Source organism: Lontra canadensis, unplaced genomic scaffold (genome assembly GCF_010015895.1).
Source record: "Lontra canadensis isolate GAN:19392208 unplaced genomic scaffold, GSC_riverotter_1.0 scaffold162, whole genome shotgun sequence".
Classification (NCBI taxonomy): domain Eukaryota; kingdom Metazoa; phylum Chordata; class Mammalia; order Carnivora; family Mustelidae; genus Lontra; species Lontra canadensis.
In genome coordinates, this window is record NW_022631156.1 from 44,408 (window position 1) to 116,496 (window position 72,089).

At 38.1% G+C, this 72,089-nt stretch overlaps 1 non-coding gene across 1 annotated transcript; it reads left to right on the forward strand.

Moving 5' to 3' along the window:
* Nucleotides 1-35,294: 35,294 nt before the first annotated feature.
* On the forward strand, nt 35,295-35,397 carry LOC116859763. The gene has a single exon (XR_004381207.1). It is a non-coding gene; the product is annotated as a U6 spliceosomal RNA (small nuclear RNA).
* The last annotated feature ends 36,692 nt before the right edge of the window (nt 35,398-72,089 follow it).

Genomic DNA, 72,089 nt, shown 5'->3' on the forward strand with positions numbered 1-72,089 from the left:
TAAATAAATAATTTTTAAAAAAGAAAATGAAGAGTGAGAAAGTAAATTGTTTTTTTTTCTTTTGTATTTACTTATATTTATATTTTTTGTGATGATAAGTGTACTCTTTAATTTCCATCACCTATTTCAGCCATCCCCCACCTACCTCTCCTCTGGCAACCAGTTTGTTCTCTGTAAGAGTGTTTCTTGGTTTCTGTTCCTCACTCGCTCACTTACCTGTTTTGTTTCTTAAATTCCACATGAGTGGAATCATATGTTAATTGTCTTTCTCTGGTTGAATTATTTTGCTTGGCATAATACTCTCTAGTTCCATCCATGCCATTGCAAATGGCAAGATTTCTTTCCTTCTTCTGACTGAGTAATATTCCATTGTGTATACAGACCACATGTTCTTTATCCACTCATCTGTTGATGGACATCTGGGCTCTTTCCATAGTTTGGCTATTGTGGACATTGCTGCTATAAACATTGGGGTTTATAAACGTTATAAACATAATTCAAGGGGCATATATCCCTTGAATTAAGTGTTTTTATATTTTTGGGATAAATACCTAGTAATGTAATTCCTGAATTGTAGGGTAGTTCTATTTTTGAGTTTTTTGAGGATCCTACCTACTGTTTTCCACAGTGGTTCACCAGCTTGCATTTCTACCAACAGTGCACGAGGGTCCCCCTTTCTCCACATCCTTGCCAACACTTGTTGTTTCTTGTCTTTTTGATACAGACGTTCTGACAGGTGTGAGGTGATATCTCATTGTAGCTTTGGATTTGCGTTTTCCTGATGGGAGTGACGTTGAGTATCTTTTCTTCAGAACTTTTAAGAAGAAAAGCACTAACTTTAGCAAAGGTTGCCCTTTTGTGTCTCATAAATATGGACAGCCTAGGAGCTGGATGCCAAGTAGTGATGAAGGCATATAAAGCACACTGAGGCATTTTGAGAAACTCGGAGATAAATGGACCCACAGTACAATTCCATTTCTAGCTGCTCGACAAGCTGCCATCCCACTGAGGAGAATCTGGCATATTATCATAAGCGAAAGCCAGGTGTGGAGGAATGTGAGGTCTCCCGCCAAGCAGCGGGCTGGTGTGGGCCCCACAGATGGGAGCCGTGCCGCTGAGCATGACCGTTGGCACATCTGAAACCCATTGTCTCAATTTTTACCTTTGACTCTGCTCATTCGTATGGTATCTCAGGATACACTTACTTGCCAATCACACACACAGTAGCAAATACTTTTCCCAGTAGCAGTTTATAAAAATAATTCAGAAGAGAGACTACTTTCAGAATTGTTAATGAAGTCAGATACAGAAAATGTCAGCTTTTCTTTTCCCCAAACTCACATTCTTTTTACAATGCCAGAAAGCTTTTCCCAGAATTGTCTCGTGCCTAAATGAATACTGTAAAATGGAGGTAACTCTGTAAAATAAACTCTAAGGATTAGCATAATATGGTATTGGCTTTTAGACTCCATTTTTTTCTGATATTTTCTAGATGACCTATAATTTTATAAAAGGAACTCCAGTCAACATGTATTGAGCCAAAATAGCATTGCAGAAATGTGATTCTTTTTGTTTTATTTTTCATGTTTTTTTTTTTTTTAATTTCAGCTTTATTTCCTTTCTCATGTCATTTTCTAATTCTAGGACATCATTAAACCAAACTCCCTACGTGGTAGTTGTGTGTGAAGAATTTCTCACCACCTTTCCCAGTTTTCTGCTGCTTACATTTCACTGCAGATGTTAAAACAGACCAATAAGTAAAACATAGCAGCAAAAGTGCTATGAATAAAAATACAGCTAAAGGGGAGGAGAATTGATAGGGGAGGAAGAGGGGGTAGTGTGGGATAGGCTATTCGTTAAAGACAACGGTAAATCGGGGCTCTGAACGTTGTGTTCGGAGGAGCAAGAAAGATGGAGTGACCTCACACAGAGCTGGAGGGATGGTGTGAACAGAAGATGCGGTCACCTGCGAGAATCTCGGCTTCGGGACTATGGGGTTTGGGGTGCCTGTTAGAAGTCCAAGGGGTGGACGAGCCAGCAGCTGCATTTGCGAGTGTGTAGATCGGGGGTGAGGTCCACAGTGAAAATCAAATCTTGAGTGCTTCTGCAGTAGATCTCATATTCGGCTGTCAGGGTGGATGTGTTCAGCAAGCGTAGGAAGAAAAGAGCAAACACCCAGGAGGATGCCAATATCTGATAATGGGGTGGATGAGAACTCTGTGCAGAGGATCTGGTCAGTGGCCAGTTGAGGGACACGGGGGAGATGGGTGGCGATGGAGGGGGGGTCTCTTCCAAAGCCTTCCGTTTGTCCAGCACGGCAGTAGCATCAAGATTTTACATGATGATTTATGTATCTTACATTTTACCAAAAAGCAAAAACATATGTTGTCCTGGGGGATAGACATTATCAGCTGAGAATGAGAATTTGAAGGATGTGCTGGAGATTTGAGAAGAGAGAATGGTCTGTAGACATTGTCTAGGGCAGTTAAGAAGTGCTCAGTCATGGAAACGTGGTTAGATGGGTTCTCCAGGTTCATGGTGACTGATTGAGCATTACTGCCCTCGGCCACACATGCAGACAAAGAGTAGGCTAAGGATTGAATTCAACCAGAAGAATCTTTGACCATGAAAACACTACAATTAAAAAAAAAAAAAAAGTATCCTTTGTGGATTGGTATGACCATGTGATTTGTTGTAGGTGACGAGTTAAGAGTCATTTTCTGACTTCTGGGCTGAAACATTTATAAAGGAATGCACATAATTCTCTGTGCTTTTTCCTTGATGCGGCAGTAGTTAGCATGTCCTGTTGAGAAGGACTTGGTTCACATGGGAGTGGCCTCGAATGCTGAGCTACTGCAAGGGGAGAGCCTCCCTGGAGAACTCAGACTGATGGGGAATTCTAGAAGAAAAGGAAGGAACCTTCTGTTATTTCCAACCACTGAGCTTGTGGTGATCTTGTTACCATGGTGATCCAGTGTGTCCTCCCTAATGACAAGGCAGTCCTGCAGGGGCGGACGGCTGAGGTAAGATGAAGGACAAGGTCAGAAGGGCCCAGGCATAGAAGCATCATCTGTGTGAAGATTTAAGTCACCAAGAACCATGAGGAAAGAAGTGATGGAGGAAGTGAGGTTGAGTCAGAAGATAATCTGACCAAAGAGCAGGGAAGGAGAGGAGCTGAAAGCACGTGGATGGCTGCAGAAAGCAGGGATAATGAGGGTGCATGACCCCAGAGCATGGAGGATGAGGGGACTGAGGAAGGCTCTGGAAGGATCTGTAAAAAGCACACAGAGGTAATCACTAACCAACATGAACTATAGAGGATGTGGCTGTTAAAGAATTGGGTGACTTTTCAAAGGGAATGCATCTGAAGCACATAACCTTTATCAGCGTTTCAAGGTCCATAGCAAATGGAAACTTTAAAAATAGGTCATTCTCTTGGATTTCAGACCTCAGAAGCAACATCAGAATATCCTCCCAAAGTAAGCAGCTTCCCATGGTGGAGTCTCCAAACAATAAAAGACTGTTTGGACTGAAATTATAATGTGTTCACACAATTTACAAACCTTGACCTCCACTACTGTTTCTCAAAGGTTGTTTGGGTTTTTTTAGATTAATTCACAGTTGTGCTATTTGTCTTTTTTACAAGTATGTCAGTTTCTTATGTTATTTAGAAAGAAAAACACAATCTCTGTACCTTCCACTCAATTTTACTGTGAAGTTAAAATGGCTAAGAAATGAAATCTCCTTTAAAAATGCAGTCTGCCTGATTCCATTTCCATGAAAAAAAGTATATGTATATATATATTCAATACATTTTTTTAATTTCAAAAACTTGGAGTCATATATTTGTGAATCTTTTGAACTATTACATAATGAGCAGTAGTGCTGCTGCTGCTTCTTCTTCTTCTTCTTCTTCTTTTTTTTTTCCCTTAAGATTTCATTTATTTGAGGGCTCCTGGATGGCTCAGTCTGTTAAGCATCTGCCCTCTGCTCAGGTCTTGATCTCAGGGTCCTGGGATTGAGTCCCGTGTCAGGCTCTTTGCTCATTGAGGAGTCTGCTTCTCCCCCTACCCCACCACCCCAGCATGTGCTCTTGCTCTCTATCAAATGAAGAAAAAAAAAAATCTTCAAACAATTTTTAAAAAGTTAACAAAAATATTTTATCTATTTGAGAGAAAGAGTAAATAAAGGAGTGAGCCTGAGCCGAAGGCCACCCAGGTGCCCCTCAACAGAGCTTTAAAAAAAAAAAATCTCTAAAAACTACTATTTTTTTGCTTTGAATATAAATAAGAAACTGCTGAAAGGTACTTTTTTTAAAAAAATTATGTACATTTGACTTCATCAATGACCATGACATGTGACTGAAATAATTGAAAATATTCATATAACACAGTGGAAGTTATTTGATGTATTAAAGTTTTTATAAATAGACTCCGTATAATAACAATTCCATTTTTATTTTTTATTTTATTTTTTTTAAGATTTTATTTATTTAACAGACAAAGATCACAAGTAGGGAGAGAGGCAGGCAGAGAGAGAGAGCGGGGGAAGCAGGCTCCCCGCTGAGCAGAGAGCCGGATGCGGGGCTCCATCCCAGGTCCCTGGGATCATGACCCGAGCTAAAGGCAGAGGCTTCCCTCCATTTTTGTTTTTAAGAAATGTTTATTATCTTCTATAGTCCTACAACTATTTCTTCTGCCTTTGCTGTTAGTATTAGCATAAATGGAAGTGTACTAGCTAAAGTTTCATCTTCATTCTTTCCGAAATACCTAAAAGGATGTAATTATAAAATATAACTTTATATAAAACATCTAGAACTTATCTCTTTCCTTCCTATTATAAATTTTTAAATCGATACAGATTGCTTTTTTCCTTTCCTTTAGAATTCAGTTTCTCAATCACTGCTTACTACAGTCAAGTTTTCCTAGAATAATTTTTTTTAAAGACTGTATTTATTTATTTGACAGATTTATTTTTTTGACAGAGACAGAGCAAGAGAGGGAACATGAGCAGGTGGAGTGGGAGAAGGAGAAGCAGGCAGGGAGCCCGACATGAGGCTCCATCCCAGGATCCTGGGATCATGACCCAAGTTGAAGACAGACCCTTAACCACTGAGCCACCCAGTTGTGCCTTTTAGAATAATCTTGGTTATGGCTGTGGCTGTCAACCCAGTGCCCTCTGTGCCATCCTGGGGAAATGGGAGCCATGGGCCCCTCATCCCAGAGCACCAACCCTCCGTCCATTTTTTATAGTGTGCTCTTCAACGTGCGTCCGTGGTTTTAAACAGAGCGGTTACGTTTACCCCGTCAGAAGGAGAGTACAGCATTTCATAATGATTCCACTACCTACCAAACAGTTACCATGTTTTGCCTGGTCCTCCCTCCATAATGATAAAAAGGAAGTTCGTTTGTTATAATTAATTTCTGAGTATTTTCTCTGTGCCATGCCCAGTTCTTAATGTTTTTTACGGGCCTCTCACAGTAATTTTTTGAGATAGGTTCACTTCCTGTTTTTCCTGAAACCAGGGAGTGTAAGTGTGCTCTGTTTTTCCTCCCACAGTTAGGGTGCGGCCCACCCAGTCCCCCTCTTAGCCACTCTACTTCTGCCAGAGTGTGGTCTTCAGACCACATGACATACATCTTCTCTTAGTACGATGCCTGGGCCCCAGCCCGGATCTGATGAATCAGACTTTAGTGGCTGAGGGCGAGTTAGTGATAGGAATTGGAATTTTCACCAAGTCCCTCAAGGAATTCTTCTACACTTGAGATTTGAGTGATCACATAACTCTTGCCTTAATTCTCCCAACAGTGGGTGGTATGGTCCCACATTCTGTCTCCGTCCTGCCTCACTGCTAGGAGCTATTCTTACCTGACCTAAGAAAAATGGAAAGCTCTGACATTAAAAGGATGTGTGTCCCATGCTGTGTGTCTTCTGCAGATGAACCCTTGCCTAGAGAGTTCCAGCCATGGGGCCGCTGTAAGATCCTTACAGGCTCAGCTGTTTGGGTTAGAGCGGACCTCTTCCGTGTACTCTCAGAAAGTTCTGATGACAGTGAATTTGGGCTCTTGACTTCCAGATGCCTATCTCCATGCTCTGCCCATCTTTGGGTGTGTTCTGCCACCTGCTGTTGGTAACTGAGGGAGCTGAGCACTAGCTACGTTGCTGGACTCCGACTTCTCACCCCTCACTTCAGGAGAACCTGGTTTTCGAGGTACGTCCAGTGACCTGGACCCCGATGGTCTGTGTTCTTTGGTGTGTCAGGCATCATATGTTAAAACAGACCACAGCACAACTCTCCAGTAGTATTAAGGGGACGATAACAACACAGAACAACACAGAACTTCAGTCTTAGTCTGACGCTGAGTCATGGAAACAATGTAGTTTCTGGGTCCAGGATCAGGATAATATGATTTTTAACTTATGCATTTATTGTATGTGTAAGAAAGCTTCTCCAGTGCAACTTCACATGGGACAAAATTGGACATTCTGACCACCTGTTTTAACTGCAGTACTTTGCTTGGAAAATTCCATGATTGTGTCTGTGTATATTACATCTTTCTCCTAAAATTACCGTGGTAATCCCATTAAAAAGACTTCTGGCGGGAAAACAAGTATTTTTTCCTTCTGGATTTGGTTTAAAATAAATTTATTTATTATTATTATTATTATTATTATATACAGATATATATATAAAATAATCTAAACAACTCATTTAAAGGGGACATTTTAGTTTTAAACTTTACAAAATGATGAACAGTTTTCACTGTTTACATTTTCTGTTTCTTATTTATCAATACTATTTGTATGATTTTGGTCAAGATTTTTTAGAACTTGATTTAAATACAATTAACTACACATCTTTAGAATGTATAGTTGGACTGGTTTCCACAGGTTCACAAATGGAGCAATGGTGATGGTCCAAATGATGAACATATCACCATGAGGCCGTCACGCTCCTTTGGAATCCCTTCCCCTCCCAAGCTCCTGACCCTGTCCCCGGGCACCCACTGATGTGCTTTCTGTCACCTTGAGTTTGCTTGCATTTTCTAGGATTTTATATCATCAGAATCATGTAATATAGAGTTTTTTTTTTTTTGGCTTCTTTTACTTAGGTTCATTTGAGATACACCATGTGGTTATGTGGATCCTTTTTTCATTGCATTTTATTTTATTTTACTTTTAGTTTATTGTGTAGACATACCGCAGTTCTTTTATTCAGTCACTTTTTAATGGGCTTTTGGGTTGTTCCTAGTTTTAGCTATTTTTTCCCTAATTTTAGCTATCATGAATAAAGTTGCTGTGACCTTTCCTGTGCAGTCTTTGTATGAAATTGTGCTTTTATTCTCAAGGGTAAATCCCTGTAGCTGGTATAGGGTGAATTCTATGGAATGTCAGAAACTTTTCAAGAAATTGACAGACTGCTTTTCAGAGGGTTTCTAACAAGAATTCTGGTGTTCCTTGTCCTCAACACCGGTATAGTCAGCTTTGTTAATTTTAGACATTTTTATAGCAGTAGTGTTATTCCTATAGGTATATCTGTTTTAATTTTTAATGAGTTTGCAGCTAATAATGTGGAGCATCTTTTCACGTGCATAATTACCATCATGTATCTTATTTGCTAAAGTGCCAACTCGAACAATTTGCCTGCTTATGAGAAATTAATTGTTTGTCTTCTTCATTTTGTGAGTCTTTGAATATTGTGGATACAAGTTCTTTATTAAATATATTATCTGAAAAAATTAGTGGTTTTATTGTCTTTTGAGGAGCAGAAATTCTTGACTTTAGTGCATTATAATTGATCAGTTATTTCTTTTTATGGTCCATGCATTTGGTGCTGTAAGAAATCTTCACCTGACTCAAATATTTGCTCTAGTCCAGCAGGTTGAAAGATTTGCTATATTCTCAGCCCTGTGTGGCTCTGTTGCTGTGCCCTGTGCTCTTTTCAGGTGCTCCTTTCTCTGGAGGGCAGCAATCTTTTCACAAACATGCAGTTCAGTACTCATCTAAAGACACAAGATGGACTCACGTTCCCAAAGCTGGGTCTCTCTCTGTGTACTCCTCCCTCTCCAGTGCTCTGCTCCATGCACCCAAGCTCCTGTAACCTCCCTGGACTTCTAGCTCCATTTCCTAACTTCAGGAGGACTTCTGGGCTGGGTGTTCCTTGGCCCTGAACCTCAGGCAGGAAACTATCTCGAGGCAGCAAGCTGAGGTAATGAGGAAGATACCTTCTTTATTTTTCCCTTCCTCAGGGATCTTGGTCCTGCATTGTGTGTTGTACGTGGTTGGATAACAGTTATTTCATGTCTTTGTCTAGTTGTTCATCTGTTGTGGGTGAACAGGTGACTCCTATCCCTGTCAGTCTGCCTTGGCCAGACGTGGAAGAACCAGTGGTATTAATCTGATGTTCATTGACTTCGCTCTCCTCTCCTCATCTGCTGTGTGCTACATAGTTGTTTTGCCTTCTAGATGTTACTCCTATGATGCATCTTTCTTCGTCAGTGTCACTGAATCTAGAGCTGTTGATGGATTTGATCAAATATATTACTAAGTCTCCATAAATTGACTAAGTAATTTACTTCTAGTGCTCACTCAGGATGAATTAATTGCATGCTTTTTAGGGGAAACAACTCTATGGGTTTTTGTGTTTCTGCATTTCATGTGAGCCGAGGAACTAACTACTTTTCTTCTTGATTATCTTTTCCAAAATGTTTGTATAGAGACTGTCCTTGGAAGACAGAGATGATGTTGTCATTTGAAGCAAAGGGCTTATTTGCTTACTGTCTTGGGTGATAGAGATAACATCTCTCTCCAAAGCAAAGAACAGGCATGCTTACTGCCCATTATCAAACATTCAGGTTATCTGACTTCAGGTTTTCTCTCTTGTAATGAAAGCTACTCTATACTTACCTATAATCTGGCTCTTTCAGTATAGCCCTTTGGGAATTAGGACCCAAGGAACCAGCACGAGGAAATGTTAGTATTCTGACTACTGCTATTTCTGGGAGTAGCTAATCCTTTGTCTCTGACCAAGGAGTCTTCTGACAATGTTCATGACATTTAAATTCTTATTTAAAAGTAGGGCAAAATTACAGACTTTTTACTGTTTTGATGTATTTTTGCAAATAATCAAAAAATATTTCACATGGGACAGAATTGGACATTCTGACTACCTGCTTTAACTGTAGTACTTTGGTAGGTTGAATAGAATTATTAATTGGAATAAGTTTCTTGTATAGGTTTTAAGTCATAATTAATGTGTGACAGCTGCTTTAAAGGGGTGTTTTAGACCACATTGGTGTACTATAACATATTATGCTACCATCTCTTAAAATAAGTACATGGAATGAAGGAAATATTTTGGCGTGCTAACTTAAATGGATTGTCAAATATAACATCAATGCATAGAAAGAGATTCTCTTAACCATTAAGTAAGTCTTGAGGAATTTTTTTTGCTGCTCGCCTTACCATTCTGTCTAGGACATATCAAAACATAGGAAGTGTCAGGAGGAAAGAGCCTCTTGGATGAAGAGAAATGACTTTTCCTTTTCTTCCTTGGTTCTTTCCAGTAGTCCCTTTTTCTGAGCAAGTGGCAAGTATGAACTATAGCGAGATGTTTAGATACTCATGCTTGAGATGTTGTAACTACTAAGATTAAGTAACCTGACTCCCAAGTAATACACATTTATTTTGAGTGGTTTGTAACATATCAAGCAAAGTGAAATCAGTTTGAAACACAGGTACACATCAATATGAAACACAAACAAAAGTAACTTATCCAAGAAAGTTTTGTGTTTCTTGGGCCACATCGATTAACCTTTGTGTGATTCTGCATCTTCTTTTATAAAAAGAAATATAATGGCATTTACTTCAAAGGATTGTTGTAGGAATTAAATGAGCTTGTATATGCAAAACATATACAACAAAGAACATAACCTTGCATTTAGAGCTATTATTCTATAATACATCACTGAATCTAGTTGTAAAGGAATCAACATATTACCCAAGTGTTATACAATAAAGTAAGTGAAGGAAGAAAGGTATATTATTTTCCTGGGGTAGTAGTAACAAAGTATCACAAATTGGGTGGCTTAGAACAACAGAAATTTATTGTCTCACAATTTGTGAGGCTGGAATATGAAATCAAGGTGTTGGGAGAGCCACTCCCTCCAAAACCCACAGGGTTGCCTCTTCCACCTTCTGGCAGTTCCAGACAGTCATTGGTGTGGGCACCATAACCCTGGTCCTTGCGTTCACCTTTAGATGGCATTCTTCATCTCATTTTCTCTTCATCATCCTCCCTTTGTCCAGGTCTGTGTCTGAATTTTTCCTTTTCATAAGGACACCTTCATTTTGGATTAGGGCCCTCTCTCGTGACCTCATTTTAACAATTTGATTCCTTCCATAGAGACCCTATTTCCAAATAAAGTGACATTCTGAGGTAGTGGGACTTCAGTACCTCTCTTTTGCAAGAAAGAATTCAATCCCTAGCAAAAGGAATTATTCTACCTATGTAATTAAGGAGATTTTATTTTAAAAATGTATCTAAAATTATAAGAATATATTCTAAAAAAACTTACCCTTACTCAAAATATTTAGGATAATCTTGACAATGTACAGAGAATGCTTTGTTTGTTAGTTAAAGTGATACCGCCCATGTGGCAACAATGTAAATGCAATTTACAGTTCAATTCACTTGGCCACCTTCCTTTGAAATTGCATGGTTGGTGATCATGGAATGAGAGCACAGATTAAAAGATATTACAGTTTTTATATTAGGTCAGTTTTTCTTAATAAGCAATATTATATAAAGTTAAAATAATTTGAATGAGATCAAATGCAACAACACTAAGCTGCTGGGTTACTCAGTACATTTGTGCAGAGTCAGCCTTATTGTAGGTAATGCCTGGTGAATTCCAAGACTTTGAAGTCTGTGTATCTTGACATTAAATCCCACTAAGTAATGGGGTTTCTAATACTTAACGGGGTCCTGATTAATTGGTGATAGTTAAGAAAAATTGCTTAGGTCTTCAAATCACATTAATTTGGTACAATAAGTCTTCATTCATTCAGCTATGAAAACAAGACATGCAGACATACATTAAACAATTACTTTTATCACTTTTGGAATTGGATTTTATTATCTTTTATTTGCAATTTCAGGATTAGGTAAGCTAATTAGAGTGCTAAAACATAGAGTCATAAACATGCCCTCAGGAGGGAGCAGAGCTTCTCAGCATTTCATTCTAGATTTTTCGTTGTTGGTCTAGCATGAATTGGGGAAACACCAGACAGCAGATTATCAATGCTCTTGATCAAGCGTTCTGATAAAGAGAAGCATAAGAAGGATCAAAGAATATACCCTTTGCCTCAAAACCTAGGCCTTTGTGGATCAAACCTTAAAATAACCCAGATGCTTTACCATACACCCAAGCAGAGAACTGCATGTATGGATGGGTACTGCTTCTTCCCTACATTTTCTCAGAAAAAGACTTTTCTCAGAACTCCAGGGATTGAATTCAGTCAGCTACAAAAGAACAGAAAATTTAAGAATACATGAAGGTGAAATATTAGAATTTCATGAGTAGAATATTCTGAGCCTTTCATATCATTTAAATTTAAAAGGGGGTTGATTTGCATTGGAAGATCCAGGGTATCACTTAGATTTACTTATTTTTAATAAATTCCGATTGGTCTAGGGTGGGGCAAAGTCACACTTTCCTAGGAACCATATTGTAATTCTCTTCCGGACTGTCCAAATTCTAGAGCAATCCCAAATGTACAAGGTGCATTGCTTTATTTAAATAAACGGCAGTGTAAGATGGTCTGACAGTTCTACAAATATCTATCAATAAAGATAAAGAAGCAAAACCAAGTGGAGTAAGGGCCCAGGGAAAATTGCTGAAATGTGGGATTTGCCTCTATTATGGTAGCTAAATCATCTAAGGCTTGAGGAAAAAATGGGCCATGAGGGGCCTGAACTTGGTTTAGGAATTTTACAATATTCATTCATGTATCATGCTAAAGACGATTATAATTATAGCTGTCAAAATAGAATAGTCTGTATGTGTCAGACATTGTGATAAATGTTTGGTGGTAGATATTTAATTAACCCATTGTGTTCATAGTCTTGTTTCCAGTGTAGAGATGAGGGAAGTAAGACCTCTGTAAGTCAAGCAACATGCCATGTCCACAAGCTCCAGGTTAACATCATGGTAGAAATTGTTCAGGCAGCCAACAGCCATTAAAGTCATCTGTGGCTCTTGGTGAGAAGTCCACATAGAACATGAGATAGCAAGATGGTGGGGCCTATGGAGGCCGCCATCCTGCTTCCCACAGAATCAGTCTGAAAAGAGACAGAAAAACACATGGATTGTGTTTTTTAATTGTGTTTTTAATTGCCCTGAGGCTACAGTGAGGAATTTTCATGTCTTACTGGGAGTCAGAGTGTTTGACATGAAACCTGAGTCTGTTTAGCAGTAAAAACCCACCAGACACGTGCTGTGAATGACTGCTGTACACTTCACATTCACACTGCCTGATCCTGACAAATGACTTACTCTAAGTCATACACATAGGGACCATCTCAGGTAGGATTCAGGCCCAGGCCCACCAAACTCCCAAAACCATGGAATTTCCACTGTATTTTAATAATTTACCTGTAGGGACCAGAGTAACACTGAGGTATAAAGACAGCCATGGCCCCCAGATGTTCAGGCACTTAGGAACTGCTTGAAAGTGATGTCAGCTGGCCAAACAACTTCTCTGATGAAAGATCAGGAATACTCAGGTACACCTAAAAGTGTGAGAAAAAGGTTATCTCTTGGAGTAAACAATTTAAGTAAAGAAATGACCTCTTAATCAGTCAGCCAGCAAATAAGCATATTAATTAGTTAATTATGATATCAGTTTCTCCTTTTTTTTGACTTTTTATTTTTTCATTTTCTTCTTTTACAATTGAAGTATAATGAACATACAGTGTTATATTAGTTTCGAGTGTATAATGTAGTGATTCAGCAATTCTGTGCTTTAACCAGAGCTCATCCTGGCAGGTGTGCTCCTGGATCCCTGTCTTTATGTCACCCATCCCCCATCCTCCTCCCCTCTGGAAACTACCGGTTTATTTCTGTATGTAAGAGGTTTTGTTTGTTTGTTTGTCTCTTTTTTCCTTTGTTTGTCCACTTGTTTTTTTCCCCTTAAGTTCCACATAGTGAAATTATATGGTATTTGTATTCCTCTAACTTTTTTCATGTAACATTTTACACTCTAGATCCAACCACGTCATTGCAAATGGCAAGATTCCATTCTTTTTTCATGGCTGAATAATATTCGTGTGTGTGTGTGTGTGTGTGTGTGTGTGTGTGTGTTACACATCTTCTTTAAACCATTCATCTGTAGATAGAGACTTGGGCAGGTTCCATATCCTGGTTGTTGTAAATAAAGCTGATAACATAGGAGTGTTTATATCTTTTTGAATTGGTATTTTTATATTATCTGGGTAAATATCCAGTAGTGGAATTATTGGATCATAGTGTAGTTCTATTTTTAATTTTTTTAGGACCCTCCATCCAGTTTTCCACAGTTGGCTTCACCAGTGTGCCTTCCCACCGACAGTGCATGAAGGGTTCTCTCTTCTCCACTTCCTTGTCAACAACTTGTTATTTCTTGTGTTTTTGATTCTAGCCATTCTGGCAGGTGTGAGGTGATATCTTGTTGTTTTAGTTTGCATTTCCCTGATGAGTGATACTGAACATCTTTTCATGTGTTTGTTGATCACCTTCCTGTCTTCTTTGGAAAGTACTTTTTCAGGTCCTTTGTCCATTTTTTAATTGTATTATTTGGGGTTTTTGGTGTTGAGTTGTATAACTTTTTTTTACATATTTTGGATATTAACCTCTTATCAGATATATCATTTGTAAATTTCCCAAGGAAGATGTAAAAATGGCCAAGAGGTACATAAAAAGGTACTCAACATCATTCCTCATTAGGGAAATGCAAAGCAAAACCACAATAAGCTATCACCTCACATTTGTCAGAATAATTACTGTCAAAGAGACAAAAAAACAATAAGTTGGTGAGAATGTGGAGTAAAGGGAACCTTCATGCACTGTTGGTGGGAATGTTAATTGGTTCAGCCACTGTGGAGGACAATATGGAGGTCCCTCAAGAAATTTTAAAAATAGAACTACCACATGATCCAGCAATTCCATTTCCGTGTATTTTTCTGAAGAAAATGAAAACAACAAATACAAAAAATTATGTGCCTCCCCTATGTTCATTGCAGCAGTATTTACAATAACCAAGATATGGAAACAGCCTAAGTGTCCATAGATGGATAAATGGATAAAGATATGGGGTGTGTGTGTGTGTGTAAAATGAGACACAATGAAATACTATGCAGCTATGCAAAGGAAATAAATCTCGCTATTTGTGACAATGTAGATTGAACTTGAGCTCATTATGCCAAGTGAAGTAAGTCACATAGAGAAAGGTAAATACTGTATGATCTCACTTATATGTGCAGTTTTATTTTATTTATTTATTTACTTTTAAGATTTTATTTATTTATTTGAGAGAGAGACAGTGAGAGAGAACATGAGAGAGGAAAAGTTCAGAGAGAGAAGCAGACTCTCTGTGGAGCAGGGAGCCCAATGCAGGACTTGATCCTGGGACTCCGGGATCATGACCTGAGCCAAAGGCAGTTGCTTAACCAACTGAGCCACCCAGGTGCCCTTATCTTATTTTATTTAAAATTTATTTATTAGAGAGAGGAAGGGACAGGCAAAGGGAGAGAGAGAATGTCAAGCAGACTCTCTGCTGAGCACAGAGCCTGATATGAGGCTTGATCTCAGGACCCTGAGATCATGACCTGAGCTGAAACTAAGAGACTGATGCTTAACCAACTGAGCCCCCTAGAACCCCAGAAATCCTGCTTTAGCATCATAATTAAATAATACACATACCTACCAGATTATCTTGTACTGAATTTCTTTAAAGCACATTGTATTTTTAGGGATATATTTAGAATACTGTACTCCTTGCCCTTCTTTTCCACAAATGGTCCATTAGACAGTTTTCAGTCTGTGATATATTTGGAGTAACAGCACTTCATTTATTGAAAGGTTGTGTCATCGTAACTTGAAATTTGTAGATCATGGTTCAAACTAAGAAATGATTAAAAGAGACTAAAAACAGCCAGAGTAATTCTTTTAGTTTTAATGTTTGTGGAATTTCTTATTCAAGACTGAATTTGAAGTTCATTTCATCTAGGTTGCTTAACTTATTGGTATATAACTGTTGCTAATAATTTCTGATGATTGTTTCTATTTCCTTGGTGTTAGTCATGATCTCTCCCTTTTCATTCATAATTTTATTAATTTGGGTCCTCTTTTCTTTTGAATTAGTTTGGCCAATGGTTTATCGATCTTACTGATTCTTTCAAAAAAACCAGCTTCTAGTTTCGTTGATGTGTTCTACTATATCTCTAGTTTCTATCTCATTGATCTCTGCTCTAATCTTTATTATTTCCCTTCTTGTGTGTAGGGTTGACTTAATTTGTTGTTGATTCTCCAGTTCTTAAAGGTGCAAAGAGAGCTGGTGTATTCTGGATTTTTCCTTTTTTTTTTTTTTTTTTTTTGAGGGAGGCTTGGATGGCTATGTATTTCCCCCTTACGACCGCCATTGCTGTATCCCATAGGTTTTGGACCGAAGTGTCTTCATTCTCATTGGTTTCCATGAATTGTTTAAATTCTTCTTTGATTTCCTGGTTGATCCAAATATTCTTAAGCAAGGTGGCCTTAGCTTCCAGGTGTTTGAATTCCTTCCAAACTTTTTCTTGTGGTTGAGTTCCAGTTTCAAAGTACTGTGGTCTGAGAATATGCAGGGAATAATCTCAGTCTTTTGGTATTGGTTGAGCCCTGATTTGTGACCCAGTATGTGGTTGGTCTATTCTGGAGAAAGTTCCATGTGCACTTGAGAAGAATGAGCATTCTGTTGTTTTAGGGTGGAATGTTCTGTGTATATCTATGAGGTTCATCTGGTCCAATGTGTCATTCAATGCTCTTGTTTCTTTATTGATTTTCTGCTTGGATGATCTGTCTATTATGGAGGGGAGTGTTAAGATCCTCTACTATTAATGTATTCATACCAATATGATTCTTTATCTTCATTAACAGTTGCTTTATGTAGTTGGCTGCTCCCATATTGGGGGCATAAATATTTACAATTGTTAGATCTTCTTGGTGGATAGACCCTTTAAGAATAATGTAGTTCCGGGGTGCCTGGATGGCTCAGTGGGTTAAAGCCTCTGTCTTCAGCCCAGGTTATGATCTCAGGGTACTGTGATCGGGCCCCGCATCGGGCTCTCTGCTCGACAGGGAACCTGCTTCCCTCCTCTCTCTCTCTGCTTGCCTCTCTGCCTACTTGTGATCTCTGTCTGTCAAATAAATTAAAAAAAAAAAAAAGAATGATGTAGTGTCCTTCTTTATCTCTGACTACAGTCTTTAGTTTAAAATCTAATTTATCTGATACGAGAATCTCTACCCCAGCTTTCTTTTGAGGCCCATTGGTATGAAAGATGATTTTCCATCCCTTCACTTTCAGTCTGGATGTATCCTTAGGTTCAAAATGAGTGTCTTGTAGACAACATATGGACGGGTCCTGTTGTTTTATCCAATCTGCAGCCTGTGCTGTTTTATCGGAGCATTTAGGCCATTCACGTGAGAGTGATTATTGAGAGATACGTTTTTATTGATATTGTGTTGCCTGTGAAGTCCTACTTTCTATAGATTGTCTCCATAAATTTCTGTTCTGTGACACTCTTGAGTTCTTTCTTCTTTTATAGAACACCCCCCTTAATATTTCTTGTAGTGCCAGCTTGGTGGTCACATACTCTTTTAAACCTTGCCAGTCTTGGAAGATCTTTATCTTTCCATCCATTTTTAATGTCAGTCTTCTTGGTTAAAGTATTCTTGGCTGCATGTTCTTCTCATTTAGTGCTCTGGATAAATCTTGACAGGCCTTTCAGGCTTGCCAGGTTTCTGTAGAAAGGTTTGATGTTATTCTGATGGGCCTTCCTCTGTACATAAAGAATCTCTTCCCCCTAGCTGCCCTCAAGAGCTCCTGTTTAAAATTATGACTCATCAGTTTCACAATCAGGTTTCTTGAGGTCTTTCTAGATTCTATGATCTTGGGGATAGACGTTTCTGCCTCTAGGACATGAACGCTGGTTCCATTCCGCAGACTGGGATAATTTTCATGGAGAATTTATTCAACTATATCTTCTGGTCTTCTTTCTTTCTCCTCCCCCTCAGGAATTCCAATAATTCTGAGTTGGAATGTTTTATGGCATCATTTAAATCCCTAATTCTGTTTTCATGGCTTCTAACTTGTTAGTTCCAGGCCTCCTCGTGATCCTTTTTCTCTATCAGTTTGTCCTTTAGATCACTAATTCTATCTTCTTCCTCAATTACCCTAGCCGTTAGAGAATTTAGATTAGATTAGAACTCACTGATAGCATTTTTAACTTCTTCCTTGGTGGCTTTCACTTCTGCCCTAATTAATTCCATGTTATCATTAATGGTTTTCTCCAACATAGCCATTGCCTGGATAATTGTTACCCTGAATTCCCTTTCCAGCATACTGTTTTTGTCCATATCCAGTAGCTTTGATGGAGAGGGCCCAGTCTATGAATTTCTTCTCTGCTGGGCATTCCTCCTCCTAGTCATTTTGGTGAGAGGTGGTTGAGGGGATGTGTAGCTGAATGTATCAACCATGATCCAGGCAAGGTGCACCCTGGAATGCTTCTGAGCAATCGGGAGTCCCCACCAAAAAGAAAGAAAAAAGAAAAAAAGAGTGAGAAAGAGAGAGACAGAATAAATAAATAAATAAATAAATAAATAAATAAATGGGAAGACCTAGCCAGAATGGGCCCCAAGGTAAGATTTATAAGGTATACAAAAACAGACAAACAAAAAGACAAACAAAAAGTAAATGACAAGAAAAAAGAACCCAGCCAAAATGAACCCCAAGAATAAGATTTATATAATACCAGAACAAAAACAAATACACAGAAACACTGACAGAAGAAAAAGATGGGAGGGTGGTTATAAATCTTCAGTGTGGGTGAGAAAGGGTATTTTGAAGTTCAATACTATATAACTATTTGGCACTTCCCAGAAACACAAAATCTAAACAAGATTAATATTTGGGGGGAGGGCAGAGCAAAAGGATAAGCCCAGGCATGGTCCAGTCCACAACTTGCTGTTTATAACTATTGTTTTTCTTTAATTGATATGTATAGAAAAATTTACAATATATCTTTCCCCATTAGATAAGCTAAATCCTTAGCAAAGTGGTAACAAGATATAGAATTAAAATGGCATTAGCATCTATTCCTAAGAACATCAAGAATCTATTTTAAAGTATCTGCCATTGAAACAATAAATTATTACAGGGGACATTAAAGATTTTGCTCTCAGTTATATAGAAAATTCACACATGCTGTTGAACTCATCTGAGAATGAAATACTATCGATAAATAAACTGTACTAGTCATTTTTGGGAATCTCTATCTTTATTTTTTTTTAACTTCATGGAGTATATTTCAGGGCCAATGAAAAGTTAGAATTATGGGCTAGAGGAGTCATCTGACACTAAAATTACAGGTATATACGTGTACATACACATATACAGACATATACAAACATATACATATAAAGAAAAGAAATCCATGGTAAATATTCTGGAGCAATTTTACAACTAAAGCTGAATGGTTTCTCTCCTTCCTAATAGTATAGTATGGATGTTTATACAAACTACAGGAAATCTGCTGTCCAAATGTATGTTTCCTATCATTAGATAGAAAACCTCCCCTTAACAGCTGGTGACTGCAAATGAGTTGAGGAAGCAGATGATGGCAAGAAGTTAACTCAGTTCAGCAATCCTCAAAACAGCCAGGTACTCTGTTCATATCAGGCCCACTATCCACTGGACTTCTGAACATGACAGAAAAATGTCTTTCAAGAAGTTTCATTTTTACTGAGTTCCAGCTCAAAGCCCTACAAGCATCTGTCATCCTCATAGGGACATCGTAGCTGCCATATACCTCAGTTGGAGTTTAGGTTAGATAGGAGACATACCCTCTTCCCCAAAACTTCCAGGCTCTTCTTTGACGATAGCACTTGCTTATAGCACACACAGTATACTTTGATTCGATTTTCCCTCAGCTGCTTCAGTTTTGTGAGGGTAAGGAGTAGACTATCCATGTGAGTGTGTGCCTCTCCTTGTGGGCTGGGAGTGGGGGATCTGGGCACTGCAGGGCTGCCCGTCAGACTCAGAAGGAAGTGTGTTGTAGGAAGCCGAGCACAGAGCTGGGCTCTAGGCTGGAAGCTTAATGTCCAGGTGACTGCCCTTGAGATGTTTACTTCTGCAAGTGCCACCACCTATAAAGGAGAAAGGGTTCATCATCTATACAGTGAGGATATTGGACCTGGAGCACCTCATTCAGACAAGCAATGTGTTACTCCCCATTAAGTGCTCCATTCTCATAACAAGTAATGAGTGCAGGCACCTTGATGTACTTTCTGTAAAGGGCCCCAGCCTGGGCCATCTGCTCCATGAATTTCATTCAGCTCATTGGCTCTGAACTTGGTGCTGGTGACACAGTGCATGAACAGGGCAAGAAAAAGGCCACCTGTTGCTTTCTTTGTCATGCTATGTTCTCAATAGGGTAAACTGAACTTTTTCAGAAACCCAAGCTTTCACCACAAGAAAATGTGAAAATATATAAAGAGATGTCAAGACATCATAGCAATCATTTGAAAACAGTTATAAAACAGAGGAGAGAGAGTATTCATGTACCTACTTGAAAACCTGGCTTACTCCAGGTGCCCAGGAAAGTAGTTTGCACAGTAGAAGGTGCTCAGTGAATGTTTGTTGGCTTGATTTTTTTATTAGTTGATGATGGCACCTACATAATAAAGGCAGTTAAGGAAGTGACACTACCCACAGGAAAATTGTATGATCCGCAATGTGGAGAACTCTTTCACTGTTCTGGACCATATCAGCTGATCATACTGCATCTTGTCTTTTATAGACTGTGTCCCCTTGTCTTGTATCGTCCTGTACACAGCACGGCCCAGAGGATAGAAGATTTGAAAATACAAGAAGTATGTTAACTGTGAAATAGCTACCAAGTTCCTTGTGTAGTTTTGATGCAAAAAATAAAAAAAATAAAATAAAATCGTTCTTCCAGCCTACTAAGAGACAGAAACCACAATGCACAGAAGTAGAGCACGTACAGAAATGCCTACAGGGATGACAGGATGCAGCTATGTGGGACTTATTTCCTGAACAAGGCGTAAGCTGCTACTTTCAGCAGAGAACTCTTGGCATGGTCCAGTACGATAATAAACACACAAAGCTTCTTAAACAGATTAAATAGAGAGCACAGTAAGGTAAATGGAGATGTTCAGTGAGTGCAAGCCTGACTCTTGAGTTGAAACCTGAACAAAGATTTCTTGCTGAGCTCTGAATATATTAAGAATTGAAAACAGGAAAAACAAAAACCCCCCTCACATATGCATTTTTTTAACGCTAAAGAAGGAGAATTGATCTTTACAATGATTATACAAATGAGTGCAAAATCCCAAAGTGCCTAGAGAAATTTAAAAAGAGGAGTACAACTTGATTTAGGTTCATTTCTGAGCTAAATATATTTTGTTGAAAGTCAGTATTTTGATGACTGTCAAGCCGTGGGGAATGCTTACTGGTGTAAGCACATACTACTAGCTACCTTTTCTGCACAAGACAGCATACTTTGTGATTTGGGGGAAAAGGTAAGATGCTTTTCCAACTTGCTTATAATTTACTAGTGGGGCTAGGTAAATATACAACTGTTTTATATAATTGTGTGGTAGTAATAATTTGAAGTATTCTGACTTTTAAATAAGATTGAGAATTTGGATATTGATAAATCTCATGTTTGAGTCATAAAAGAACTTTCCATGATATGTTGAAACAGAGATTTAATTAGGTCTCAAAGAAATCAGAGGTAATCTTTACTAACTCCCTACTGCTTTCAGAATTAATTATAGATTTTCCCACTTGTTTCTAAAAGTGTTTTTTGTCATGACCCAAGCTTTCTACTATTGTTGCCCAAGACTCCCATGTAAATGCCCAATAAAATAGAGTTTAGATTTGTATGATCTGACTAGTCTATGCTTTCCTGACAATGCCTTTGCCTATGTCCTAGGATATCACTCACACTACTAAAAATTCTCTCTCTCTCTCTCTTTTTTTTTTTTTTGGTGTAAGTCAATGTCTACCACTCTCATGAATGTTATTCCACTACCTTTGTTTCTATTTCAGAATTGTAATGATGCTTTGCTCAATCTCTCTTTCAAAGTGCCCGTTATGCAGGTTGAAAACACTTGGTCTAGTGGAAAGCTGTCTGTAAATTGTGTTTTTTCTTCTCTCTCCTTTTCTTGACTCTTCAAATATCTGAGGAGCAACCCTATGCATCAAATAGCTTGGGGCGAATTGAATTGCAAGAGACTCAAGATCCCATCGCAGGGAGAAATGACTAAGCTGAGGACAAGTAGAGTATAGCAGAGGACGGACTGAGGCAGAGTGTAGAGGACACAAGGAGGGGGAGCAAATGAATCCAAATTTACAAAGTCATGAAACACATTCCCGAAGCCCAGGAACTGGGGGACACCTGGAGAAAGGAGTGAGTTTGTAGGCTGTTGGGAGAGGAGTCTGCAGAGAATGGAAGATAGTCACAAACCATCTTGTGTGCTAAGCAAGCTGAGTCTTGTATGAGCTGTGATTGACACGCAGAGGCTCGGTGTGCCTGATGGGAGGGCTGGCGTGGCGTCAGTGTGATCATAATTACAGGGGCTGGAAAAAGAGAGTGCAGCTACATGGCTCTGGGGGGAGATTAGGGGAGAAATGATGAGAGCCAGGCTGGACGGTGGCTGGAAAGGATGGGGCAGCGATGGAGAAGCCCATATAGTGAACCACGTAGCTGGCCTGGGAAATGGCATTCCTCTGTTCCCAAAGAGAGAGGGCTTACATGTGGGAACACAAGAGAAAGGGGAAGATGATACTTTCTGCTGAGACCTTGTAAATTTAGGGGGAGACCTTTAGCAAGTAGTCAAATGTGCAAGTCTGAAACAGGATGTCCTAAAAAGACTCCCTGAGGGGAAGGAAGGCTCACGTGAAGTCTGTGATTCCAGTGCCACGCCATTCATTCCAGTGTGATGGCCTTCTGCTCAGATTTCCATTTCCTGTTTCCAGAGCTGGAGATCTTTCCCGTCCTCACAAAGCTGACTTTGACAGTCCGGGTGGGTCTGCTTCGACAAAGGATTTTTGAAGAGGGTAATTCATGATTATTGTTTTTCTTTGGAGACCCTTTGAAACTAGCTAAGGGCATAGATGTCAGCATGGTCCTCAGTCCAAATCCTTTATTGGAATGCTTTCCTCAAAAGCAAGACAAATCATTTGAATTTATTAACAGTTTGCTGCTCATTTATAAAACAGGAATATTTCTAAAATAGGATTAACTGATTCTTAACTTACTGTTATGTAGTGAGAAATAAACACAAAATGTACATAGTGTTCTTACCAGAGATATTGGCACGTAAGAACAATCTCCAAAAAATGATAAATAGTGTTGTTTGCGTGGTCTTCCTCCTCTTCTCCACCATCTCATCATCGCTCAGGCTCGGTTCTTACTAGTTCTATCAGTGAGGGAGACTGGCAGCTACACTGCGTCAGTGAGAACTTTTTGATATCTTCCAGAAAATGGTTTCATGTTTCTTAGAATCTTGTTCTACCCTCAGAATAGATTTCCATTATCATATCACAATATCCCCTATTTGTTCTTCTCTTCTCTAAGAAACTAGGAATAATATGTCAAATTCTGAAAAATGTTTTGAAGATTCCACACTAATGTTCTTAATTTTCTGCAGTACAGAGAGATACTAGACTATTAAAATGTTCTTAATTCATATATTTTGAAGATGCCCTTTTAGAGATTTATAAGTTCCCCTATTGCCCAAATAATGTGTCTGAAAGGCCAAACTCACCTTATGTGTATGCTTACCCCACCTCATAACTTTTTTTGCATTTCTAATAATATAAATTGGTATTATAGAATCACTAATGACAAACACATAAATTAGAATTTATGAATACTCATGTTACTGCAATATATATGTTCAAAATTAAATTCAAAGTACAGAAATGTCATGCAATTTATATTACTATAAATACAATTATCACATTTGGCTCAGATTTAAGTGAGCAAAGAAGAAATCACTTTTATAGAGGTGATTATAAGATCAATAAGGGCAGGATAGGTCTCTATGACGTTGTTCGGCTTGAATTTGTAGAGACAATTATAATCCCCTATAATTTTTTGAGAGAACAGTTGGATGAATGAATGGGTGGATGAACAAAAAATGTGTAAGATCTTGGAATTGCAAGAATCAAGTTTCCAAAACAAGTATGTTGTCTGACTTTTTTATTTGTGTGTCTGTAGGATTTTTCAGATAATCAGGTCTAAGATACACATTATATTACAATTAATTGAGACTCAATCAATATGGGTCACCGAGTAGATTTTCTCTTGCTGCCTAACAAGTTATCGCAACACTGGTGGTTGAAAACAGCCCCTATTTATTAGTTCACAGTTCTGCAGGTCAGCAAGCCAGCACAGCATGGCTGTGCTTTCTGTTCGGGATGTCACATGCCTAAATCAAGATTTTGGGTAGGCTGGGTTCCTATCTGGAGGCTCTAGGGGAGGACCCTCTGTTGGTCTCATTTAAGTCATTGGCAGAATTCAGCTCCTTGAAGTTCCAGGACTGAAGTCCCACATTTTTTGCTGGCCGTCCGCTGAGGACCCCTTTCAGCTCCTAGAGGCTCCTTGTAGGGCCCTGTATGGACGCCTCTCCATCTCAGCAACAAAGAAAAAACATCAGATCCCTCTCCAGCTTAGAATCTCAAACTTCCACACCTGCTACCAGCCAGACAGAAGCTCTGGGATGAAAGCAATCACATGATGAGGTTAGCAGTACCCAGACCCTCTCTCTTGCTTAAGAGTAACTGATAAATGACCTTAGTTATGTGGAGCATGCTTTCTATCCTGTGGTGTAATGATAACCAAAGAAAAACACTGAGGGGTAGAGTCATTTTAGATTTCTGCCTACCAAAATCAAGGTTGTCAATATGCCAAACACTGTTGCATAGGTAGTTAATTTAGAGGTAAAGATAACTAAAATTAACCAGTTGGTGATTTTCCAAGAATGTTTTTTGGATTGTATAAGTATGCTGCCTTAGTAATTATAACAGGTTGTTTCAGTATCTGCTACGGATCCACATTTAGGTAGAGTGTATACTGGCCTCAGCACAAAATTGCTTTTTTGTATTATAGAGGCTTTTATGAGTTTATTTTTGATGGCTTCTATCTTTTCAGAGGAAAATAGCTGTTTTTATTTTTTTGCCAGTGAAATTATGGACCTTATATTCAACCGTGAGGATAAGCTCTAACCAAATGTATTTGATAGCTAAAAGCCCATACATAAATTTCCATTTGCATAACACAACGTACTAGATTGACTCTTCTAAATATGGGTGTTACTATTGACAATCTCAAATATAAACCATGGATTAATCAGTTTTTAAGATTTTTATATGTTTTCAAATGGAATGTACAGCATATTTTGTTCTCTGAAATACCCTGCCCTTTAAGTTTACCTTACAAAGACCAGAAACATGCTTAGAATGTACATTATGGGTCAGACAAGGGTGCCGTTAGGGCATACTGTCGATCTCTAGCAGCTTGGGTCTCAGGAGCAAACCCAATGTCCGCACATATTCTGACTCTATAGCCATACATCATTCCATTAGTTTTCCTTATCACTTAGCCTTAGTTTTCTTTTCAGACATTGCAGATCAGAGCTATACAGGAATGCCATGTCACATGGTTTAATCAGTAAGTTTTCACGGTAATGTCATGTTATTTTCATTGGAATCACGTGAGAGTTTTTATAGTGGCTTCCTCTCTCCTCAGTCAAGTGAATGGTCAAGTTAGCAACTTGAGCTCACTCTAAATTACAAAGTGGAAGACGGGGGTTAGAAAGTTATGTGTTTAAAACACAGTCTTTGTTTATAAAGCTAGCCAGCCTTTGACAGAGAAACAACCAATTAAAATCAGTCAACAATGACAATTTGAAAATGAATATGGTTGCCTAATGTGGACATAGTTCCTCTTCTTTGACTAAAACAATTTTAATTCTATTTTCCTTTTTACTTTTTTTACCCTATTTTATACACACATACACAAACACACACACATAACACACAGGATATTGCATGTAACATTTAATTTTAGGAAAGAGTCAAAGACCTTGAAGAACAGCCCATGAGGCATGTTGTATTGGGTATGGGACTTTGTTTTGTTTGTTTATTTGAGCAAATTTTGGCTATAGAATTTCTATAAATCATTACAGTCAGTCCCTAGGATTAGATTGCAGACTCGGGATTGAAGTAGGCCAAGGAATTAATTCAGATTTTGTGACCTATAAGATATGAAAACAAAATGCATCATGTTGTGCCATCTATTTAGAGAAAGAACATAATAGAAATAAACAAATTCATTAAATTCGACAATAGGACTAAATAGTTACTCTTTGACTTAAATCGTCATCTTGCAAGCATAATTTAAAGAAACATACTACCCATTGTAGAACCGGAGAGTGTCTAAAGGACTTCAAAGTGTCTCTGAATTCATCTCTTTCAAAAAGTGGAACCCTATTCATTCAGGAGATTTGAGGATTTTTTTTCAAAATCCTTAAGTTTTAATATAAGAATATATATGCTTGAGAGATATTTTCAAACAACTAAAATTAGTTGCAGGAGGAGTTTATTGAAAGCTAGGCTTTTTGATTTTTCTTATGAACCTTGCAGGAGAACAATATCCATATAATATTCATCAGAGTATAATATTGTCTACAGGGAGGTAGTTTGGTTATAGTGAAAGAAACAAGGCACAGGTAGTACAAGCTCAATACCAGTAATTAGAAGCTGTGTGACTTTTGGCAAGTTACCTAGCCTCTCTGAATTACAACTTTATTATCCATGAAAAGTATGAAAAAATATATTTATGGAACTGGTTGAGTATTAAATATCATAATTTATATAAAGGAACTGTTTATAATGGGGCACCTGGGTGGCTCAGCCAGTTGAGTGACCAACTCTCAGATCTTGGCTCAGATCATCATCTCAGGATCCTGGGATCAAGCAGGCTCTGCACTCAGCAGGGTGACTGCTTGTCCCTCTTGTCCATCCCCAGCTTGTGCTGGCATGTGCGTACACTCTCTCTCAAATAAATAAAATCTTAAAAAGTAATGAAGGAGCTAGTTAAGTGCTTATAGGAAAGGAAAGTAAAAATCAGAGTTTTTTTAATGTGATCTCAGAAATTGGGTCCATACAACCTCATATAAGTAATGAAGTTTAGCTCTGCCCTCAAAAGGCACAAAGAAGAACATTGCCCTGCGATTTGAAGATACTCATGTTCTAGCCCTGTGTCTAGCTTTCTGGCTATGTGCACTGTGTTTCTTTAAACCTAGAGTTGTTTTAAGACATTAAGACCTTTCACTCTTTTAGTTCGTTTCCTCAGCTCAGGTGTAAGAATGGAAACTAGAAATGAGCGTAACACTCAAGCAATAGATTTGGTAGTGGGAACTGAGAAGGTCCCCATTCCTTGTTTATGACACAGTAGTTCCATCAAAGATGGCCAAGTGGCAGACAGGTTTTCTGTTTCAGTATGATGCATACTGAGCTTGTTCACACTGAATCTTTATTTTCCTTTCACAAGAGCTACTCTACGTGAAATGGTAAATCTAGTCACATTATACATGTTGTGTTTATACTTGCATACTTCATCTTGTCTTCAATAGCCATTTCCACAGGAGAACTTCTCCTAATGATGTTTCTTAAAGTTCAGATAAAAACAATGTCAAGGGGGAAAAAAAAAGAATTAACTGTCTGTGATTCTACATAGTGATTGTATTTGAGAAGAGAATGAGAGAAATGATGAAATATGCGGTGCTTTGATCTTTACTCCAAAGCTCAACAACTTCAGATGTGTGATTTGTTTAAAAGACAACACTGCTGTCCTCTCCCACCAAAAAATTCAGAGCTATTGGGTATTTATAGCATTATCTTATGTGGAAGATGATTACTATAGAAACAGCGCTAACATTATTCCAATGATGTAATGTTGATTTTTAGTCAGCTCAAGGAAGCTCTTGTGGCCAGTTGACTCAGAAACAAACTGCCAGAGAGTCTTCCAGCCCAAAATCATTTATCAGACTTCATGATAAGTTAAATGTAGCTCTAATTTGTGATAGCACTGGATACCCAAGATTTAAATTTTACTTAAAATTTCTGATTATTTCAAAAAATTTATTTCAAAAAGTGATTTTGATCTACCATTGCTATTAAAACACATGACATTGCCCCCACCAGAGATTAGTATGAACTACTGAGGAACTGATTTTTTACAGAAGGGAAAATGGACGCCCAAAATCTGAGAAATGAGTAAGATTGCTGAGCTGATGATGTCTTTTTAAAATTGATCTATAATTGACATATAACACTGTGTATATTTCAGATGCACTGTTTTGATTTGATGCATGTCTCTGCTGCAGTAGGATTACCGGTGCAGGCTTAGCCAACACCTCCACCATGTCTTTCTGGGGTGAGAACATTTGGAATCTAGTCTCTATTTTACATTACTCGCAAAAATGGACTTAAAAGGGATTAGAAGACTTAAACACAAGACCTGAAACCATAAAAACTGCTAGAAGAAAACACAGGGGAGAAGCTTCTGGACATCGGTCTTGGTTGTGGTTTCCTGGCTGTGACACCCAATGTACAAGGAACAGAGGCAGAAATCAAAAAGTGGGACTTCACACTGCAAAGTTTCTGCCCAGTGAAGGAGACCACTGACTACATGAAAAAGCAACCTACAGAATGAGAGACAATATCTGCCAATAATATATCTGACAAGAGGCTAATATCAGAAATATGTAAGGAACTCCAACAATTCAAGAACAAAAAACAAAAAATCTGATAAAAAAAATTGGCAGAGAAACTGAATAGACATTTTTGCAAAGAAGACATCCAGATGGCCAACGGACGCATGAAAAGATGCTCGACATCACTTATCACCAGGGAAGTGCAAACAATCAAAGCTACAAGGAGCTATTACCTTAAACCTGTTAGAATGGCCATTCTCAAAAACACAAGAGATAATATGTTGGTGTCGATGTAAAGGGAAAGGACAATTGTGTCTTGTTGGTGGGAACGTCAGTTGGTTCTGTTACTATGGAAAACAATATGAAGATTCCTTGAAAAATTGAAAATAGAACTACCCTTTATTCCAGCAATCCAATGTCTAGGTATATATCCAAAGGAAATGAAAATAAGGTTTTGGAAAGATATCTGTATTCCCATGTTTATTGCCACATTAATCACAGTAGCCAAGACATAGAAACAACCTAAGTGACAATGGATGACTGGATAAAGATGTGGCATCTAGACAATGCAATATTATCCAGCCATGGGAAGGAAGGAAGTCCTGCCGTCTGCAACAACTTGAGTGGACCTTGAGGACATTATACAAATAAGTCAGAGAAAGACAAGGTCTGTATGATATCACTTATCTGTGGAATCTGAAAATGCCACACTCACAGAAACAGAGAGGAGAATGCAGTCCCCTGGGGCTGGGGTTTGGAGGAGTCCTGGAGAAGGTGGTCAAAGAGGACAAACCTGCAGTTAGAAAATGAGGAAGTTCTGATGAGGTAATGCTTGTCCCTGAGATGAGAGTCCCCAGTATGGACTACATACAGCAAAGTTGAAGATGCCTTTTAGGGTAGTGTTTTTATTGAACTTCTCATGTCTGGTAATCATAGACACATAATTTGGGACTATACTTAAGTAAATATCAGTGAGTATCTGCGGAAACGTGAAAAAAAATGTCCATTTTCAGAGCTTACAGTTGGGAGTCCAAGTTTTGCTCCAGCATTTTCAGCTGTGGGACCTGATGTGAGTGATTGAATCCATCCATCCTGTTTTCCCATTCACAAAATATAACTGTAGTAATCCCTATAATATATGAACAAAGAAATTAGGGATACATCAGACTATGGCTTCAAGCTGCTTAGTAGAGTACTTGGCACCTTAATAATAATGACTGGCAGAAAATAAAATCTATGGTGAGACAAAAGGATTCTTAAGTTCTTCCCCATCCACTCAGTAGCAGGTAGCACTGGTGTAGGGGTGCCGGGGCCGAGTTAAGGAAACAGGTGGAAGAGCAGATCCCACAGTAGCTGCTATGACCCTAGTGAAGCTCTGGGATTTAGGGAGCCTTGACTGTGTCATAGAGTCTGAAGCTAGCCTGAAGTGGAGGCTTTTTGCTGGTAGCTGCTTAAATACCACAACAATGGTGATTTATGTTGAAACCTGAAGATATATTGCATTTGGGAAAGACAACTTTGGAAGTATAGAGTGAGAAGTTCTTGCCTATCTCCTGACTCCTCAAAATAAAAATTACTTCCCCAGAAGCCCTGTTTACTTGGCATTTCCCTGTTAGAGCTGTCTGTCAATGTTTCATTTCGTATTTATGAAACATAATTGTAAGAATGGGAGCAAGTTGTCATCTAACTACTTTGTCATCTAACTACCTCATCTTTTCCTGGTCCGTATGCATTAATAAGGCAGCTTGATTACTAAATGCAGCTGTTCCTAGAATAGGATAATCTCCACTAAGCTCTTTCTTGAGTAATGATCACAAGGAAAGGGCCCGGAGATTACATAGACATATTTTGAAAATTTTGCCGTGATCATTCCTGGGTGTGATGTATCATTCTTTATCCTCAGCGTCACTAGGCCAGTCTGGTTGGCAAACCCCAAGGCTGGCAGCCTGGTTGAAAGATCGTCTAAGGGGTTTGGAACTCAATCATCTTAACTTTTATGAAAATGTTTTGTTTCTCTTGCATTCAACCCTTTTGGACCAGGGTCTATCTGCAAGTGGGGGAAGATTGGGGGGAAATTAAATTATAACTACTGAAGTGAGACATATCAATTTTGTGATGTTGGAGGGAGAGCAAAAATCCCCCAAATCAAGGGAAAGAACACCTTAGACCCCAAAAGGTTCTGGAGAGAGTTGTGTTAACAATCTTTGTTCTTCAGAATGCCTGTCGAGTCTTTCCCAGGAGGGGACTGCTGGGCGGCTGTTCTCCCAAACAGTTGCAAGAGTCTGAATTTTAACTGACTATTGATTCTGACTACAGTAGCAAGCAGATTTGTTCATTTACAAGTAGCATAACATATCAGACCTTTCACAGTTTGGGATGCAAAACTGTATTGTAGACATTCCATTTTCTGTCTAATTAGTGCAGAGATATTAGAGAAGTGTTAAGACTGAAGTAAGCAAGCAAAAGTTTTGTTTTCAAATGTGTGATACATTTTTGGAAGCAGTTGTATTTTCTTTGAAGTCGACTTTATACTATTGAACATTTTGAAGTTTTAGATGAATATCTATATATTTAAAGTGAATATCTTTGTCTGTGCTACCTTCCCCAAATGTGACAACACAAAGGCAATATTGGCCATTATATAGCTTTAATAAGATATGCATTTCCAAATTGTTAAGACAATAAGGGGATGCTAATTTTCTGTGATGTTACAATATCACAGGGCAACAAGGACAACCATCTAGAATTTGGTTTTAGACAAGTTTGGGTCAAGTTTAATGGAACAAGAAAACAGTAGTGAACATTCAGTACTTCCTTTTTTTAAAGATTTAATTATTTATAGGATTTAATTATTATCTTACAGGGAGAGTGTGCATGAGTTGGGAGGAGGAGCAGAATGAGGGGGGAAAGGGACAAGCAGCTCCCTGATAATCACAGAGCCCGATGGGCTGGATCTCAGAACCCTGAGATGATGACCTGAGCCGAAATCAAGAGTCACATGCCTAACGAACTGAGGCATCCAGGCATCCTTTATTAGGGAGCACTTTCTTTGATCTGGCCAAGAAAATCATAGCCCTTTCTATGTAGTATATAAGAAATACATAGCACTTTCTTTGATTTGGCCAAGAAAACTTTAGGATTAGACAGAAATGAATTGGGATATGACCCGTATAAGCTATCCAGTGTAGACAGAGTCTTGTTCTCTTCCCTCTTCTGTGGGATGTTTAGTTGTAAAGATGAATTGAGGTAAAGATAAAATCTTCTGACATATATTAGGCACTTAGTAGATGCTACGTATTTTTGCTAAAGATAATAAAAGGTATATATGAAGAGAGGTGAAAATAGTTCTATATAGTAGTTTTGGGATACTTCTAAATAAACATCTTAGGTGGCATGTTAAACTGTTCATAAGAAATAGTGGAATTATTTAAAATGTAATATGTGACATGTAAAGCTTCAAAAAACAGTTTTTGAATGAATGTATTAACTATAGTGTTCTTGTGATTCAAAATTATTTTCTTTTCAGGAAAGGCTTTTTAAACAACCTTATATATTTTTTGACTTAATAGTAGAATAAAACTCAAAAGCATCCACGTGATCTACATGTAAGAAAGGAACAAATACAGCGAAGGTCTGACCTCTAAGAATTGACAGTATATTCACAAATTTATATTTCTGTTTAATTTTTTAATGCCAAAGTTTTTTTTGTTTTTGTTTTTTATTTTGTTTCTGTTTCTGGTTTTTTTTGTTGTTTTGTTTTTTTAAAGAGTCTTGTTACCTTGATATTCAAGAACTAAAGAGTTGTAAATGCTTGGGGTGCCTGGGTGCCTCAGTCAGTTGGCGTTTTCCTTTAGCTCAGGTCAGGATCTCAGGGTCCTATGATCAAGCCCCACCTCCGGCTCCCTGCTCAGCCAGGAACCTGCTTCTCCCTCTGCCTCTGCCCCCCCTCTACTTATGCTCTCTCTAAAACAAACAAACAAGTAAATAAACTTTTAAAAAATAAAAGAGTTTTAGCTGCTTTAAATTCAAGTTATGAGTTTTCAGTAGGCAAATACTATTCCAAGTTATCACCTAACACCAGCCTTCAATATTTACTTAAGTTGTTAGTCAAAGCAATAGAAGTCTACATTGAGATGCAAGGAGCTTAATATAATTTTTCATCTTTCATTTTATCTCCACAATCAGACAATATAGAACTTTGTTTATGTGATGTTCCCCTCCATTAAGGCTCATTAATAGTCCCGATGGTTCTTTGTAGCTCTTAGAGATGACCTACTCACCTCTCAGGTAGGGAAAAGTAAGAGGGTCAAGTGCACAGTGGGATCTTGGTTTTCTTACTGAAGTTCAAGGCACTTGTATGTTTCACTTTTTAGCTGAGACAGTTATTTGACTGAGTCTTGTGGAATATAAGTAAGAAAAACAGCAACAATAACAACAAAACCTCAAGAAACAGAGATGTTTCTCTTTTCCTCTGGCTGGTTGTCTCATGTCACCAAAAATTGTACTGACCTTCTCGGAAGAGCATGCACCATATCCAGTAAAATGCAATAGTGAAGATTTGCAACCCCTGCAACTTGAGAAAGGGATGGATTTTATTTATTTAGATGTGACTGTTTAAATTCCTAAAGGAAATAATTGGGTTATTTTTAATAGTTTTAATGTCTAAATTCATTTGGCATATTAAAATATATTTTTTACCCACATTTGAATATTAGTAATTGTTCTAACAATAACACACATAGACAGAAAATCAATAAACAATTAAAAAGCATTATCCATATAACATTTTAATATAAATTATCTGAATTAAAAATAGATAATTATATTTATTTAACTGATACAATTAACATATAATAATTGCTTTTTACAGAGGAGCTTTCAGGCTTTATAAAAAGGTGCTCATGTAGGAAACACACAAACAAGATTTTTGTAATTTGAAGTATCATCAAGAATGAATCTTGGGGCGCCTGGGTGGCTCAGTGGGTTAAGGCCTCTGCCTTCAGCTCAGGTCATGATCCCAGGGTCCTGGGATCAAGCCCCGCATAGGGCTTTCTGCTCAGCAGGGAGCCTGCTTCCCTTCCTCTCTCTGCCTGCCTCTCTGCCTATTTGTGATCTGTCTGTCAAATAAATAAATAAAATCTTTTTAAAAAAGAGAATGAATCTAATTGGGGCACCTGGGTTGCTCAGTGGGTTAAACCTCTGCCTTCACCTCAGGTCATTATCTCAGGGTCCTGGGATCAAGCCCACATCGGGCTCTCTGCACACTGGTGAACCTGCTTCCCCCCATCCCCGTGCCTCTGCCTGCCTCTCTGCCTTTTCTGTCTTCTCTGCTCTCTCTCTCTGTCAAATAAATAAAATCTCAAAAAAAAGAATGAATCTAATTGTATAACAATTGTAAAATATGTGATTTCTTTTATACTCATTGCAAGATTAACTACAGGTGAGTGTGGGAAATAGAAAAATACTAACTCATTAGATTAGTTCCCTCTTCCTACCCCTTAGTGATACAGTAGATTAGGGGAAGCTTCTGTACAAACTATTTTTAAAGTGAAGTTTCTCTCAATATTTTCACCCTTCAGAAGGAATCATTTCCAAAGTTTATCACAGCAACACAACATTGACATAAGATGTATGACTCCCCCCTTTTGGACAACACACAATATCAGGGGCTGAATTTACTGGGTTGGTGAAAAACTGTGCAAGGCCGATGAACAGACGTTTCCCAAGACACTATCTACCAGGTAGCAGGCCACGGTGTTTCTGGAGAGCTGAGATATGCAAATGAGGTGAGCTTTATCACTTCCCAGCGGCATCAGGGACAAATGAGGTAAGCCCTCTGTCTGCCCCACCACAAGTGCTTCCAGGCCCAGGCAACGGGAGGAGGGACCCAGGCAAATCCAGGTGAACTCTTTCGGTGGAGAAATGGGAGCCAGGAGCCTGGGGGTTGGTGATGGCTGGGGACAAGGAAACCAGAGTTTGTACAGCTAAGTAACTGAGGGGAGAAAGCAGTATATAGACTTCCAGAGATCTTCAGAAACCCCCTCAAGTGTTCAGGTAAGTATTGATGAACACTCAAGGTGGGGGAAAGAACCACTAAAAAGGAATAAAGATATAAATGCCCAGAGATGCAGGACTTCGAATAGGGCCTGTTCCCAACACTTAGTCTGGAAAACCTCTTTGTTAGAGTGTAAAGAAAGGTCTTGCCTTGGGAAAGGGGAGTGATTAGCCCTAGACAGAAAACAAGTCCAGCCTTGCCTACAAGTCTTAGAAGCAAGACTCCAAAGGAAGACTAGTGTAACTACGTCTAAAACAAAGACTGTGACTATCTTTCCAAAATATTCAGCAATGAATAAGGTAAATTCCCAGTGCCTGGTGTCCTATTAAAAATTACTAAGCTGCTAGGAAGGTGGAGAGTAAAACCATAAAAAGACAAAGTTAGTCGGTCAAAGCTGACACAGACCTGACACAGATGATAGAATTATCAATCACATTAAAACATTTATTATTACTGTATTCCAAGTACACATAGAACATTTATCAAGATAGATCATATTCTGTGTCCTTAAACTGGCTTCTATAAAATGGAAAAGATTTAAGGCCATAGAAAGTATCCTTCCATTAAATAGTAGAACTCAATTAGAAACCAGTAACAGAAAAACCTCTGGTAGAGCTCCCAAATTTGGAAATTTAAATAAGACAACCCCAGATAACTCATTGTTCACCGAAAAAATTCCAAGATTGAGTTAAAAACATATTTGAACTTAGTGAAAATGAAAACGTGGCATTTCAAAATGTGTGTGATGCTGCTAGAGTGATTTTGGGGGCAAATGTTAGTGCTAAATGTTAATTCTAGAAAAGAAGGGTCTCAAATCAATGATACTAGATTCCTCCTCTAAGGAACTAGAAAAGGATGAAAAAATTGAGGGCAAGATAAGTAGGAATAATGAAGATCAAAGTGTAAATGGTTAAATATGACAGGAAAATAATAGAGAAAATTGGTGGAACTAAATGCTGGGTGTTTGAGAAGATACATAAAACTGATAAATCTCTAGGCACTTTGATCAGGAAAATAGAGAAGACAAACTTAACCAATATCAGGAATGAGCAAGGTGACACCACTAGAAAATATACCGATATTAAAAAGGTAAGAGAATATTATGAAAAACATTATATCGGTACATTTGAAAACTTTTTTATATAAAATTGATAAATTCCTTGAAAGACACTAATTACCAAAATCACATGAAAATAGTGCTCACTTTGGCAGCACATATATTAAAATTGGAAAAATACAGAGGTAACATGTCCCCTTAACAAGGATGATATGTAAATTCATGAAGTTTTCTATAAATAAAAGGCATTCAAATCAGTAAGGAAGAAGTAAAACATTCATTATTTGAAGATGACATGATATTTATATAGAAAGCCCGATAGACTCCACCAAAAAATTGCTAGAACTGATATATGAATTCAATAAAGTTGCAGGATACAAAATCATTGTATGGAAATCCATTGCATTTCTATACGTCAGGAATGAAGCAGTAAAAAGAGATAAGGAATCACTCCAATTCACAACTGCATCAAGAACAATAAGATATATAGGAATAAACCTGACTAAAGAGGTGAAAGACTTGTACTCTGAAAACTGTAAGACATTGATGAAAGAAACTGAAGATACCATGAAGAAATGGAAAGACATTCTATGCTCATGGATTGCAAGAACAAATATTGTTAAAATGTCTATATTACCCAAAGCAATCTACAGATTGAATGCAATCCTCATCAAAATGCCAATGGCAGTTTTCACAGAGCTAGAACAAACAATCCTAAAATTTGTATGGAACCAGGAAAGAGCCCAAATATCCAAGGCAATCTTGAAAAAGAAAAGCAAAGCTGGTGGCATCACATTCTAGACTTCAAGCTCTATTACAAAGCTTTAATGATCAAAAATAGTATGGTATTGGAACAAAAATAGACACAGAAATCACTAGAACAGAATAAAACTCCCAGAAATGAACTCATGATAATATGGTCAACTAATCTTCAACAAAGCAGGAAAGAATGTGCAATGGGAAAAATACAGTCTCTTCGACAAATGGTGTTGGACAAACCAGACGGTTACATGCAGCAGGATGAAACTGGACCATTTCCTGCACCACACACAAAACTAAATTCAAAATGGATCAAAGCCTTCATGTGAGACAGGAAACCATAGAAATGCTAGAGGAAAGCACATGCAGTAACCCCTTTGACGTCGGCTGTAATAACTTCTTTCTAGATATATCTCCTGAAGTAAGGGAAATAAAACCAAAAACTATATAAATAGCTTTTGCACAGCAAAGGAAAAAATCAGCAAAACTTAAAGATAACCTATGCAAATAGGAGAAAATAATTGCAAATGACATATGTGAATAAAGGATTAGTATAAAAATATATAAAGAACTTAGAAAACTCAATACTCACAAAATGAATAATCCAATTAAAAATGGACAGAAAACCTGAATAAGGATTTTTCCAAAGAAGACATCCAGATGGGCAACAGACACATGAAAAATACTCTATTACTTATCAGGGAAGTACAAATCAAAATTATAGTGAAATATTACCTCACACCTGTCAGGGCTACAATCAACAACAACAACAGGTGTTAGGATGTGGAGAAAGGGGAGCCCTCTTGCACTGTTTATGGGGATGCAAACTGATGCAGTCACTGTGGAAAATAGTATGGAGTTTCCTCCAAAAGTTAAAAATAGAATTACTCAAGATCCAGCATTTGCACTACTATTTACTCAAAGAATTTAAAAAAAAAATACTGATTCAAAGGGACATATGCACTCCGATGTTTATAGCACCATTATCAACAATAGCCAAATTATGGAAATAACCCAAGTGTCCATCAACAGATGGATGGATAAAGAAGATGTGGTGTATATCTATCTATCTATCTATCTATCTATCTATCTATCTATCTATCTACCTATGGAATGGATTGGAATATTACTTAGCCATAAAAAGGAGAAATCTTGCCATTGCAATAACTTGGATGGAGCTAAAGAGTATTATGCTAAGTGAAATAAGTCAGAGAAAGAGAAATACCATATGATTTCATTCATATGTGTAACTTAAGAAACAAAAAAAAGGAGCAATGGTGGGGAAAAAGAGAGAGAGGCAAACCAAGAAACAGACTCTTAACTGTAGAGACCACACTGATGTTCACCAGAGGAGAGGTGGGTGGGGAATAGGGAAAACAGGTGAGGGGGATGAAGGAGGGCACTTGTGATGAGCACCAGGTAACGTACGGAAGTCTTGATTCACTATATCATAAACCTGAAACTAATATAACACTGTATGTTAGTGAATTGGGATTTAAATAGTTTTCAAAGTTAAAAAAGAAACATGCAATGTGAGTGCAAATTATTGCTGAGAGAATTTCAACATGGCTTAAAGAAATGGGAACTATATTCACAGATTGGAACAGTAAATATTGTGAGGATATTTGTTTTCCCCAAATTCCATAAATTAAATCCCATCAAAACACCATTGTGGTTTTTATGGTAGAAATCTATAAACTTATTCTATAATTCCAGTGGCAATTCAAAAGGCCTAAATGATCAAAACATTTTAGATAAAAAAAAATCAGAGGACTACACCTGAATTTAAGATTTATTATTAATAATCATGAAAGTGTGGAATTAAAATAAATAGATCAATGGAACACAATAGAGGATCCAGAACTAGACTCAGATATAAACGGACAATTTCTATTTGACAAGATTGGAAAGAAACTCAAGGTAGAGAGAATTAGTCTTTTATTAATGGTCCTGGAAAAATTGGTTATGGGGAGAATGGTTGTAAAAAACCCATAAACAAAAAAAACCTTAATGCACCTCTCATACTTGACATTAAAATAAGCTAAACTGGGGCGCATGGGTGGCTCAGTGGGTGAAGCATCTGCCTTTGGTTCAGGTCATGATCTCAGGGTCCTGGGATCAAGTCCTGCATCGGGCTCTCTGCTCAGCGAAGTGTCTGCTTGGGTTTCTCTCTACCTCTGCCCTCTGTGCACATCCCCCCTTCAAATAAATAAATAAATATTAAAACAAAATAAAACAAAACAACAAAACCTTCCAGGTAGAAGGAAGCATAGAATCCATTGAGCATCACCCTTTCTTGTAACAGGTGTGAAATAGCAGACACACAGAGGGGAAACGACTTTAACAAAAACATGTAATTTAGTTACTCTTCCCTGACAGAAAAATTAAGTTTCCCTTCAACACTTAAGTTACAATCCTAAAGAGTATTTTTTTCCTCTTGAATTAAGCCAGAACCACTTTCTCCGTAACAGATATATACTTGTCACATCCATTTTCATATTTTCCAGTAAATGTCAAAGTCCTTATTGTACATAACTTTTTTCACTTTTATTCTTTCTCTTGAAAAGAGACACTTTAATAATACATGTTGAGAAGTCATCCTACTTGTTTTTATAAGGTAAGGATTCTTAGTATCATTAGCCAAAAATCTTCACTTCTGATCCATCCATCTAATTTTTCAAAGAGAGGTTTCCCTCGGTTAATCGCCTCAGAAACAGACTGCAGGGTATTTACCCTTCCTGGGCACCAGTGCTCTTAGGGAATTGGGTGATACAGAAGTCTATCCTGGGGACTCCTTTTTCCTTTAAACTAGGGTTTCTGAAACTCTTTCTGCAAGTGTCAGATAGTGAATATTTTGGGCTTTGCAGTTACAACCCCTGAGTGCTGCTGGAGGGCCAAGGCTCCATACTGGAGGGCCAAGGCAGCCAGAATGTGGACAAACATGAGTATAGTGTGTTCCAGTGAGGCATTTCTCCAGCAGGTGGATGGTCAGACTTGGCGAGCAGGCTGTGGTTTGCTGACTCTTGGAAACTGTGAAGAACTCAAGAAACAGTAATCCTGAAAGCTGTAAACTCACAGAGTGAATACGGACGGTTATGTTGGTGATGGCACAGGGGATATCTATCTACAGGACCCACACCCTCCTAGGCCCTTCAAGGAGAGATCTAAAAGAGTTGGCCCATATATTCCTAAAAATAATTTCAGGGACGAAATGATCCTGCTTTCATTTTACAGATGAAGAAACTGACCCTTGTAAAATTATGGTAACTTCTCAAAATCATTGTGATAATAATCAATAGAGGGAAAAAAAAATCTAAAAAAAACCCCCAGGATTTTCTAGCTCTGAAGAACTGAGTTCCAAATAAAACCATTAATGCAGCCTCATTTGAAAGGCCTTGTAATGTTTTTGGTTCTAGAACATTTTGGCTACTTCATCCATATTAATCCTCCCATGTGACGGAATGTAAAGTTGAATTGAATCCTACCTGATTGATATAATAATGATGACTGGACACAGTAAGCCAACAGTGATCTCATTCTCAATAGTGTGTTAGGGGGTTAGCAACATTTTCTCTGAATATTTTCATGTTTGCTTCCTTCTCTCCCTTCCGTGATGGATCAGGGTTAAAAGTTTGATCATTAATAACCATATGTTTGGTACTACCTTGCACAGGTTACCTGACTGGTTGGAGTAACAGGAAGGACTCTAACTAAGGTTACCTCAGGGCTTGTAATTGCCTACCATGTGCTTGGACTGATCAAGCCCATAGCATCAGACAGCCCCTGAAATGGGGGCCCGACACCTTGGGGATTCTGAAATCAGGGGGTCCAGTGTAGGAGAAGAGAGCAGCAGGCAAGGAGAGGCAATCGAATATGACTGTAAAGAGGGAGTTTTTTGTGACCACAAACAAGCTGAGAGTGGGGAATCCAGGCAATCAATGGGGCGAGGTTGGAATAGCAGTAGTGAGTGATGAAGGATGTCAGTGAAAGCAACATTACTCTGATCTGGAGACTGACACAGATTTCTTTCTCGAGCAGAGCAGGTGTTCGCAGTGGGCCGTGTCTAAACTCTGATGTAAGTTTAGAGCAACGACCTTCTGTTTGCTGGTGTAATTGATGGTCTGATTGTTGGAGCAGGAGTGAAAGAGCAAAGCCTCAAGTAGAACTGGTAGCCTGTGTTCATACGGAGAGACCTTCCAAGTGGAAAGGACGCCATGTGTCTTGTTCAAAATATTGTTCCTGGCTTCCAGCACAGTGCCGGACACACAGTAATAATTTAAATACTTGATGAATGAATCATGGATGGATGGAAGTTAGCTGCTTGGATAAAGTGAGTGAAGCTGAAAGAATGTAGCCTCGGAGTTCTGCTTTCCCCTAAACAAAAGGACTAGGAAGGAGCTAGGTATCCTTCAGTTCAATTGGTTCATTTTACAAATAGACAATCTGTGTCTGAGGGTGATCAAGATTCAAGGCCAAGCTCATTGGTGAAATAGTAATATCATCTTGTGAGCATCTCTGTTTCTTGTAATATAGAAGCTAGTGAGATACAATGTCACTAAGTTTGAGAAAGATCCATTTTAGTTACATTAACTATTCTGTAATTTATTTGCCACTTAAGAATGAGTAGCTACTAGTGATTATTATCGATTATGATAAAAATAATTTCAATTTAATTATTTTGTGCAATTATACTCACCTCTGTTACAATATCTGTGTAGGGTTTTTATAACTTTGTTCATTGTCAAAGAACCTGACCATGTCTCTACAATGTAAAAAGTTTACATTTTGTGGGGATGCCTGGGTGGCTCAGTCAGCTAAGCGTCTGTCTTCCGCTCAGGTCATGATCCTAGTGTCCTGGGATTGAGGCCAATTGAGGCTCCCTCCCTACTCTGTGGGGAGTCTCCTTTTCTTTCCCTTTGCTCCTCCCCACTCCCCTCTCATGCTCCCTCTCTCTGTCAGATAAATAAAAATCATTTTTTAAGAAAGCATACATTTTTATAACCTTCAGTAAACCTTTTATGAAATAAATTACATACAATTATCTAAGTGAAATCAAAATCATGCATTTGTATAAGAATTCATACAGGCACAATGCTTTTTTAGCAACTCAGTAAAAGCTTTACACAAATGAAAAGAGTCTTCCATCACATTACACAAAAGTGTGTGTGAAAACTGCATTCCCATATAGGCTCCAGCATTTGAAGCAGGAGAGAAATAGAGAAAAATGTGATTTAACGTAAAAAGTTTTATGCCTTAATTTTTAAAAATGACATTTTAAAAGCCTATTCTATTTTCATCATTTAGAAGCATTTGATGTTAATTTCTTGGATAATTATTACTTTAATGCATAATTGAATTGAATTGAAGACTGAGTTCCTTAACTCGTAGTTCTTCTTTGACCAATGGATCATAAATTGTGTGGCTGTTTTTTATCCATCTGGTTTCCTTGCCACAGTGTAACTCCTGACAGGCATCCTGAAGACAGTGAGATTTGGGAAGAGTGGACCTCTATCGATGCTCTCTCCACCCTGACCACCTCAACCACATATCCATCCCCTGACCCTCTAGGGGAGAAAAATGTCTTGGAATAAAATATTCTCTGCTTCTGAAAGATTTTCCAGATGGATGGATGGATGGATGGATGGATGGATGGATGGATGGATGATAGGTGAGAAAATGCCCTTTGCAAACCTCTAAATGTCCCATGGCAGGCAGAGAACTTTGGTGACATTTAAAGGTGGTCCCCATAATGAGCATATGCCTTAGTATTTGAGATCTAATCCATTAACTGTCAGCCCTGAGCTAATTGCTCTTATGTAATTATGGAGTAATTCAATATGGCTGTTATGAGCTGAATATCTTGAAGGTCCAGGGTCTCAGAATGTGACCTTATTTGGAATTAGGGTTTACAGAGGTAATCAAGGGAAAATGAGATCACTGGAGTGGGCCCTAACTCAAGAGGACTGCTGCCCTTACAGAAAGGGTCCTTTGGACACAGAGGCATGCAGAGAAGGAGGATGGTATGAAGGGATGCAGAGAGAAGGCAGAGACTGGGGCAGGGTGTCACCAGGCCAAGGAGCACTGCCTGTTTCTGATGGACCACCAGTGGTTGGAGCAGGGCTCTGAATGGTCTTCCCCAGGGCCCTCGGAAGGAAACAGCACTGCCCATAGCTGAGACTCCAACTGCTAATATCCAGACCTGTGAGACAATAAATAAGTCTTGCTTAGGGGCACTGGGGTGGCTTGGTCAGTTAAGTGTCTGATTCTTGGTTTCTGATCAGGTGGTGATCTCAGGGTCGGGAGATCCAGCCCATCGGGCTCCAGGCTCAGCACAAAGTCAGCCTGATACTCCCTTCTCTCTCTCTTTCTGCCTCCATCTCTATTTCTCCAAAATAAATAATTAAATCTTAAAAAATAAAGATTCTCTCTCTCTCTTAAAAAAAAAAGTAGTAATAATACTAACTCTTGCTTAAACAGACCAGTTTGTGATGTTTTGTTTGTAGCCCTAGGAAAAGTAACATACTGCCCAAGAAGTTTAAAAAAATAACGTGGTAATTATCCAGGAGATAGAGCCAAAAGACAGCTTAAAAACCTAGAAAGTTAAGACAGCAATTCCTCATAATTTATAATTGGAAGTTTTATTTGTTTTGATTTCTCTGGTATCTTCAAAAGTGTTATGTTATTGAATACTTCTTTAAGTATAATGCATTTAATGTATATTGCATTTAGTACTTAAGGTTACACACATTTAGAATAAAATTATAAGAACATGGATGAACATATTGATACCTACTTTGGGATTGTATTTAACTTGGAAGAAGGTAAAAAGCATAAACCATTGGATTCTATGAGGAATTCAGCAACTTCAATCACATTTTGCTTCAGAAAAACTGAAAAAGCTATGTGACATTTTTAACATTTGTTACATCTAGGTAACATCTACCTTAGTGTTTGTTACAATATTCTCTGTACTTTTATTATCTTTTTTACTGTGATCAAAAACATATCACCTAAAATTTACTTTTTCATGCTTTTTGAGTGTATTGTACATTAGTGTTAACTATGTCTAGAACAAATCTAGACTATTCTAGATTTCAAATGTTTTGAAACATTTGTGTGAAGGGACGCAGAGAGAAGGCAGAAACCAATGTTTTGTTACAAAACAGAAACTCTATATCCATGGAACTGAAACTCAGTTTTTCACTCTTGTATATTTATGTGTATTTTATAACTGGAAAAGGATCACTTATTTAATATGCCAAAGATTTTACCTTCAGAAGGCAAAGTTTTGTTTCTCATTAAATATATATATGTAGGGGGCCAAAGAGAATCCCAATGAAGACTCTGTTGGTGAGATGGTTCACTAACCCATGACCATGACTTCATACGCTGTTAGAGTGATGACTAGGTCTGTCTAGTGTGTTGTGGACTCCAGGATGAATGTAATTCTATAGCATGGAATTTGCCCAGCACTGCAGTCTATATTCTCTCCTCCCCGTGGAGTATCCCAGAGCTACACAGAATGCCAATAAGACCATTACTCCTACTTGACATTTTTTAAAAGGGAAACAATTAGGGGACCAATTCCATTTGTAGCTAATACAGTGTCCAAGATTTCCTCTTTCAGGATAAAGATGTTATTGGTCTGTCTAAAGCAAGGCTCAATTCTGCAACATTCCTCATGGGTTTGTTCAGTGATGGCTTAGGTAACTCACTTAGAAAATATGACTTGGTTTTCACATGCCCCAGATCAAAATTCTGCCTGGACATTGTCCAAAAGTCTTGCTATTTAACATAACAGGTGCATCTTCTTATTCCTAAAAGCAAAAGTTCTTGCACAAACAATTCAAAGAAAAGGAATGTGAACCTCTTTCATAGGCATTCAGGTAAAGGAGATTCATTTCCTACACTGTCAGATCAAATGGTTGAAGCTTTGCTTTAATGACTTTGTTCCTACGCCTCTTCTCTAAGACAAACACAGCAATAGTCCATTTTATAGGAGGTCACCTTCTGAAATTATTGATTTTTCTAATGGGAATCTAGGAAGACCTTATGATATAAATACACATTGTATTTACTCCCATGATGCTTACTCTTTAAGGGTCCAGAAATAGTCTGTCTTTAGGGAATGATTCTGAGGATCATATTCAATTTTGCAATAATACCAAAAAAGTTGTCTGCATTATTGGAAAAAAAAAAAACCAGTATTTTGTTATTATATGAAGAAAGGAAACTCCAAACTTTTATTTTTCATAAAATGGAAGTAACAGTTACAGATATTTAAAAAGTAGAGGGGCACCTGTATGGCTCAGTCAGTTGAGCATCTCCCTTCAGCTCAGGTCATGATCCTGGGGTCCTGGGATCGAGCCCCGCAATGGGCTCCCTGCTCAGTGGTGAGTTGGATTTTCCCTCTCCCTCTGTGATTTCTCTCAGTCTTGTTCTCTCTCAAATAAATGAATAAAAATCTTTAAAAAAATAGAAAAAAAAGTAGAAAAATCCAACCATTTCCAGGAACATAGGTGGGGTTTTGAAATTTTTGAGAAAGAAATATGAAGACTCGTGTAAGTGCCACCTGGAATTTTGCAGCACATATTTGCTGAGGGATATATTTTAGTTCTTTGGATCTTTAAGTTAATTTCTCCCATCTCATTTTAACTTTAAATAATAGTTTAAAAGATTTTTGTATAACTAACAGAGAATTTAAAATTTTCAAGTATTCAAATGGCTGATTTGGGAAATAAGTCCATCAGAGAAAGACAATTATCATATGATCTCTCTGATATGAGGAATTTGAGAGGCAGGGCAGGGGGCTTGGTGGGTAGGGAAGGAAAACATGAAACAAGATAGGATCTGGAGGGAGACAAACCACAAGAGACTCTTAGTCATGAAACAAACGAGATTTGCTGGAGGGGAGAGTGATGGGAGGGATCGGGTGGCTGGGGGATGGACATTGGGGAGGGTATGTGCTATGGTGAGAGCTGTGAATTGTATAAGACTGATGATTCACAGACCTGTACCCCGCAAATAATACATTACATGTTAATAAAACAAAAACAAACAAACAAAAAACCCCAAATGGCTGCTTTGTAACTCTGGTGTTACAAAAATGGCTAATTTTAAAATGAATAATTTTTCTTCAGGAAATAGCAATGTTAAAACTAAACTTGATTTGTACTTGGTATTGTAAATTGATGTTTACAATAGCCCATAAGTCTTATGATGGGATATTCCATTTATAATGCTACCAGTGGGGAGTCTGAGGTGACCCAGGTACCTTAGCTAGTCATTGATAGAGAGGAGTTAGTTGCCTGCTTTCCAGAGGTCACATTTTTGGCGCTAAACAACATCCCAAGTTAGAAGCAAGTACATTGAAGGGACTAAATTTAAAAGCAAAATAGTACTTACTTATTTTTTCATACTTTGTAGTTCTTTTAATATTCAAATCCACTTTTCTGTCTTGTCTCTTAGTGATGGGAACAACTAAAAAGGGTCCGGTCATTTGAAATTTGAGGGTACCTGGATGGCTCAGTTGGTTAAGCGTCTGCCTTTAGCTCAGGTCATGATCCCAAGAGAGCCTGCTTCTCCCTCTGCCTGGCACTCCCTCTGCTTGTGCCTGTGTTCTCTCTCTCTCTCTACCAAATAAATAAGTGAAATCTTAAAAAAAAAAAAAAAAAGAATAAGAAATTTGAAGAGGTTATCTCATTGGATGTTTCTGTGGAAGAGTGGCTATGTTATAATAATAATTGTCTGTTCTTTCACTATGATGGGAATGAAGTATGCATTATAGGGTTACATCTAAATTTTTTTGGACTATGTCTTAATGCACACTCTATATGGTCTATATGGTCTATATGCTTAAGTTGCCCTGTGATAATTGTGGCCATACGGGAAAGCGTTCAGTTTGGACTCTTTCTATCTCTGTCTCTCAGTCTCTGGATCTGTATCTCTGTCTGAGGAGGAGCTTTCTAAACTTTGCTAAAATAAAAATCTCAAGTTTGTCTTCCATCACTGCTTATTTCAAAGCCAGCTAAAACACATGGTTGTATAAAGTTATAATTTATTTTGTGATTTAATAAAGAATTCGATGGAGATATAGAGATTCTTTTAATTTAGAATAGAATGGTACCTCTTACTCAGAATGTCAAAGTACCATACGAAGATCAGTTAAATTACATTTTTGAAAAGCAAGATAGGGAATGAATGATGGTTTCATCAAATTCAGTTAATTTCCCTTCTACCATTTCAAGTGCATTTTTAGTAGGGAAGAAAATGTTAGTTACTGTGCTGGAGTTTCTTCTCCACCCTTCTTGCTGCAAAAGTGTATATTGGTTGATCAATAAATAACAAAATTTGAAGGAGTCCCTGTCAGAAAAGTCTGTGCAAAAACCAGAAATATAAGTGAATCAGTCCCTACAACCTGCTGTTGTTTCTAATCAAAACCTGAGTGACAGGGGCTAAGATTATGTTGCTGACCCAGCAGTTTAGAGCAGGGTTGGGAGGCGACGTGAGCAATGTATTGCACAGCAGATTGTGAAAGTGAAGCTGATGAATTAAATGAAAACACGGAAGTGAGCAAGGGGCAGTGGAAATAGGGCTGGCATTTAGGGTTACCACATCCCTCAGCCAGCACTCTGGCCAACCTTCCCAGTGGGTTCTATGCCAGAAGCTCACAGCATTTCCTATCTCTTATTGTAAACGCTAAGAAGTCATTCAGATAGAAAATAATTGATAATGCTGGGTACTGTTGCTTACAACATACAAGGTTAAATAACATTGTAGTCTTAACAATCAGTTACAAGATCTGAGATGTGTTGATTGGGAGCTGTTCTTGCCATATTTCTCCCCTGTAGACCAACAGTCTTAATTCCACGCTCATAAAAGCCCATGGAAAATTGCTGGTCACTTTTTATGCCAGAATGATTAGCTGCAGAAGACCAAAGCTTAGTGGTATATCCTCTTTGTACTGATGCAGTTTCTGTGACCTTTTCATTTGGAAGGAGAATTATTTAAATACGATTTGGGGTTTATTGTTTATTGAACTGTGGGAAATTACCGAGGAACAAAATAATTGGATGGTTTTCCTTCAGTATAAGAACAAAGGTGTTATACTGAAGGAAAAGGTGTTATAAATATCATCTATAGTGATTTTTTGGGTTGTAAATTCCAACAAATCTGGGAGAACTAATTATCTGAACAAACTTTTCTGTATTTGTTTTTTGTTTTATAAAACTAGGCTTCACTTTTGCTATGTGGAGTTTATAAACTTAATATATAATAGCCATTCACTGAATGGTAAAATGTGAAAAATCTGAATAAACCCCAAAATATATTAATTCAATATATTAGGACAAGAACAGTGAGAAGATTAAAAATAAATTTAAAATTAGCTTATATAGTTTATATAAGTGAATAGCTTATTCTACTGTAAGCTCTTATTCTACTGTATTCTACTGTAAGCTCTCAACAAAAGTAGGTTGAATATCTAAAAATAACAACTATGATAATGCAAGATCAGCCTAAAACAAAAATGTCTCAGTTCATCATTTTTACAACAGTGTGATTTTTTGTTTTGTTTTGTTTTGTTTTTCCAGTTTTAATGTGAAATAATGGATATCACTGTTTAAGTTTAGGGAGCACAGCATGAGAGTTTGATTACATCTGTTGTGAGATCATTTCCATGATAGGTGCAGCTAACATCCATCTTCTCATGTAGGTACAAGAAAACAAAAAGAGAGAAGAAAAGAATTAAGGGGAAAAAATCTTCTGATGAGAACTCAGGATTTATTCACTTGAGAACCTTCTGATGTGTCATGCAGCACCTGTACAGTTACCTGTATCCCCAGGACTTACTGTCCCACAACGGGGAGTCTGTACCTTTGGACCACCTTCCAAATCTCCCTCCCTCTACCCATGAATTTTTAAAAGTAGATTTGAAAAAGAGTACTGAAAATGGTGAAATAACGTATATTGCTACATTATGCTGTTTAAAGTTTGAAGAATGTCAGGGAAATAAGAAAACCAGCAAATCTTATTTATCAAGTACAAGAATTTAAACAGTTTCTTCAACAGCAAAATGATGATTTATCCAATAAATATAATTCAGCAATTAAATTTGGATTTATATACATATGCAGTTAATGATAGACAATAAGCCAGGGTATGATTTGTTGTTTTATAAATTTTTAATGATGTAAAGAAATGAGTACTTTGGAAATCTTTATTAAGGAGTTATTAAAGAACCTGTGAGAATTACACCAGCATCTACTAACGTGAACACTGCCATCTAGCTATTTCTTCTCTAATACATACAAAACATATATATTTTTTCCTGAATTTCCTAAATAATGGCACATATGTACATTTTCTAGATGAGAAAATGTTACCTTTTTTTGTGTCAGAAAGTTATTTCAACTTGTCCTAGGAATCATCCAAAACAATTATTGCTGCTTTTTTTTTTTTCCAGAACAATTATTGCTTTTTTGGGAGGGTACAATGGCGGTGCCTTGTTATATTTATTGTTATTTCTATGCTTCATTGTCATAAGCATATATAATTTGTAGCACTTGTTGTATCAGTAATAAAATAAGTGATACCTTTGAGAATAATGTGAGTAATGCCGGTTCATGCTATGCTAAAAAACTCAAATCACATAGGGATTCTTAACCAGATATATGTCGAATTTTAGTCTCTTCTTTTGCTTTAAGAGCTGGCTTTTTAATACTTCAATACCACTGCCATTTCAGTGAGTTTTCATTCTTAAATTTAGTGAAATATGGAAAGCCAAATATCCAAGTTTATTAACACTGTGTGTAAAATAAAAGTAAATCAGTACCTTATGAGGTCTATATATTTTACTTGCAAATTTTTTATTTGCATTTTTATAGTGGATGTTGTCAAATTTGTCTTATTGAGTTAAAAGTCTTTTCAGAAAAATAATTTCCCGTGTTTTAATGGGGTTAGAAACATATACTATTCACTTACAGGTAAATATTTCAATTCTGTCAATTTATCTGATCATATCATAGTTATTATCAATTTATTCTATAATACATACTGTATAGTCATATCTGCATGACATCTAAACCTGTTACTTGCATTAGCCAGTTTCAGGGTTATATCCTTACATGATAGGGGAGTCACTGAATTTATCTTCTAGAGATAAGAGGTGTTACCAGCATTTTACTATTGGTAAAAAGGAGAATTTCTAATTGAGTCCACTTTATTACGTCAAATAGTATACTGGGGTAAAGAATTGTATTGGTAAGTATTTAGTAAATATCAGCATATGCCAGCATTGCATTATTTTATTAATGTTTTCATAAGGTCGTATTTAAGTACCTTTTTCACCAATGGCACCATATAACACATGAAACAGGGGTACATGTGTCTAAATATGTTTTTAGCAAAAACGAACAGCAATTATTAAAGGAAATCTCATTAAAAAAAAAAAAGGTACAGAAAACACTTCATCACAGATGATTTGAAATCTAAGGTAAGTTTCGTAATAAACATGATATAAAGCAATAGAAAACAATTTTTAGGAAAACGTTGTGGAAGAACAGCAGGGACACCTCCTTCTTTAAACGACCAGAAAGCCGGAAACACTATGAAGCCACATTTGAGACACGTGGTACCTGCCGCCATCAGTCAGCTGGTGATGGGGAGCCGGGCCCTGGGGCCCCTCCATCAGCGAGCAGCACCCAGGCTGGCCAGGTGCTGACAGGTGCTCCAGCCGCCAGGCCTGTGGCCTGTGCGTGGAGCGGGAGGCTCCCTGGGAAGGGAAGGCGTGCAGTGAGTGGCCGGCCCTTTGGACGGCCTTGCGGCTGCAGGTGTGTAAATGAGTAAGTGCGGGCCCCTTGGCACTCGGGGAAGGCAGGCAGGGCTAATACCTGCTTGGGCAAGAAGCAATCCCACATCCACACTTCCGGGAGGAAGCTCCCTCTAGTCTCGCGGGAATCCGAAGTACCACGCGGACGCGTGGGCCCAAGGGGGTTCTGGGAAAGGAGAAGCTAGCTCAGCTTCTTGTCGTGCACACGTGTGTGCCCTTCCCTGTGCGCTTGCCCTCCAGGCTGGTCCTCGAGCACTGCGCCCCGGGCCACAGTGGAAAGATCAGCCATGCAGGAGCGGAAACCTCGGCAGGCCGAGGGCCAGGCCGCATGTGGACTTGCCCCAAGCGCTGGGGTTCCGGTCCCGGGCATCCTAGTGCAAGGCTGGGCCTGCCAGTGCGGCGTCCCTTCACACCTGTGTCGGGGTGTGGGGTCTGCAGCAGGTCCCCATGACCCCGCTGCCTCTTCCTGAGCCGGTGCTGTGAACAACAGCCACAGGCCATGCCCTCTGACCCCTTGCTTCTCTGGCATCCTGACATGGGGAGCAGGACCTGTAGACCACGCGTGTGCATCATGAAGCACGGATGGACCCGCGGAGCCTGCCCCACCCCCCGGAGCCTGGCACACGTGAGTGCAGCTAGGGGGTTTCCCTTGGGAAGGCCAGCTGGGCACACGTGCTGCTTGCAAGGTTGCCAAGAGGCCTTTGGTGTGTGCAGTGGACAGGGCTGGGCTGAGTTGCTAGGCGTGAGCATCCAGGAGGAAGCATCCGACAGCGGGGGAGTGGCAAATAGGGGGCGATGCACAGATCATGGAAATTAGCTCATTGAGCTCTTTGAGGATCCCAGCGCACTGCTTGGAAACAGATTTTGAGATCTGAGAACACGGAAGGAGCCCACAGTCTCGGTGAGTCAGAGAAGCAGCGTCTGGAGTCCAGAAGCCAAGGCTTCAGGCATTTGTGACACAGTAGAAAAGGAGAGGAAGGGGCACAGAGATCTCTGGTGGTTTGCAGATCTGGGGTTTCCCTAAGTCCTTAGCTGAGTCCTGATCTATGTAGGGGTCTTGCTGAACTACCAGTGCAAGGGCAACAGCAAAGAAAGGAATTAACCTTGAGGTCGTGCTGGAGCATGGTAACTTCTGAATTCAGTGTGACTAGTGTCCTTATAAAAAGAGAATATGGACAGGTACAAACACATGGAAGGATGTCAGGACACTTGGGAAACACAAGGAAAATGTCAGGTGAGGACAGAGAAACCCTAGGTGGAAAAAGTCACTTGACAATGGCGGGAGAAATTGAGGTTAAGCAGCTACACACCAGCAAATGGTAAGGACTGCCAGCAATCCTCCAAAGGTAAGAGAGAGACCACTGCCCTTATGGCACCTGAACTTTCACTTCTGTTTCCACGACAGTGACAGAATCCATTTCTGTTGTTTTTAAGTCACCCAGTATGTGGTAGTTCTTATGGTAGCCCTAGGAGAGTAATACAGGTTAGTAGGATCCTTCGAAAAATAGGCTAAAGACTGTTCTAGGCACAGTGATCAAGTTTAGTCCACACTCATCACATTTAAAATTAAAAACAAGGATTGGGGGCACCTGTGTGGCTCTCTGCCCCTCTCCACTGCTTGTGCTCTCTCTCAAAGAAATAAAATTAAAAAAACAACAACAAGGTAAGATCAGACTAATTACGCACAACTTTCTCAGAATAGAACCCAAATCAAATTAATATAAAAAAACACCCAAACTTAAAATTCAAAAAATATTACTCTTTAAGACATTTTTCAGGCACACAAGAAATAGAAAAATGTAATAGGAAAAAGATCAGTCAGAACTAGAAATGACTGAGCAGATAAAATTTTTTAAAAAGTACTTTAATCTCTTTTTATAGATATACTTCAGATATTCAAGAAGCTAGAGAAAAGCATTAAGTATGATAAAGAACGATCCGCAACATGTAAAAACAACCCAAATCTATTTTTAAATTCTTGAGGAATCTCCACACTGTTTTCCAAAGTGGCTACACCAACTTGCATTCCCACCAACAGTGTAAGAGGGTTCCCCTTTCTCCACATCCTCTCCAACACATGTTGTTTCTTGTCTTGCTAATTTTGGCCATTCTAACTGGTGTAAGGTGGTATCTCAATGTGGTTTTAATTTGAATCTCCCTGATGGCTAGTGATGATGAACATTTCTTCATGTGTCTGATAGCCATTTGTATGTCTTCATTGGAGAAGTGTCTGTTCATATCTTCTGCCCATTTTTTTATAGGATTGTCTGTTTTGTGTGTGTTGAGTTTGAGGAGTTCTTTATGGATCCTGGATATCAACCTTTTGTCTGTACTGTCATTTGCAAATATCTTCTCCCATTCCATGGGTTGCCTCTTTGTTTTGCTGACTGTTTCCTTTGATGTGCAGAAGCTTTTGATTTTGATGAAGTCCCAAAAGTTCATTTTCGCTTTTGTTTCCTTTGTCTTTGGAGACATATCTTGAAAGAAGTTGCTGTGGCTGATATCGAAGAGGTTACTGCCTATGTTCTCCTCTAGGATTCTGATGGATTCCTGTCTCACGTTGAGGTCTTTTTTCCATTTTGAGTTTATCTTTGTGTACGGTGTAAGAGAATGGTCGAGTTTCATTCTTCTACATATAGCTGTCCAGTTTTCCCAGCACCACTTATTGAAGAGACTGTCTTTTTTCCACTGTATATTTTTTCTTGTTTTGTTGAAGATTATTTGCCCATAGAGTTGAGGGTCCATATCTGGGCTCTCTACTCTGTTCCACTGGTCTGTGTGTCTGTTTTTATACCAGTACCATGCTGTCTTGGTGATCACAGCTTTGTAGTAAAGCTTGAAATCAGGTAACGTGATGCCCCCAGTTTTATTTTTGTTTTTCAACATTTCCTTAGTGATTTGGGGTCTCTTCTGATTCCATACAAATTTTAGGATTATTTGCTCCAGCTCTTTGAAAAATACCGGTGGAATTTTGATCGGAATGGCATTAAAAGTATAGATTGCTCTAGGCAGTATAGACATTATAACAATGTTTATTCTTCCAATCCAAGAACATGGAATGGTCTTCCATCTTTTTGTGTCTTCTTCAATTTCTTTCACGAGTGTTCTGTAGTTCCTTGAGTACAGTTCCTTTACCTCTTTGGTTAGGTTGATTCCCAGGTATCTTATGGTTCTTGGTGCTATAGTAAATGGAATCGATTCTCTAATTTCCCTTTCTGTATTTTCATTGTTAATGTATAAGAAAGCAAATGATTTCTGTACATTGACTTTGTATCCTGCCACATTACTGAATTGCTGTATGAGTTCTAGTAGTTTGGGGTGGAGTCTTTTGGGTTTTCCATATAAAGAATCATGTCATCTGCGAAGAGAGAAAGAGTTTGACTTCTTCATTGCCAATTTGGATACCTTTTATTTCTCTTTGTTGTCTGATTGCTGTTGCTAGGACTTCTAATACTATGTTGAACAAGAGTGGTGAGAGTGGGCATCCTTGTCATGTTCCTGATCTCAATGGGAAGGCTGCAAGCTTTTTCCCATTGAGGATGATATTTGCTGTGGGTCTTTCATAGATAGATTTTATGAAGTTGAGGAATGTTCCCTCTGTCCCTATACTTTGAAGCGTTTTAATCAGGAACGGATGCTGGATTTTGTCAAATGCTTTTTCTGCATCAATTGAGAGGACCATGTGGTTCTTCTGTCTTCTCTTATTGATTTGTTCTATCACATTGATTGATTTGCGAATGTTGAACCATCCTTGTAGCCCAGGGATGAATCCCATCTGGTCATGGTGGATAATCTTTTTAATGTGCTCTTTGATCCTGTTTGCTAGGATCTTGTTGAGAATCTTAGCATCCATATTCATCAGTGATATTGGTCTGAAATTCTCCTTTTTGGTAGGGTCTTTGCCTGGTTTAGGGATCAGGATAATGCTGGCTTCATAGAAAGAGTCTGGAAGTATTCCTTCTGCTTCAATTTTTTGAAACAGCTTCAGGAGAATAGGTGTTATTTCTTCTTTGAAAGTTTGGTAGAATTCCCCAGGGATCCATCAGGTCCTGGACTCTTGTTTTTTGGGAGGTTTTTGATCACTGCTTCAATCTCGTTACTAGATACCGGTCTATTTAGGTTGTCAATTTCTTCCTGGTTCAATTTTGGGAGTTTATAGTTTTCCAGGAATGCATCCATTTCATCTAGGTTGTTTAGCTTATTGGCATATAACTGTTGATAATAACTTCTGATGATTGTTTCTACTTCCTTGGTGTTAGTTGTGATCTCACCCTTTTCATTCATAATTTTATTAATTTGGGCTTTCTGTCTTTTCTTTTGGATTAGTGTGGCCAATGGTTTATCGATCTTACTGATTCTTTCAAAAAGCCAGCTTCTAGTTTCATTGATATGTTCTACTGTATCTCTGGTTTCTACCTCATTGATGTCTGCTCTAATCTTGATTATTTCCCTTCTTATGTGTGGAGTTGGTTTGCTTTGGAAAACAGTGTGGAGATTCCTCAAGAAATTAAAAATAGAGCTTCCCTATGACCCTGCAATTGCACTACTGGGTATTTATTCCAAAGATACAGATGTAGTGAAAAGAAGGACCATCTGTACCCCAAATGTTTATAGCAGCAATGGCCATGGTCGCCAAACTGTGGAAAGAACCAAGATGCCCTTCAATGGATGAATGGATAAGGAAGATGTGGTCCATATACACTATGGAATATTATGCCTCCATCAGAAAGGATGAATACTCAACTTTTGTAGCAACATGGTTGGGACTGGAAGAGATTATGCTGAGTGAAGTAAGTCAAGCAGAGAGAGTCAATTATCATATGGTTTCACTTATTTGTGGAGCATAACAAATAGCATGGAGGACAAAGGGAGATGGAGAGGAGAAGGGATTTGAGGGAAATTGGAAGGGGAGGTGAACCTTGAGAGACTATGGACTCTGAAAAACAACCTGAGGGTTATGAAGGGGCGGGGGGTGGGAGGTTGGGGGAACCAGGTGGTGGGTATTGGAGAGGGCACGGATTGCATGGAGCACTGGGTGTGGTGCAAAAACAATGAATACTTTTACGCTGAAAAGAAATAAAAAAAAAACAAACCCAATTCAAGCTGCTAGAAAAGTACACTACCTTTAATGAAAATACATTGTATGGAATTGAAAACAGATTAGACAATTTAAATTAAAAAAAAAGATTATTAAAGTTAAAACTCTAACATTGGAAATTATCCAAAATGAAACACAGAATAAATACCAGAAAGGGCAGATAGCACATCAGTGGGCTGTAGGAACATAGCACAAGGTGTTCTCAGAGATGGGTAGAGAGGGTGTGAAGGAAAAACATGGAAATAATTAGCATTTATAGATTTATGCAATTTTATAAAAACTGTAAACCCACAGATCCAAAATGCTCAAAGAATCCTGACAAAGGAAATGTGAAGAATATCACACCATAGCTCATCATCACCATCAACTTGTTGAAACCCAGTGATAATGAAGAAAAATTAAAAAATGAAACATAGAGAAACAAAAGAATAACATTGGATTTCTTATCAAAAACCATACAGTTATAAGACAATTTATATCTTTTAAGTACTGAAAGAAAAGAGTATCATTTTTCATTTTTTTCAAAAATGAATACAAATTGGTGGCTTACCTATTCATATGTAGAAAGGTGGAAGGAATTTCTTACACTAAATGAAATTCAGACAGAAGGAAGATGCCAGGTGAAAATTCGGATCTGTGCAAATGAAGGAGATAACAAACATGAAAAATATGATGGTAGTTTATAGGTGTTTCCTTTTCATAACTGTTTTAAAATCATTTTTTAAGAGATTTTATTTATTTATTTGACAGAGAGAGAGAGGGAGAGCATTAGCCAGGGGGAGTGGTAGAGGGAGAAGGAAAAGCAGGCTTCTCTCTGGGCAGGGAGTCTGATGGGGGGCTTGATCCCAGGACCTTGAGATACTGATCTGAACCCAAGGCAGATGCTTAACCAACTAAGCCACCCAGGTGCCCCCAAATAGTTTGATGTTTAATTTATATATGATATTAACACATCATGGCCTCATAAACTTTGTAGATGTAAAATGTATGATGAAATATCTTAAGGGGTAAGAAGGAAATGCACTGTCCTGCTTCCTATACTCTATTTAGGGTGATATAACATCATCTGAAGATCTACCATGATGAGAATGACCACAGTAAACAAACATAGAAACACAGAGATACAGTTTAAAGCTAACAAGCTGGCAGTGGAAATAACATGGAATCATAAAGATTCAGTGATTCAGAAAAGTCATGGTTACATTTACATGAAATTCTAGAAAATTGAGGCTAATCTATAATGATTAAAAGTAATCAGTGCCTTCCTGGGGTTAGAGGAGTGAGGCCAGGAGAGACCAGATGTTGGACCCCAGAGAGGAGCAAGGAAAACCTGGGGATGCTGGGTATGTTGTTTATTGACTGACAGTGGCAGTGGCTCTGTGGGTCTTTACGTGTGTTAAAAGTGATCAAATTGTTCACTTTCGATAAATGTAATTTATGGTAAATCAATGGTACTGTAACAGTGCTAAAAAATAATTTTAGATAAGTGTAACTTGGAAAAAATGTAAGCAAAACAAAAGGAAAACAAAGCCAGTAATAGAAGGGAAAATATAAGACAGCAGTCTGGTAAATTTAAACCACATCATAAATTTAATTACATCAAGTATAAATTCATTAAGTTATTAATTGATGAAAAGATTGACCACATTGCATAAAAAAGCATGACCAAGAAGTATGCTGTCTACAACACATATGCTTTATAAAATATCACAGAGGGAAGTTAAACAGAAAAGGATGAGAAGAGATATGACTCCAGCTAAGAAGAAAGAAAGAAAGCAGAGGTGTTTATATTAGAATTAGCCAGAGTACATTTCACAGCAAGGCAAAAAAACTTCATTTTATGATGACAAGTGGGTTAATTCTGCAGAAGGACCTAACAGTATAAGTTAGTATGCAACTAACTGTGAAAATTCAAAATGTATGATTCAGAGAGTGATAGAATGAAAAACAATGACTAAATCCAAAATTATAGGGAATTTACAAACTCTCTCAATAACTGAGAAAACAAGGTGATGTAAAATTAGAGATAATAATGGTTTAAAACATGCTCAGTTGTGATAATTATAACAAAATTCCAACCAACAGTAGCATTATACAAATTCATTGCAAGTGTACACAGAAAAGATAATGCAAGGGGACATTCTCTAGGCCATAGAGTAAGTTTCAATGTATCAAAAGAATTAAAATCATACCATATATAGTCTCTGATCCTAGTGGAATTAAATTAGAAATCAGTAACAAAATGATAATTGAGAAACCCTTAAATGTTAGGAGATGAAACAATTTAATTCTAAATTAAACCATGATAAAACAATCATAATGAAGTTCTAAAAAAATGTTCACACCTGAAAGAAAATGAAAGAAAAACATTCAAATTTATGGGAGATGCCACAAACATTTATAGCAATCAATGTTTATGGTAGAAGAAAAACTCAGTAAGCTACTACCTTAACAGTGCAGAGAAAAGCTCATGAAACCCAAATTTGCAGTAGTGCTCCTATTCATGTCAGATGGGGAGCGCTACTCCACAATACAGAGGAGTAAAGGACTGATTTAGGCAACAAAATATTTATATGTCCAAAGCACTGTGATGAGGGAAGGAATCCAGATGTAAATCACCAAAAACAGTTGGATTCTATTTATGTAAATTCTAGAAAGGGCAAAATTGAAAGGATAGAAAGCTAGAGACAGCAGTTAAACAAGGAACGCCTTTTCCTTTATGCCATGATTGGATGGAAATAAATAACATGTTTTCAATTACGCTTTACTAAAATATGGCAAGTTCTCATTTCACCTTTGACACTTTGAGGGAAATGAAAGAACAGATGACAGTTTTAAGCAAGATGTTGTAAAATGTCATTCCAAAATGGGTGATATTATTGTACTATTTAAATAATTTTCTTCCTCTTTCATCGTGGTTTACTTGATGAACTAAAAAAAAAGCGTGCTAGCGCTCTCCAGTAATGTTAGCAAATTTCTAAAAAAGAAAACAAAAACAAACTGAAAAGCAAAAGGTTACTGTAAAGTATAAATAAGAAGGAAAAATAACAGAAAATGTCAATTGGATTTTAAGAATTCTGTAAAAGCCGTGAAGCCGTAAGTGTCCGTGAACACTTAACCATATGCGCTTGCATTGATTAATGGCAGGGTAAATAACATGAAGGCTTTTTAGTCTGGGAAGCAAAAAAGCTGTTAACCTTCTGCAGACTGGACCTCATGCAGCAGTGTTTAAATGTTCCTCTACAGCTGAAACCATAAGAGAGGAAATGTCCTATTGAAATTCTCATTACTGTAAATGGTTATTAATGGTACAGATCAATGTGAATATTTGAGAAGGGAAGCAGGAAGATTTGCAGTAGTCTGCTAAATATATCAGCCAGATCATCAAAGCAATGAAGAGTGTTGATAATGGCACTTCTCAAATGTTAATCAGAATATTAAATTAAAAACAATAACTGAGGAGTGTGTCATTTTCTAAAATGGACCGATCCCCTGGAATCTTGAGGAATAAGATAAAATCAGTTACCTCCTGGAGACCTAGATACTGCTTCTTTATTCTGGCCTACTTCTGGTATAGTCTTTTTTCAAAAAGTGCCTATCCCCTAATCAGGGTTACAGCAGGCACCAAAATTCTGTACAGAAAAACACATTTTTGGGAGAGAAATTACAAATAAAAACACTTCCAGACAAACAAAAAGACAGAATGGAACTGAATAGACCTGTATATTTCAAGGACATTGGAGATATAGGCATGGAAGTAGGCATTTGGGGGAAAGATTTCTAATATAGGAATGACATTGTTCAGTTGCTGAGTATTTTGATAGTTAGAACCTTTGCTCTATAATTATTGACAGAGCTGATACATTGTGTTGAGTTCTTGGAAGTAAATATGACTTTGAATGCCCAAACTAATTTGTTTGCTATATAATGATGTAGTTAAAGGAAATACTGTATGTCAGTAGCCAGTGAGGTTGTGAAAACATGAGAGAGAAAATCTTTAAAGTCAGTTACTGTAAGATTATGTCATTGCTAATATAATAGTAGCTTGCCTGAAGATGACTGAGAGGCCACAGGAGACATGTGGACATTCTTTATGTCCTGTGCCAGGTAGACTGTTCTCTTTTGAACTGAAGCTTGTGTGTACTGGTAGGGCTCTTTTGTTCAGAAACATCTAAGTGCAAAAAACATTGACAAATCAATTAATTACTTTCTCCATATATTGCTCTCCACCTATTTTCTGATCAGAGAGTCCATTTTCCATGGAAAACTCATATTCACTGCTTTGAGCGCTGATTCATAAGCTGGCTGCAGTATGGAAATTTTATATCATCCTGATGTGAGCTTGGGGTATCTTTCTAAAGTACCCCAAAATGAGTGCTTAAAACAACAGGAGTTTCCTGTCTCCCAATTAGGGAACCTTGGAGTTTGAGGTCAAAGTGTGGGCAGGATCTTGCTCCCTTTGAAAGCTATAGGGCAGAATACCTGACTCTTTCTAGCCTCCAGTGGTTTTCTGGAAATCCTTCTTTTCTGGCTTGCACATCCAGCACTTCAGTTTCTGTCTCCACTGTCACACGACTGCCCCACGTGTACGGCTTCTGTGCTGCTCCACCTCTTCTTAGAAGGACACTGATCACCCTGGCCGAGGGGCCCACGTTACTCCAGTATGACCTTGTCTTAACTGAGCGGTTTACAGGTGCAACTACCCTGTTGCCAGTAAGGCCACAGGGTGAAGTGCTGGGGTTTGGGGCATCAACACTCTTGTGGGTAGATACATCCCGTAACAGGCAGCTTCTGTAGCCAGTCATGGTGTCTTTCATGGGCTTCGTCTACAGCAGCCTTCTTGGAGTGTGTGTTTGTGTGCTCTGTCAGGATTGGCGATACTTACTCATTCTGGTTTGGGTGTGTTCTCTGGCACATTGAAAGTGAAAATTCCTGCTGTTACGCGAGTGTAACACTTCAGACATCATCGTCTGTTAGTGTTTTCTTGTCTCTAAACTCCACAAACATGATAGTATCAAGTGTTTATCAGGTCACCTAACACACAATACACACCCAATGAATAATCAGACTAGTAGAGTTATGACTCCATTCTCCTTTACACTTCATCTCCCTGTTCCAGTAAGTACCCAGATCTTCCTGCTCCAGTTACACAGCTGGTGTTTGCCTTCTTATCGATACCAATCTCATCTCAAAGTATAAGATGATCATAGGTGAAACTCAAATGGAAAAATAAGCATGTATTCTTGCAGTAGAATTAGTAACAAATCATAATGAACTTTTTTATAGTTGTGGCTCATCATTTGAGAAAACCTTTTTTATTTTTATTGAAGTAGGGTTGATGTACAAACTGGATGTTTTTCAAAGACATCATTTCCCCCTAAATATTCTCTCTGCTGGCTGATACACTTTTTTTTAAAAGAATTATTTTTTTAAATTTATTTACTTGAGAGACAGAAAGAGAGGAAGAAAGCAGGAGCTGGGAGAGAGAGAAGCAGACTCCCTGCTGAGCAGGGAACCGATGCCGAACTCAATCCCAGGATGCTGGGATCATGTCTTGAGCTGAAGGCCTATGTTAAACCGACTGAGCCACCCAGGGACCCCAGGCTGATACACTCTTCTAGCATACTAAGAGAGATTTGTGTAACTCTGTGGTACTGTTTATGATAAATATAAGTATAAAATTCTTATACTTATACTTATATTCTTAAAATAAAAGACAGTTTTAAAGATTGATTCAAAGGGAAGGATGAAAATGACGGCATCACAAGATTCCATTCTAGCTAACCCTTGAAATGTGAGGAGACTTGTGAGGTAGTGGTGTTTCAGAACAGAAGGAGGAAGGCTTCTGTTGTGTGTTGTGTAGTTAGGGAATCATGAGGAACACGAGAGAACAAAGCTCAGGTTTGACCAGGGCGGAGTCTGGGGAGATGCTGCTGCTGGAGGTCGTGCAGGCCACGTTGGAGTGATGCCAGTTGCTGTACTGAGATTTTGCCTTGAAAGTCTCTGAGCCTACTTAGAATCTGAATTTAGAAATACCATTTGTGTCAAGAATTGGTTTCAGTAGGGGGTGCCTGGGTGGCTCAGTGGGTTAAGCCTCTGCCTTTGGCTCAGGTCATGATTCCAGGGTCCTGGGATCGAGCCCCATGTCGGGCTCTCTGCTCAGCAGGGAGCCTGCTTCCCCCCACCCCCGCCTGCCTCTCTGCCTACTTGTGATCTCTGTCAAATAAATAAACAAAATTAAAAAAAAAAAAAAAGAATTGGTTTCAGTGGGATGAGGATGTTTGCTGAGATGTTGTAATAACACGGCAGTAGTAGGTCCAGAGTAACAGTGGGATGAAAACCCAGCTGCTCAGAATTTAGAGTTATTCCCTATGTCATGTCTGTAGAACAGTTTTAACTTTGTCTATATGGGTATTTAGCAGTGATAAAATAAGGAGGGCTAGAACCAAAACCTTATTCGACAGTTATTAATGTCATCGATCTGACCTTTGGCAAATATTGAAAAGCCTATACATTTTTGGGGGGATTTCCAGTGTGTTTTGGTGTATTGGTGGTCTTAGAATTCCTTCAAGGAAAAAGAGAGTGGGTAACTGCTTTAATCCTCAATGTCCCAAATGATTGTGGTCATCAGACCCATCTACCAAGTAAAAATATTTCATGTAAAAATGTTTGTGACATGTTGATAAAACACATTTTCTGTGTATCTATAAGAGGTAGGTAACGAATGACTCTGATATGAACACGTTCTGAGCTGAAGATAAGACTGTCAATGCAAATCTGTTCTGTTAGTGTGTAGAATTAAAGCCAAATTCAGTCATGTAAAATAATACTGTAAATGAATATTTGATTCATTATCTCACCTTTATTGAAATGATAAAAATAATATAAAATTCTTACTCTTGAGTATAGCTGTCACTTAAATTAATTGCCCTATCACATCTACAAAGCAACACAAAGTCATATAATTAACATGCCTGGGACTCGTGTATTGTTAATAATTAGGTAACATCTTTGGGTGCATCTAGATCCGATATTGTATAACACAAACTCATTTTCCTGTATTACATATATTAACAGCTTTTATCAGTTTTTGAATATAAAAAGATTCTCCCTCAAGCAAACCTCTTAAAATTCAGACTCATTTAAATATGTGTACTCTATTATGGATTTTGTAAAATTAGAGATTGCATTACATTGCCAGCACAACACTTACCTGCCAGGTTTAGTTCTAAATTATTAAAGCATTGATATTTGATAAACATATTAAGAAAACAATAAATAATTATAGCCATTATACTGTAAAAATCAGTTTATCTTTAAGGTTTTCCCTTGGCTAGTTTTCCCTTTCTCCAGTACTTCACTGCCTCGGAACATAGGGTTTTGTACAGAATGGAGGTGTGATAATTCTTCACGTCTTCGAATTCTCATAGTGTTAGGAAAGGACTAATCATAGTTCAGTACAGTATAAAGTAAGACATTCTCTTATACGTTTATTTACAACTGGTCATCACTTAACAGGTAGGACTTATTTGGTCACCTGCTGAGATTCCTGTCAAAGGGTCACAGAACATTTGTTACCTTTCCATTCTCTGCAAATTCTGTAGATCATGATTGTGTAGATTATATAACTCCTTGCTCTGTATTTTTTGTATAAGTTACCTATAGTTATTTCATGTGTTTATTAACAGAAAGGAAACGGCTATATTATAGGTAGGACAGATATATCAGATGAAAGATAGACTCTTACCTAATAGATGTCTAGCTCTGTTTAAAGTTAGAAATTATTTTTAGAGCAATGTCTTTGCTTTTTCTCCTGCTTCCCACCCTCCCTCCTTCCTTCCCTTCCTTCACTCTTTTAAACACAGAAGCAAATATTTTTGTGAGCAGATAATAAAATAGGAACCTTCATACAGTTTCTAAAACAAAATGGCAGTGTGAGTCCAGAGTTTCCTAAGTCTGTGGGCTTCATGCAGTGATATCACTTCTGGAAATGCTCCTGTATTAGTTTGATAGCGCTGCCTAAACAGAATAACACACCCTGGGTCGCTTCATCAGTGAAAATTTATTTTTCTTACAGTGTGGAGGCTAAGAGTTGTCAGGTTTGGTTTCTTCTGAGGCTTCTCTCCTTGGATCGCAGATGGGTGCCTTCTCATTGTATCTTCACGTGATCCTTCCTCTGTATGCATGCACCATCTCTGGTGTCTCTTTCTTGTGTCTCTGAATTTCCTCTTCTTATAAAGACACTGGTCAGACTGGTTTTGGTCTCACTCGAATGGCCTCATTCTAACCTCGTCACTTCTTTCATGGCCCTGTCTCCAGACTCATTCACACTCTGAGGCACTGGCTGTAGGGCTTTGGACATACGGGTTTGGAGGGGACACAGTTCAATCTATAATTGAACTCTCGCAAAATATCAGACAAGTTTGGAAATATTATATAAGTGAAATTTATTGTCCTACTACTTTAACACTTGATTTCTCTTAGAGCAGTTCAAGGTTTATAGTAAGTTTGAGAGGAAGATACAGTGAGTCTGATACATCCACACCCCGTACACACACACAGCGTCCCCCGTGGTCAGCGTGCCCGACCAGAGCGGTACATTTATTACAGTCAAGGAACCTACAGCAACACATCATCACCCAAAGTCCGTGGTTTGTATTAAGGTTCATTATTGGTGTTGTCCATTGTGTGGGTTTGGAAAAACGCATAATGCCATGTATATGTCATTATGGCATCTTGCAGAGTATTTTCCTTTGTGCTCTGCCCATTTATCCCTCCTGATTTCCTCTACACACACACACACACTCCTGGCAGTCACTGACTTTCACAGTTTTGCCTTTTTCAGAATGTCACATAGTGGAATCATACAGTAGGCTTCTTTCACTTAGTAATGTGCATTGAAAGTTCCTCCATACTTTTTCATGGTTTGATAGCTCATTTTGTTTTAGTACTGAGTAATATTTTGTTGTCTGACTTTACACAGTTGCTTGATCCATCACCCACTGAAAGACAGCTTGGTTGCTTCCAGGTTTGGGCAATTATGAATAATGCCGCTATAAACCTCTCTGTGCTGACTTGTGTGTGGACATAAATTCTGAGCTCCATTGGGTAAATACCAAGGAGAACAATTGCTGTATCATATGGTAAGAATATGTTTAATTTTGCAAGAAGCTGCCAAACTGTCTTCCAGTGTGGCTGCACCCTGTTGCATCCCTACTAGCAATAAATGAGAGTTCCTGTTGCTCCACATTGTCACCAGCATCTGCTATTGCCAGGGTTCCATCATTTGACCATTCTGATAGGTGTGTGGCACTTTCTTGTTTTAATTTGCATTTCCTTGATGCCGTATGATGTGGAGCGTCTGTTCATATGCTTATATGCCAACTTTATATCTTCTCTGCCAAGGTGTCTCTTAAGATCTTTTGCTCATCTTTATATTGGGTTGTTTCTTACTGTTGAGTTTTAAGAGTTCTTTGTGTATTTTGGATAATAGTCCTTTATCAGATGTGTCCTTTTCAAATATTTTCTCCCAGTCTGTGTCTTGTTTTCTTGAGGTCTTTTTTTTTTTTAAGGTTTATTTATGTATTTATTTGACACAGAAGAGAGAGATTGTAAGTAGGCAGAGAGGCAAGTACAGAGAGAGGGGGAAGCAGGCTCCCTGCTGAGCAGAGAGCCCGATGCGGGGCTCGATCCCAGGACCCTGGGATCATGACCTGAGCCGAAGGCAGAGACTTAACCCACTGAGCCGCCCAGGTGCCCCTTGAGGTCTTTTGCAGAACAGAACTTTTTAATTTTAATGAAGACCTGCTTATCAGTTCTTTCTTTCATGGGTGTTGTAGCTACAAAGTTATTGTTGTAAGGTTATCGAGGTTTTCTCCTATGTTATTTTCCAGGAGTTTTTATAGTTTTTCATTCTGAATCGATTTTGAATAAATTTTTGTGAGGGGAGTTGTCTTTGTCTGGAGTCTTTTTTTTTTTTTTTTTTTTTTTGGCATGTGGTTGTCCTCCTATTCAGCACCATTTGTTGAAAAGTCTATCTTTGCCCAGTTTTCTTGCCTCTGCTCCTTTGTCAAAGGTCATTCAACTGCACTTTTTAAAAGGTCTGTTTCTGGTTTTTCTATTCAGTTCTTTTGATGTATCTGTCTGTTCTATAGCCTGTACCACACAGCCTTGATGACTGCAGCCTTGCAGTTGGATAGCATCAGTCCTCCAACTTTGTTCATATCCTTTAATACTGTGTTGACTCTTTTGGGTCTATTGCCTCTGTATATAAACTTTATAAATCAGTTTGTCAATATCTACAAAATAACTTGCTGGAATTTTGGTTGAATTGCATTGATTCTATAAATCAAGCTGGGAAAAGAACTGACATCTTGGCAATATTGAATCTTCCTGTCTGTGAATATAGCCTGTCTCTTCCTTTATTTGGTTCTTTGATTTCTTCAGAGTTTTGTAGTTTTCTTCATATAGATCTTATATGTATGTTTTTAGATTTATACCTAAGTATTTCATTTTTTGGTGCTAATGTAAATGGTACTGTGTTTTTAATTTCAAATTCCATTTGTTCATTTCTGGTATGCAGGGAAGTGATTGACAATTATACATCAAATTGTATCCTGCAACTTGCTATATTGCTTATTAGCTCTAATATTTTGAGGGCCCTTCTGTGATGAGTCTCCTAGGGGCTTCTAACACTCATCCACACTGAGCTACAGCACTCTGCCGGTTAGAGTTCAGGTTTGCCTACCCTGACACTGGTTCCCTTGGTGGTTTCTGCTCAGGAGTCTGCTCCAGTAATCTTATTTTGACTGTATGTGTTCACCTGTCTGTTTCTCTAGTCTCGGGGGAATGATTTGCCTAGTTGCACTTTCTCCCAGGGATCCAAAATGGTTGTTGACTTTCAGTCTGTTCAGCTTTTGACTCATTGTTGGGATATTGAGCTCCTTATGTGAGGAACTAGAAACTGAAAGTTGCAATATATTTTTTTTAAGATAGATGTTCGAGAACAAACTGAGTGCCTAGAAATAGATGATAGTTAAAGAAGAACTTTATTATAGCCATATAAATCTAATGCCAGTCACTAAAACAAGGCTTAGAGATTATTTTAATTATATGAGAGCATGAAATTTTATGAAATGAAATTAACCACTTTAAAAAATGTGTATTCAGTAGGTTTTCAACTTTGTGTCACAAAGAAAAGTAGGGTAAGTATGTCAAGAAAAGATGTGCTTTAAAATCATCATTTCCAGTTGGGATGGTGATGAACACATTTTAATTTCTTTCTTTATTTCTCTATCACTTTCAAACATTATGCCATTTAAAATGAAAATATACTTTAAAGTTCATTCATGAAATTCAAGTTTCTTAGTGCAGATTTCTAAAAAATTTCTGTATGCCCAAATATAAAAATACTATTGTAAGAAACTATCAATTTCATAGTGTTTAGTCCTTTAAAACTGATCTTATTTCATTGCTTTGTTAAAGTAGAAATAGAAATATCTCCATATGAAAAAATAGAATTCAGTTGACACCTCTAGGCAAATTAAAAACCTTTATGTGCCAAAGCTATGCTTTAAAGTTGTGGTCATTGTATATGCATGCCTTCTTTTTACCACATCTCTTTTAAGCGATAACAAACTTCACCACAGTGTTGAAGATTCTAGAGGAAGACCACCAGAGAACAGGTTGGCCAGTTAAAACGTGAGGCTGTTGCTACCTTTTGACAGTTAGAAATTCTTTTACAGTCTTATAATCTCTTATATCAATTAGTTTTCATTTGGTTGTGAGGAAATAGAAGAATAAAGGTGTGAGGTGGGGGTAGTACAGCACTTAGTCAGCATTTCTTGGCTCTCAGACACGATGTCCTGTGGATGTAGATTTATTAAAAGATAAAGGGAGGGGGCATGTTGTAGGCCAGAGATGTGCAAATCATTTTTACATGGGTATTAGAACCATCCTAACTCTTTAAAGCATAATCAAAAATTATTTTTTTTTACATTGAAATTGGATAATGCTTCAATTGTGGTCACTGGTGAAGAGAAGCAGGACTTAGATTCATAAACATGCCTTTAATTTCTAGACTCTCTTCTCTCTTACTAGAGTATGTTTCTTGTTATTGATAAGGGAATGATGATAAAAGTAATTATTTCCTTACTAGATTGACCACACAGTATTTATGAGTCATCAATATACTGAGTGACCATATAACGTAAAAGCATAGATTACATTCTTTCGTATTTTTACAGAGTGAAGACTTTCTGGACTATAGTTTGTGTATTCACTCTTTCCCCCTGAATTGATGGGCCCATTGTGGTGGTATTCTTATACAAATAAAAGGATCTTATGAACAATGGGAAGAAAAATCAATACTTTGCATCAGTGGGACAGGGACTTAAAATCAAAGCTCTCTATTGAAAGAGGATTCTATAAATGGTTTAGAAATTTCTCTTAGTATAGTATTGCCTCATATTGCTATTGATTTTCTAAAAAAGAACTATAGAAACCTGAGGTGCTCAGAGTATACTTCTTCAATTTTCCTAGGCTCAGGAAAGAGTTCTTTTTGTGCTTTTTAACCTGAAGCTTAAAATTATAGCATGTTGAGCTGTTTTGTCCTTACAGCCCTCTTGTGAAGGGAGCTCGACCCTCCTTGGCAAAAGCAAGAAGGGACAACTCTTTATTACAGTAGTCTGCTGTGTTCACTGTACTTATTCACCAGTTTACAGACCCAAGACAGACCTTTCTGTTGGGTCTCAGCCCATGTTGCCTTCCATGTAACAAGACTGACAGCCAAAATAATTGGACTAACAGGGGTCTACAAAACTGCTGGTTTTCTTTGCGATAAGTCTGTTCAATCAGTGGAAGAAAACTGTGTTACATCCAAAAAGTTCTCTGGGAAATGGGTTCAACAATTTTTTTGTTTACAACATGTGTCCATCTGCTTGAGATTTCATCCTTTGCTCCTTACAATTTCCTCACAAACCCCTATCCAGAAATTTGATAAAGGATGATAGTGCTATTCTACCTATGATTAGTCAGTAATTACTGTTTAATTATTTAACCTAATAGTTATGTCATTATATTATCATTAACTTGGGCAAGAGGAAATTCTGCTTATTTTGGACTTGAGGCTATAAGTATATAAAGTAATTTGGTTTTATCCGCTAATAACCAATGTACATTTTTCTTCTTTATTGTGCTAACTTGAGTAACTCAACAAAATATTTAAAATATACTAAATCCATCTGTTTTTCTTAAACCTTCCAAAGGCTTTTTACCAAATAAAATTATAATGGATACTATTTTATGAATATAAATACATTTCATCCTGTATTACTATTATTTTATCATTAATAAAATGAGTTGCCTTTTTTATACTCCACTGTCCCATCAGACCCATCCTCAGGCAAAATTGAGCTACAAGGAAATGTTTGTCATTTGAGAGCATTTGATAGTTTGTCAATTTTATACATCTTTTCCTCTGCTTTCTTTTGACTGAGTCAAACTCTAAAAATATCTTCTTTCTACAGAAATTCTACTATTGGGAGACCTGGGTGGCTCACTGGGTTAAGTGCCTGACTTTGGCTCAGGTCATGATCTCAGAGTGCTGGGATCAAGTCCCACATCGGGCTCCCTGCTCAGCAAGGAGTCTGCTTCTCCCTCTCAGTATCCCTCTGTGTTCTCTCTCTCTTTCACTCTCTCTCTCTCAAATAAATAAAATCTTTGAAAAAATAAATTGTACTATTTAAGGTTACCATTAATATGTGTCACTTTCTCTGACATAACACTTTCTTATTTCAATGAGTTTGCTTTTTTTTTCCTCCCCCGCCCTGTATTTCCTCTGAATATTATACTGTCAGTTTTGTTCTCTAATTTCCAAAGTTTCAGCTGGTTTTCATTTGCTTTATATAAATGAAATTTAGAGACTAAGGTGGTAGTGACTAGTTTATGAATATCTTAATTCTCTCAAGGTCTATCTACATTTTCACTTGAGACAATTGGAGGGACTTTAACCCTAAAACTAAAAACCATGAACTTCCAACAAAGTGATTGTCTTGATTGTCATGGATATCATTTCTATTCCTTCTGTGGTGTAATGTTTCTGGTTGTCACATGTCTCCTTTTTGCTGTGACAGGTTCTCACAATGTCTGTTTGTGTGCACACTGATAGCTTTTGAGGAGTATTGGTTAGATGTTTGGGATGATGTCTCTCTGGTATTTTCTTGTGACTAGGATAGAGATGTGTGCCTCAGAGAGGGAGGAAATAGAGATAGTGTCCTTTCTTCACATCATCTCAGAGGTACACACTGCCATTGTGACCTGTCACTGTTGATGTAACGATGACATCTGGCTCAGGTAGCCTCTGTCAGGTTTCTCTGCTATAAGATTCTCCCCCACCCCCTTTTCCTGGACAGTACTCTTCAGAAGGATGTCCCTGTGCACAGCCACACTCAAGAAGTGGGGACTTGTGCTCTGTCTTTTCAGAATGGTGTATTTTTATTTTTATTATTTTTAAATTTTTATTATTATTTTTAAATTAAATTGAGGGTGATACTATTTTTTTTTTAAGATTTTATTTATTTATTTGACAGAGATCACAAGTAGGCAGAAAGGAAGGTGGGAGGCGGGGGAAGGGGGGAGAAACAGACTCCCTGCTGAGCAGAGAGCCAGACACAGGGTTCGATCCCAGGACCCTGGGATCATGACCTGAGCCAAAGGCAGAGGGTTAACCCACTGAGCCAGCCAGGCACCCCAAGAATGGTGTGTTTTTAATAATAATTTGGAAGTATTCTGTGTTGGAGATTTCTTTTTATGATAAAATTTAAGTTTTCTATTAGCAAATTTCAGTTCTATAATACAGTGCTATCAACTATAGTACCGTGTTATACATGAGATTTTCAGGTGCCTTTCGTCTTATAACTCAGAGTTTGTCCTCTTTTACCAGTCTCTGCCTGTTTTCCTTGCCACGGAGAGGTGGTGTCATGCAGTATCTGTCTTTCCCTCTCTGACTTATTTCACTTAGCATAATGCCCTCCATTTTGACCTGTGTTCTTGCAAATGATAGGATTTCCTCCTTCCTTTTATTTTTAATTTTTATTTATTTTTGTTTGTTTGTCGCTTTGTTTATTCAGGCCTCTAATATGGGGCCTGAACTCAAGAACCTGAGATCATGACCTGAGCAGAGATCAAGATTCAGACGCTGAACCTACTGAGCCACCCAGACACCCCAGGATTTCCTTCTTCTTCTTCTTTTTTGTTTTGTTTTTTTTTTTAATTTTATTTTTTATAAACACATATATTTTTTCCCCAGGGGTACAGGTCTGTGAATCGCCAGGTTTACACACTTCCCCGCACTCATCATAGCACATACCCTCCCCAATGTCCATAATAACCCCACCCCCCAACCCCCCTCCCCCCAGCAACCCTCAGTTTGTTTTGTGAGATTAAGAGTCACTTATGGTTTATCTCCCTCCCAATCCCATCTTGCTTCATTTACTCTTCTCCTACCCCCTTAACCCCCCATGTTTCATCTCCTCTCCCTCATATCAGGGAGATCATATGATAGTTGTCTTTCTCCGATTGACTTATTTCGCTAAGCATGATACCCTCTAGTTCCATCCACGTCGTCGCAAATGGCAAGATTTCATTTCTTTTGATGGCTGCATAGTATTCCATTGTGTATATATACCACATCTTCTTGATCCATTCGTCTGTTGATGGACATCTAGGTTCTTTCCATAGTTTGGCTATTGTAGACATTGCTGCTATAAACATTCGGGTGCATGTGCCCCTTCGGATCACTACGTTTGTATCCTTAGGGTAAATACCCAGCAGTGCAATTGCTGGGTCATAGGATAGTTCTATTTTCAACATTTTGAGGAACCTCCATGCTGTTTTCCAGAGTGGTTGCACCAGCTGGCATTCCCACCAACAGTGTAGGAGGGTTCCCCTTTCTCCGCATCCTCGCCAGCATCTGTCATTTCCGGACTTGTTAGTTTTAGCCATTCTGACTGGTGTGAGGTGGTATCTCATTGTGGTTTTGATTTGTATTTCCCTGATGCCGAGGGATATGGAGCACTTTTTCATGTGTCTGCTGGCCATCTGGATGTCTTCTTTGCAGACATGTCTGTTCATGTCTTCTTCCCATTTCTTGATGGGATTATTTGTTCTTTGGGTGTTGAGTTTGCTAAGTTCTTTATAGATTCTGGACACTAGCCCTTTATCTGATATGTCATTTGCAAATATCTTCTCCCATTCTGTCAGTTGTCTTTTGGTTTTGTTAACTGTTTCCTTTGCTGTGCAAAAGCTTTTGATCTTGATAAAATCCCAATAGTTCATTTTTGCCCTTGCTTCCCTTGCCTTTGGCGATGTTCCTAGGAAGATGTTGCTGCGGCTGAGGTCGAAGAGGTTGCTGCCTGTGTTCTCCTCAAGGATTTTGATGGATTCCTTTCTCACATTGAGGTCCTTCATCCATTTTGAGTCAATTTTTGTATGTGGTGTAAGGAGATGATCCAATTTCATTTTTCTGCATGTGGCTGTCCAATTTTCCCAACACCATTTATTGAAGAGGCTGTCTTTTTTCCATTGGACATTCTTTCCTGCTTTGTCGAAGATTAGTTGACCATAGAGTTGAGGGTCTATTTCTGGGCTCTCTATTCTGTTCCATTGATCTATGTGTCTGTTTTTGTGCCAGTACCATGCTGTCTTGATGATGACAGCTTTGTAGTAGAGCTTGAAGTCTGGAATTGTGATGCCACCAACTTTGGCTTTCTTTTTCAACATTCCTTTGGCTATTCGAGGTCTTTTCTGGTTCCATATACATTTTAGGATTATTTGTTCCATTTCTTTGAAAAAAATGGATGGTACTTTGATAGGAATTGCATTAAATGTGTAGATTGCTTTAGGTAGCATAGACATTTTCACAATATTTATTCTTCCAATCCAGGAGCATGGAACATTTTTCCATTTCTTTGTGTCTTCCTCAATTTCTTTCATGAGTACTTTATACTTTTCTGTGTATAGATTCTTAGTCTCTTTGGTTAGGTTTATTCCTAGATTTCTTATAGTTTTGGGTGCAGTTGTAAATGGGATTGACTCCTTAATTTCTCTTTCTTCTGTATTGTTGTTGGTATAGAGAAATGCAACTGATTTCTGTGCATTGATTTTAGATCCTGACACTTTACTGAATTCCTGTACCAGTTCTAGCAGTTTTGGAGTGGAGTCTTTTGGGTTTTCCACATATAGTATCATAT